General features: G+C 43.7%; 10 protein-coding genes and 2 pseudogenes across 14 annotated transcripts in view; 6 read left to right on the top strand and 6 right to left on the bottom strand.

Annotated features, from left to right (window-relative positions):
• On the top strand, positions 541–5,638 carry LOC8060635 (tRNA (guanosine(18)-2'-O)-methyltransferase). Its single transcript, XM_002460919.2, has 6 exons — positions 541–1,434; positions 2,364–2,502; positions 2,893–2,954; positions 3,709–3,847; positions 4,888–5,123; positions 5,244–5,638. The coding sequence occupies exons 1-5, from the start codon at positions 848–850 to the stop codon at positions 5,023–5,025; spliced, it is 1,065 nt and encodes a 354-aa protein (XP_002460964.1). The 5' UTR covers positions 541–847; the 3' UTR covers positions 5,026–5,123; positions 5,244–5,638.
• LOC8078998 (EID1-like F-box protein 2) lies at positions 6,873–11,866 on the top strand. Of its 2 annotated transcripts, XM_021454195.1 has the most exons (4): positions 6,899–7,105; positions 7,661–8,484; positions 9,640–11,097; positions 11,513–11,866. In XM_021454195.1, exons 3-4 carry the CDS (start codon positions 10,675–10,677, stop codon positions 11,864–11,866), a joined length of 777 nt encoding a protein of 258 aa, XP_021309870.1. In that variant the 5' UTR covers positions 6,899–7,105; positions 7,661–8,484; positions 9,640–10,674. The 2 variants fall into 2 exon arrangements, with proteins under 2 accessions (XP_002460965.1, XP_021309870.1); XM_002460920.2 differs by lacking the exon at positions 11,513–11,866 and having other exon boundaries at positions 6,873–7,105; positions 9,640–10,018.
• Positions 12,770–23,011, top strand: LOC8078999 (DNA annealing helicase and endonuclease ZRANB3). 2 transcript variants are annotated; one of them, XM_021454193.1, is made up of 23 exons: positions 12,770–13,114; positions 13,208–13,383; positions 13,738–13,811; positions 14,388–14,423; positions 14,535–14,625; positions 15,847–15,906; positions 16,338–16,515; positions 16,625–16,821; positions 17,162–17,263; positions 17,392–17,502; positions 17,989–18,054; positions 18,135–18,233; positions 18,531–18,615; positions 18,704–18,822; positions 18,940–19,071; positions 19,145–19,237; positions 19,844–20,152; positions 21,069–21,253; positions 21,350–21,452; positions 21,605–21,750; positions 21,915–21,994; positions 22,068–22,210; positions 22,627–23,011. In XM_021454193.1, the coding sequence occupies exons 1-23, from the start codon at positions 13,084–13,086 to the stop codon at positions 22,738–22,740; spliced, it is 2,730 nt and encodes a 909-aa protein (XP_021309868.1). In that variant the 5' UTR covers positions 12,770–13,083; the 3' UTR covers positions 22,741–23,011. The 2 variants fall into 2 exon arrangements, with proteins under 2 accessions (XP_021309868.1, XP_021309869.1); XM_021454194.1 differs by lacking the exons at positions 12,770–13,114; positions 13,208–13,383 and having other exon boundaries at positions 14,378–14,423.
• On the bottom strand, positions 24,773–32,061 carry LOC8060636 (S phase cyclin A-associated protein in the endoplasmic reticulum). The gene is made up of 8 exons (XM_002463090.2): positions 31,689–32,061; positions 30,405–31,556; positions 28,446–30,149; positions 27,248–28,360; positions 26,775–26,879; positions 26,427–26,516; positions 25,554–25,664; positions 24,773–25,471 (listed from the first exon to the last, which is right to left on the bottom strand). Exons 1-8 carry the CDS (start codon positions 31,746–31,748, stop codon positions 24,983–24,985), a joined length of 4,824 nt encoding a protein of 1,607 aa, XP_002463135.2. The 5' UTR covers positions 31,749–32,061; the 3' UTR covers positions 24,773–24,982.
• Positions 32,486–33,714, top strand: LOC8060637 (putative protein TPRXL). Its single transcript, XM_002460922.2, has 2 exons — positions 32,486–32,497; positions 33,010–33,714. The coding sequence occupies exons 1-2, from the start codon at positions 32,486–32,488 to the stop codon at positions 33,712–33,714; spliced, it is 717 nt and encodes a 238-aa protein (XP_002460967.2).
• Positions 33,819–34,355, top strand: LOC8079001 (NDR1/HIN1-like protein 6; the record flags this gene model as incomplete). Its single annotated transcript, XM_002460923.2, has 1 exon — positions 33,819–34,355. A coding segment is annotated over one exon (537 nt), but the record flags the coding sequence as incomplete, so codon positions are not given.
• On the bottom strand, positions 34,608–38,354 carry LOC8079002 (cingulin). 3 transcript variants are annotated; one of them, XM_021453882.1, is made up of 8 exons: positions 38,320–38,354; positions 37,554–37,950; positions 36,939–37,010; positions 36,734–36,836; positions 36,040–36,647; positions 35,662–35,829; positions 35,335–35,445; positions 34,608–35,069 (listed from the first exon to the last, which is right to left on the bottom strand). In XM_021453882.1, exons 1-8 carry the CDS (start codon positions 38,337–38,339, stop codon positions 34,860–34,862), a joined length of 1,689 nt encoding a protein of 562 aa, XP_021309557.1. In that variant the 5' UTR covers positions 38,340–38,354; the 3' UTR covers positions 34,608–34,859. The 3 variants fall into 3 exon arrangements, with proteins under 3 accessions (XP_021309557.1, XP_021309556.1, XP_021309558.1); XM_021453881.1 differs by having other exon boundaries at positions 35,335–35,448; XM_021453883.1 differs by having other exon boundaries at positions 34,941–35,074; positions 35,290–35,448.
• On the bottom strand, positions 41,029–43,509 carry LOC8060638 (40S ribosomal protein S3a). Its single transcript, XM_002463092.2, has 6 exons — positions 43,349–43,509; positions 42,835–42,940; positions 41,980–42,117; positions 41,713–41,898; positions 41,423–41,623; positions 41,029–41,340 (listed from the first exon to the last, which is right to left on the bottom strand). The coding sequence occupies exons 1-6, from the start codon at positions 43,405–43,407 to the stop codon at positions 41,239–41,241; spliced, it is 792 nt and encodes a 263-aa protein (XP_002463137.1). The 5' UTR covers positions 43,408–43,509; the 3' UTR covers positions 41,029–41,238.
• On the bottom strand, positions 44,071–48,299 carry LOC110432790 (annotated as a pseudogene).
• Positions 54,782–56,926, bottom strand: LOC8060639 (40S ribosomal protein S3a). Its single transcript, XM_002463093.2, has 6 exons — positions 56,775–56,926; positions 56,140–56,245; positions 55,736–55,873; positions 55,469–55,654; positions 55,179–55,379; positions 54,782–55,096 (listed from the first exon to the last, which is right to left on the bottom strand). Exons 1-6 carry the CDS (start codon positions 56,831–56,833, stop codon positions 54,995–54,997), a joined length of 792 nt encoding a protein of 263 aa, XP_002463138.1. The 5' UTR covers positions 56,834–56,926; the 3' UTR covers positions 54,782–54,994.
• Positions 60,538–61,350, bottom strand: LOC8060640 (annotated as a pseudogene).
• LOC8060641 (zinc finger protein 865) overlaps positions 67,682–68,337 on the top strand; it is a 2,036-nt gene continuing 1,380 nt past the window's right edge. The window contains exon 1 of the mRNA XM_021452863.1: positions 67,682–68,337. This exon is cut by the window's right edge and continues 1,380 nt beyond it. Coding sequence (XP_021308538.1) covers positions 67,974–68,337 — 364 coding nt within the window. The 5' untranslated portion in view covers positions 67,682–67,973.

Genomic DNA, 68,337 nt, shown 5'->3' on the forward strand with positions numbered 1-68,337 from the left:
AACCATCGCAATCAGGCACAGGCAGCGGTCTTCGGAGCATATGATTGGCGTGATCATCCATTCGTAGCATGTCCGTTTCAGTCTTTCAGATCCAAGGAAATCGTGGCGAATTATGATTGTTGGACCGATCGGCGCCGGTCGGGTGTGTGGTTGGCTCTTGCCTGGCTGGCCTTGGCCCCGAGCTAGGCGCCGGCGCCGGCGCCGCGCGTATGCATACGGCACATGCGTAGCGAGCGAGACGGGCGAGTATTAGCTAGCGCGCGCAGCGGTTAGCCGTCGCGACGCGAGTCCGCGACCTCGACCTGGCTTGGCTCTGTCTGTTCCAGGCCTGCTCCCCAGCTCCCCCACCGTCGTCGTCGTCGCGATCAGCGGCACATGCGTCGCGCATTGCTGGCTGCCGCTGGCGCTTCTGCTAGCGCGCACGCATGGGCATCGCGGGGGGCGCGTGGCGGACCCGCGAAAGGCGCCGTGGTCGGCAGAGACGGGGAGGGGCAACTGCCCACTGGCCATGGGCGATCGAGGTGTACCGCGAGACTGGAGCGTCGTACGTGACGTGCACACGCGAATTAGACTCGCGTTGCGTTGCGTGTCAAAAACTGTGGCATTCGGCGGTGTGTTGTGTAGGCCGTTTCTGCACAACAAACCCAGTGCTGGTTGCCGGGCCTGCCGCAGAACGGCCTCCGGAAACTGGCCTGCTAGCCAAACAGGCCCAGGACTCTCATAGTGGATCGTGCTGTACGCTGCGTCTCCGACAGCGACAGGTACGCTTTCAGTTCAGCGCCGTTCCGTTCGTGCCCAAACCCCAAAAGCCCCCCGGTGCCCAAGCCTCGCAAACGACCTCGCAGCAATGGCGACCAGAGCGCTATCCGTCTCCTCGCTCGCCTCCACGGCCTTCGCCTCCTTGCCGCGACCCGGCAGGCCCTCCTCACCATCGCCTCCCCTCCTCCGCCTTGTCGCTCCTCGCCCCCGCGCCTCCTCTCTCTCCACCTCGGCCGCCGCCGCCGCCGCCGCACCGGACGACGAGGACGGCGTCGACACCGTGGAGCAGCTCCTGCACCCGCGCCCGCCCGCGGCCGGCTCCCGCGTCCGGATCGACCGCCTCATGAAGCTGCAGCGCCGCGCCGACGGCGACCCCGTGCCCGGGGCGGCAGGGCCCGGGGGACGGAGGAGGTGGTTCCCGTACCTGGACGCGTTCCGGCCCGCGGCGGCCGGGGCCGCGGAGCTGTCCAGCGGGGAGGTCATCGAGGTGCTGGAGCCGCACATCCTCGAGGCGCGGCGGGACCGGATTCGGCGAGCCGTTGGCAACCGGAGCTACGCCGTTTGCCTTGTGGTGGAAGGCCTCTCCGACTTCGGCAACGTCTCGGCCGCGTTCCGCTCCGCCGACGCGCTCGGCGTGCAGTCCGTGCACGTCATATCCTGTGATAGCAGCAAAAGGTGCAGAGGTGAAGAGTGAAACTGGAATGCTACATATAACTTCACTTGCATTGTTGTTCATGTGGTGGGGTGGGAGTCTGGGTGCCTGGGTGTTACTCTGTACAGAGTTATCGATTACCACTACCTGTCGAAGTTAGTTGAACGAACTCAAAACTGTGAGTGGACTATGAGAATCCTTGTGTCTCTAGAGCCTATTTTCTCGAACAACAATCCTATGAAAAGATTTTAGGCTTGTGACTTGTAGAGAGGCACAGCTGCACATTGCACATCGGAGTTTACTTCCGAACTATTATCCACCAACTGTACCTTCCTCCAAACTTAGTAGTTTGCATAATACATTGCCTGCTCTATTTTGAGGCGCTGGATAGGTGATAGATATTGTTTCTGAGCTTGTGCATTTGTTGTACTTTATTCAATGAGCTTAAACTACATGATTGCTGGGAAATGATTGGTAGGCTATGCTGTTCCAATTTAGAACTGTGAAAACGACCCTACATAAACAGAACGATCTGCATTGTTACAGTTGCCAGATTGGCTACTGGATCTGTACTCTAAAAAAACTTGACCTGCAGGGGGGTAAGACAGCCCCCGGGCATTGCATTAAGAAGAAGACCTTCTCACACAGGTCGAGAAAACCCCACTGGATCTGTACTCTCACTCACTGGTTCTCAATTTGGATGGATCATGAATGTGACAAACCATACAGGAATAAGGATTTGCAGATTATTGCTATTCTAGTGTTTTCACAATCACAAGGATCTTGTGCTCTGCTTAGAACTTTTAGCATATAGGAGTATACCGAGGAGTTGTTAAACTAGATATCCATTAAGGTTGAAAATTCAAAAGTTTGACATTACATCCTTTGGAAATGATAGGTTCCACTCAAGTAAACTGTTCTTCCTCATTCAAATGCTTCTTTGCTTTTGCAGGTATAGAGACAACAGGCATGTGAGCATGGGTGCTGAGAAGTGGCTTGACATTGAGATATGGAACTCACCTGCAGAATGTTTCAGTGCATTAAAAAAGCGTGGTTATCGCATTGCGACCACTTATTTGGGAACTGATTCGGTATTTTTTTCCACTTTGGTATTTTTTCCCACTCAACATCTTTATCTATAGGTTTCCTTGGAAATCTATGATCCACTATTCTACATGAATTTCAGATGTTATGTGTCATTGAATGCACGACCATCTGTTGTTTTTCATGAAAAGCTGCAGTTATTTTGTACAGACAGTGAAAATAGTATGTCCAGTGATTTACAGAGACAAGATGCATCAATTAAAGAAAATATGTTCTGTCTATAGCCAGAGTATAAAGTTATGTGTGTCACAAATGGATTTTTGAAGTAAAATTAAGGACATATGTATCAGTTGTTCACCATTCATGAGGATTTAAGTTTTCTCACATATATATAAGTAATATGGTTGAGGGAATAATTATGTTCCAAATTTTCTTAGGTTTGTGTGTATGACATGGATTGGTCTCAACCAACAGCTATTGTTGTGGGCAATGAGCTTAGGTATGGGATGTTCCTTGTATCTGGATAGGCATTTTTGTTGAATTTACATTACATTTAGAAATAAGCACTCAGTTACTAGGTTGTGCTTTCTGTTGTATTTTTGCACGCCTTTATTTCTCAAAGCACATTTTTTTATGAAAACATTTCTTAGATCTGCTTACTAGTTGCGATGCAGTATTTGAGTCTACTAACATCACTTCCCATAGCTGAACATGTAGAAACAATTCAACACCTTTTGTTTAAGTGATTCGGAAACAACAATAAAAACATCAAATGATATAACATAGCACACTAATATGAATGACCATCTTAATACAGGCCATAAGTGCTAAAGATTTAAACAACAAAATCACTCTCAAAGCTAAACAAACAATATTTTATAACCAAACTCTTAAAAGACCCAATGAATAATTCTTTATTATACAAGATTAAAATCATTTAAATAACTATATCAAGTGCATGATGTGCTGCTCCTCTTGCAAAAGGAGTAGCATATGTTCCCCGGTTTATAGGCTAGCTGCAGTGCCATGAATTAGACATTGTATATCATGTAAACATGTTCTGTATTCTGGCCTTGAAGTTTTGAATCCACAAATCAGGATTTCATATATGCTAGATTAGAAAGTTCTAAGTACCTGATTTTGGAGAGTAGTAGCATAGGCATTTATTTTCCATCATGATATGTAGATTAGCTGATGCATTAATATTTCACTGCACAATGAAAGTTGGGTATTAACTAATTCTTTGGTGGCAGGGGTATAAGTGATGATGCCCTAGAGCTATCAGATTTGCACTGTAGTGTTCCAATGAAAGGCATGGTCGATTCGTTTAATGTATCTGTTGCAGCTGGAATCCTCATGCACCATGCTGTTTGTGATAGAGTTTCCCGCCTGGTAAGTGCACTTTCTTCATTCTAGTATCATCATACCTATAGAAGGCATCATAACCTCAATCCACTATAAGCAAAGTTCTATCTATCATCATATGGTACTGCTACCTCTGGCTTCCAAGTTTCAGCCAAGAAAAAGAAAACTCGTTGTTTTATCTTTGAACTTTACAATAATAGTGCTCATAGCGTCATACCTTTGTTACCAAGGCCTGTTTATAGACCAAAGACCACTTGGTCCTGCTTTTATTGAAAGCAACAGAAGTCACCTCCACCTCACTAGGAGCAACAGGCCTCTTTAGCTTTGCTTAAATTTATGCCAGTCACTTGTGCTGTTTAATCTATTCTATGTCTGATTAGGCTGTTTAAGATAAGTTGAATCTTGCAGAGAGCAGCCTCTACGATATTGTCAGAGCCATATATTGTTGTTCCAATCCATATATTTTGTATGCTAAATGCACCTCCAAATGAGACAATTCTGGATTAATATTTGCTGTAAGCTAGCCCTTAACTGTCAGCAATGTTTTCAAATCGTCTCGTCGTATGACCCTGATCAGCCGATTAATTGTGTTTTTTAGTCGTCAATCAGGTCCGATTGGTCAGTGACTAGTCTGTTAGTCCAGCAACATAGTTGTCCTGCCTACTTGCCTTGCTACCAAGGATGTATACTAGTAAATAAATAGAATGATTTAGTTAAGTAGTTAAGGGCCTGTTTAGCACAGCTGCACAGCTCATATAAGTACTGCTACTAGACTACAGCACCAGTGCGCAGCTGCACAGTGCACAAAGACATTATCTTGAATTTGTAAAGAACGTAAGCATCAAGCATGGTCACTTATGGGCTAAAAACAGAAGGCCCAGTGCCCAAGTGCCCAATTGCCCCCAGCCCATATGTTTCTTTCTGTGGCTAGTAGTCCGTGAGCTAACTGGATGACTAATCATGATTAGTCGGACGATCAGATTTAAGTTGTCACTAGTTGCCTCAGAGTGATGACTTAATAGTTAATAATACTGGCTGTCAGCATCTTATGTTTGGTGTTTTTTCAGGGCCATCACGGTGATCTCTTACCTGAAGAAAATAGAATATTGCTTGCTGAGTTCTATCTGCGACATAGAGAAAGCACGGCTACTATAGTTCATGAATATGCCAAAAGGAAGGCAGAAAATTTTATGGCCAGACTTTGAGAACATCCTGATGCCTACTAACGCATAGTGTCAGCGAAGAAATGTGTTTGGCATTCAAGTGTTGGATTATCTGGTGCATTTTTCTAACGAAAAACGAGGTGGTGACTTTTTTTAACCATTCAGGGCAGCTTCTTCGTTTAATCAATTTTTATACTCAGTGTTCACTTTTTGTTTGCACACAAATTCTGAATTACAAATTTTCTGAATTTTGTATGAAGGCTATTTTTCTGGAGAGTACTGTTAGGCTACTTGGGTCTTCAATTGATCGAGACGATGATTCCCACCAGATTGCTGGCAAGACTAGGACCCAAACCCAACAATCGAGCAGAGTTGTCAACAGTTACTCATACGGTTTTCAGTGACATGGACTTTTGCTCCCAATTCCCAAATTAGACGTTAACTATGTATAAGTTTTTGTTAGGATGGAAGCTTAATATGTTTCCACTTGTTTTTCACAAATGTTGGCAATGTTCCAAGCTCCATGTCCAACTGACCGTTAGGACCGGAAGCTGGTACAACAGTATTATCAGTATAACTATTGTCCTCTGGAGGGCTGAGAACTTGAGATGTTCTATGTATGAAGGTGCCGTGTAAAAGAGCTCCACTTTGTCCACGCGAGGATGATGCGTTTGTAACGCAAAGCTGTGCAACTGGTTACGGTGGAATGGCGTCTTTAATCTCGCCACCAAACTCTGCTAGGGAAAGCTACGGACAAGGGCCCCTTGCTCCTTGGGTGTCGAGTGCAAATTGCCAAGCTGACGGCTCAAGTGGTCAAGTGGGCTGTACTCTATTTGTTCGCTTGCCTGACTGCTTGGCCGGGGTGATCGCAGCAGGATAGCAAGTTGCCCGGGGGCATGGCAGGAAATTTGGTGCGGGTCGTACATAGGCCTTGTTTAGTTTCAAAAAATTTTGCAAAATTGACACTGTAGTAATTTCGTTTGTATTTGACAAATATTGTCCAATCATGGACTAACTAGACTCAAAAGATTCGTCTTGTCAATTTTGACCAAACTGTGTAATTAGTTTTTATTTTTGTCTATATTTAATACTCCATGCATGCGTCTAAAGATTCGATGTGACGGGGAATCTGAAAAATTTTGCAAAATTTTTTGGGAACTAAACAAGGCCATAGTAATAGTTGCTGAAAAAGACACGGTTCTGTGTAGTTCTATGCAAAGCACTAAACGATGCTCGAACGGCTAGAGCAAAGTCGTGAAAGCTGTCTGTAAAAGACAACCTAATAAGAAAAAAAGAAAGTTGGAACAACTTTGTGCCGGTTAAGTGGTTGAAAACAAGGATCTTGGCCGGTCATCCTTGATATTTGCGTTAATGAACAGATTTCATGGTCGCTATATTTTTTTAGAGAACATACAACGTGATCTGTAAATCGAGACGAATACGTTGTTGAGTAGCTGCATATGAAGAAAATCCATCAATTAACTCATGGGGAACATGAAAGATAACAAGAGGGATACGATCATCTTTTTTTATCGCTTCACACTCATACCATAGACGCAAACACACTTGCGTGTTCGTACTCAAAAAAAGAAGATCGCGTGTATTCTATTTTTTTTTTAAAAATCTAAAAAGAAATATGCTACACCAAGATTTAAACACTAGTGGATAGCATCACACTAGATAGCCATACCATTGGGCCACAAGCCCATTCACGAGAGATACGATCATCGAAGTCCACGTCCAAGTCGGACGCCGACTGGCGCAGGGGCGTTTCCGTAACCCCGCGCCCCGCCCGGTCGCTTCCGCCGTGCCCGTCCCCGCATCGCGCCTCGGACAGCTGGACCCTGCCCGGTCACGGCCCCGCGTGGATGGTCGGTTCTGCCCTTGGCCCCCTCGCGGGCGCGGCGCACGCATCCGTCTGGTGCCTATCTGGTGCGGCTCGATCCGGCCCGACGATTCCGATCCCCCTCCCGTCCGTCCTTCCTTCCCGTCTCGGTCTCTCGCTCTCCACGCCGGCGACCGGAGAAGGGGCAGCGCGCGCAGGCGACGCCCACGGCGACGGAGACGGCGAATCGTTCCCCTCGCGCGCCGGCTTCGGCCCAGCCCCGCGGCGACGCTCCAGGTAAGCCTCGGTTCGCCGTCGCTCTGTATCTCCCGCGGGAATGGATGCGCAACGCGTGTTCAATGGCGTCACCGTCACCCTATGCTACTTGGCCGCGAGCCCCGTCTCCTCCTCTTGTCGAGTGGAGAATGCCGAGATGACTGGAGCTGGCGCTCGAGTAGCGCTTATGCGGTGCCGCGCGCGAAGAATTGCACCTGGGTATAACCTGTCGAGGAGCTCCCGATCCACGCATGCCGGGAGAACCCCGCACGCTGAGCAAGCGAGCGCCTGCACTGCCTGCTATGTCTGATTGACCGTAGTCGCTTGCTGCCCGCAGCTAGTACATGCAGGCTGCGCCTCTAGGTTTCCTAGGCGACATTGGGTTCACCTAGGAAGCATTTCGTGCTGTTGGTTCGAGCTTTACAAGTGATAGTGAAATGTTGTTTTTTCAGATTTATGAGTGACAGACTTTTCCTGCGCTTATGCCATTCCTATGAATTTTCTTTGATTGCCAGCACTGGTAATCAGTCAATGATAACTGTCTGATAATTTAACATCACCATTTCTGTAAAACAGGATTGAAGGGGGCATGAGAAGGTGGACATTGTTGCTCTAGTGATTTGATTACCGGAGATGGTGTTGGTGGCAAAGCAGCACCGCTGCACACACTCTGCGAGCTGCGTTTGCATCAAGGGCCACCTCAGTGAGGATGCTCTGTACCTCGTCTTCAAGCACATGAACTGGAACCCGAGGCTGATTGCTATCCTGTCATGTGTGTGCAAGTGGTTTGACGAGGTTGCCAAGCAGGTGCTGTGGAAGGAGTTCTGTAATGCGAGGGCTCCGAAGATGATGCTGGATTTGCATTCAGGTGGCAGCCACATTGTTGATGGGAACTGGAAAGCGCTGGGGAAGCTGCTCATCTATTGCAATGGCTGCACAAAAGGGGGACTGTTTAATAACATCCATGTTCCAGGCCATTTTGTGTTCAGGACACGCTTTTCTAGGACTGCAGGCAGGAGTTTCCTGCCTCTGCCATGCAAGTCTGACGTCCTTTATGTGTCAGATCCATGCGAGCATCTTGATCAGGGGGAAGAAGGTGACTTGGGTTTCTTCCGAGGCATCTTTAAGTCATTCGCCACTTCAAGGGTAAAGAAGATGTTGATTGAGAAGCGGGCTAGGTTTCATCCAACGGAGTTGTGCCCTTATTGTAAGGCCAAGCTATGGAACATGTTCCAAGAAAATATGATTCCAAGGAGTGCTTCCGCTAGGTTGGGTGCCTATGATGATTCTGTTGAGTATTTTGTATGCCTGAATGGACATGTTATTGGACTTGGTACCCTGCTACCACTCTCAGACTCAGAGGAGGCAGCAGATGAGTAATCATCAAGAACGTGAATCAGGTATCATATATTTTCTGTTGATTATTTGTGAAGAATAGATAGATTCTTATATGATGTATTAAATAAAATATATACACTGAAACACAGGTAGGCCTTTTCCATGGTACATTTCTTCTTGAATCTTTTTTATAAACATCAAGTTTCATGTGCAGACATGTCTGGATGTGCATAGACTTATTGTCGTTTAATATTAGTTTGTGTTTGCATACACTCAATGCTTAATTCATTTTATTTAATGCATTACTTGCTCAATATTTCATATCATATACCAACATTTTCTCTCTGTAACTCCCAAGGAACTTAGCATAAGCTTGTTGGGATATCATATCACATCATGCTTATTTTAGATTTTATTTTAGGAATTTTTGACATTTTAAAAGGAAACATTACTAGCAAAACTATTAAGGGTTTCTATGCTTATTTTGTAATGACATCAGAATTATTGAGTCGATTCTTAGAATCCCAAATTCTTAACGCAGTTCCTTGGCACCCTTCTGTTTGGTCCTACTTTAAAGTTTATATATACTACTTAATATTTGTCTGGTACATTGTCACAATCAGTGATAACTATCTTCATTTTAGAAATGACAGCACACAAGTTTTGGGAGGCAGTTAGAGTGCTTATGAACACCCAAAAACAATTTCATCATTCCAATTCTCACTGCTGGTACTTGAAAATTAGGAGAGCATTCAATCTATATTGATGATATAATGCAGGTCTTTGGAATTTTCTTTAGTCAAATATCCACATGTCAAGCATATAAATCTAGATGTATTGGTTTAGTTCAGAAGAGCCATATTGTTTGGCCAGTTTGTTGTCTTGTTTTATTTGTGAAAAAAATATTTGAAAAACCTGCATTGCCAATACCCTGTTTTATTTGTGATTTGCTAGTTTTCATTGCTTTTATCTACTTAGACCATACCAAGTTAACATCATTTGTCAACAAGTACGCCAGTTTAAGTAAGGTAGCAGACTCTCAACAAGTGCGTCAACAAGTACGCCAGTTTAAAACAGGGTATTTACTACTAATAGATAAAAACTGCAATGTAGTAACAGAACATCTATGTAGGGTAAAAGGCAGTCCAAACAGAAATTCTTGTTCTGCTAAAGTGAAACAAACATGTGTTCTGAATTGGCTCCCCTTTTGTTGACAGGTTTGGAAGATTGAAGCCCAGGACTTGTGAAATGATACTGAATCTTGGCTGACTTGTGACTAGCAGAGAGTGAGATGACATTGGTTCAGCAAACTGTGGCACAACAAGAATCTGTGATGGGCTCCGCATTGGACTGCAGCTGTGTTCTTCAGGGGGTGTCTTGCATCAGATTGGAAAAAAAAAGAAGAGCTATTTTATAGTGTCTCTCCTTTATTTATTGATATGTCATTACTTGTTTTTGTAACTGGAATCAAGACACTAGACGTCACCTCGCTTGCCTGTTTAGACATGTTCGTATCATGTGTAGTGAGATGTTCTATTTAGCGAGACTTGTGATGTTAAATTTATGCTCATGATATTCATGTGCTGTTGTCTTTACTGTGCCGTTTCTGTTGCTGATTACTGATTCTGGTGTGCGTGGTCTGATTCTGGTCATACAAGTACTTGTTTTGTCACCGTCCGTTATGCCGTCAGATTAATGTCGCCATGACATTGAGAAGTGAGCTTAGCTCTTTGGTTGGGTTGGTGCTTGTTATTCCTGAATTTATTTCAGGATTTAATGGTGCTGTTTTTTTTGGTAGACGACGTGTTATTGACAGTAAAGAGCCTGTAGTGATCTCATCAATCTTAAGATTTGCTGATCCAGTTTAGTTATTCAGAGGTGCTTACAGTGTATATGTGTTTATAGGGGCGAGTGTGTACTCGTTCGTGTATGTGAGGGTTTACATTTGTGTATAAAAAAAATGTCGCCATGACATCATTTCACTTCAGAAATGGGATAATGAAAGAATAATTGAGATAGCACAGTTCAAAACATATCCACAAAATGGGCTTGGCCCAACCTACGTACAAAATGGGTCCAGACGAACCTAACCTGCTAAATGGGCTCAGCCGCCTCTTCTTTTCTCCGCTCCCTTCCCGTCGTCCCAACCGCCCGCCCGCTCCTCATTTCCTTCCCTTCCCGAACGCCGAACTCAAACGCGTTCAACTGGCAATCGCCACGAGCGCACGACCTTGTAGCCGTGGTCGTTACCCATGGAGATCACCGAGGAGCAGCGGCGTCGCTCCGAGGCCAACCGCCTCGCCGCCCTTGAGAAGCGGAAGCGCATCGCGGAGGCCGCAGCTGCGGCCGCGGCTGCCACCGCCTTTCCCGCCTCCGGCGCCCCCACATTCCCTGCCTACGACACTGCCGCCGCCGCCGAGTGGAGGCTCGCCAAATGCCCAAGAATCGCCCCGCCCGCGCCCCAGCCGCCTCCGTTTGCGCCGCTGCCCCCGCGTCCTTCACCACCGCCGCCGCCACCGCCGACTCCGCCTCAGCCGCTGGTGGGGTTCCAGGTTGTGCTGGAGGTATGCAGCCCCGACGAGTTCTTGGTGGCGGTGGGGCCGGTGGTAGGCAGGGCATACCCCGGGGAGGCCGAGTGCCTTGGCGCCGTCCAGGACTGCCTCGCTGCGGCTTCGGTACGGTTTGCATCGGTTATTGCCTATGAGGAATATAAGTTATATTCCAGTTTCTGCTTTGGTCAGAATGTACAGTTCATGAGCTACTCCCGAAATTTGGTGTTTTCTTGGATACCACTATGCTTTTGTTTACGAGATTTTGGTGTTTTTTTGACACCAGCCTGTCAAATTCGTGGTGGATCGTGGACATCGGCGAGCTTTTCTTTATAATAAATAGTTTTGTTTTGAAGGATTGATAAATAGTTTTTCTTTGGTTCCATCTGTTTGGATGTCCTTGATAAGGATTTTGGTATAGACCTGGAACTCATTTTCTCTTTAATGTTGGGTTTTTCTTTGGCTCCATGTGTGGATGTTCTTGATAAGGTTTTTGGTATGGAACTGGCACTCATTTTTCCTTCAATGTTTGCGTTGTTAGGTTGTACAATACTCTGCAACACAGTCGCTAAGTCAAAGCGCTCATCTTCGCCCTGTATTTAAGCTTGTGGACTATGATGTGGTATTGAAATGCCTTAAGAAATTACCTGGAGCTTCTGTGCAAGAAATACCTTCTAGCACAAAGACAATTATTCAGAATATACCTAGGTATCCTGGCCCAAAGTGGGCTTCTGATGAAGAAGTAGATGAGCTTCTCAAGAAGCTGCCACAGCAAATAAAAGATGCTCTTTTACCCTTCCAACTTGAAGGAGTGATGTTTGGGCTTCGAAGGCGTGGACGCTGCCTAATTGCAGATGAGATGGGGCTTGGCAAGACTCTCCAGGTGGGCATATAGCATGGATTCTTGCATAGTGCAATCCTTGCTGTTTTGTATATGAGTGCTTTGATATTCTTGTGGTGTACATCAATATGAATAGGTTTACCAATTTGCCTATATTAAGGGAGTGAGCAAGCATATTCTCATGCAATTTAATGCAGGCGATTGCAATAGCATGCTGCTTCAAGGATGAGGGCTCTATATTAATAGTATGTCCAGCCGTATTGCGCTATTCTTGGGTAGAGGAATTGGAACGCTGGGATCCTTCATTTATGCCAAAAGATATTCATATTGGTATGGGACATCTTTCTTTTTGTTGATGTGAAAGCTGGTTTTTATCGCACTTACGGTATATTTTTTGATCACACATATGTACCGTAACCCTCTAAATTCTTTGCTTGCTCTTTCCTCTTGATTCAGGCTGAACTCTAAGGACTATATGCTTTTCAGTTATAGTATACCTTTAGCAACTTGGTCATCTAGTAAAGCATGTAACCTTTAACTTTTATTGTTTCAATCTCACCTTCCGTGTGCATAATGTGAAAAATAATGATTTTTTTGCTTTCATAAGTTGATTGAAATGCTATAGCCGACATAACATCCCCTGTGAACTATCAAAGACAAGACCATTCAGTTGTCTGATACCTAGTGTTTGCTTGGTCTATCTAGGTTGATTTTTTCTTCAGTTTGACTTGCTGACTTGTCTTTGCGATTTTCAGAAACTTTCGGATAAGCTAGCATTTGAACATATTTCAATGATTTATGTATGTTTTACCTTTTCGGATCAAAAGATGTGATATTCAATCCGAAGCTAAGCTAGCTGCTAACATAAGTTCAAATCTAGAATGCTTTTGGTTCTTTAAGTGTAAATTAAATGGGTTTATTATTGAGAAAATAACTTTCAAATCATAGATTTGTACTTTTGTTGTAAACTGTGCTAGTATTAATGAAAGACCACTGTTTTACAAAATATGGCTAATGTCTTCTCACTTCTCCCTTGTGTGATTGACTTTCTAGTTCTGAATATATTCTTCTGATCTTTGTTTCCAGTTCATATAGAGGAAGTATCAAGTGCACAATAGTATATTGGTGCACGTATGCGCCAACTCAATCTCACCCCACGGGTCCAATATGAAGGGCTGAAGTGAGGAGGTGGACCTAAGTCAGCCCAAAAGGGATGCGAGAACTCCCACCTCAAACTTGAACCTTTAAGATTGAATATTTGGATCCGAAGGATGGGATTGAGTTTTTGCATATGTTTCACCAGTATGCTCTTGTGCACCTGATATTTCCTATTTTGTATAAGGACCAAATGTTTAGATGTTGAAATTATTATATCTATTTTTTTCTCATTTTCAGTATTTGGTCGTCAAGACAGTCTTGAACATCTAAATGCTACTCCAAGGGCAGTGATTACTTCTTACCAGATGCTAAGTCGCCTTAGGGAAAGTATGGTGAATAGAACATGGGCACTGATGATTGTTGATGAATCGCACAACATACGCTGCACGACGAAACAAGAAGAAAAATATGAGGTACTGATGTTATCATGAACCATGAAAAAAAAAAACTCATGTTTCAGTACAAGCATACAGCTCTCGAATGCCCCAATCTATGAAGGAGATTCTGTTCCTTGTTATTTGACACATCCTATCATTATTTTTAAGATCATGACTTTGTTAGGCTTATTTTCCTATATTACAAAAAATTGACTTCGAGATGATTTATTCCACATTTCTTCACATTCAGCTTGATTCTCCACATGTCTATGCCCTTCTATAAAAAAAGGGAACTAGTTACCACATATGATTCATATAGTTTTCATATTACTAGTCTGAAATATCAACATTCCACTTGCTTCTTGTATTGACTTGCTTGCCTTGTGATAGACAAAAGCTGTGCTGCATCTAGCTTCAAAAACTGATCGCATCATATTGCTCTCGGGGACACCCTCTCTCTCAAGGTTATAAAGATATCCATCATACTCTTTGAGTTCCTTGTGCTATTGAAACTGTACTCTTTATATTTCATCAGTGATGCATGATAATAGTTGTTGTGATACGAGATATGTTTTGTCGAGATCATCTGATGATTTTAAAATACCAGCAACTGCAAAATGATCTTGATGTGTTTTTTGTTTTACTCTTTTGATATTATTGGTGGCACTAATTTCTGTGAGTAGAAGCCTTGTGAACATCCATGTTGATAAGGCATAATTAGTGCATAGACTTTGTTATTGTCTACTGCATTGCCTGCTAAGCATCTGTACTGATTATATTATGGAGTGAGATGTAATATCTTCGTTTTACCATGTTAAAGCTTATGCCTGTGCATGCTGAGGATGCCATGAATTGTTCAAAGGAATTTTGTACTGCTTTGTATTATGATTTTATCTCTATTATTTTGTATTTGAAGCATTAAAATATGATAGACTGGGATCCATAAAATCTGTGACATCATTTAACTATATGTTGCTGTACTTTAATGTTTCTAAAATGAAGTTGTCACTTACTATTTGTTTTCTCCTAGGTGATAATAGACCTTTTGATATCTACCACCAGATAAATATGCTATGGTAAGTAAAAGAAAATGGCATCTTACTGTCTTGGTCTTATGAAGCTCTTTACATTGTTCTGTTGCAATATTGTTGTTAATCACCCTACCCCGGTACCCCCACTGCTTTCAGGCCCCGCATGCTTGGTAGAGATAAATTTGATTATGCGAAAAAATATTGCTTGCTGCATGCTGCACGAAGTTATCAGGGGAAAATATTTAAGGTATGTGATTCCTTGGTTTGTAAAGGCATATCATTGTTACTCCTATTCCCTAAGCTATGGCTCCTATGGGCTGTCTGCAGAGCTGGGGTAAAATCTATGCTGTGCATGTAGAAACTAAATGTAGCAAACCATGAAATAATGCATGAAAATATTTTTAACTAGTCCCCCCCCTCCCCCCCTAAAGAAACAGGAGTTCTGCAAACCAGCAGAGTGGTAAAGCAACGCACAGTAGCCCAGGCCCCGGACAGTTGGCGCTGGGTTGCAGATATTAGAGGGGCTTTGACTGTAGAAGTGCTAAGAGAGTATCTGTTTATTTGGGGGCTGGTTGATGACCTGGTTTTACAGCCAACAGTTCCTGATCAGCATAAATGGAAGCTAAGTATTACTGGAACATACAGCAGCAGGTCTGCATACAATGCCTTTTTCCTTGGAAGCATCAGGTTCACGCCTTGGAAGCGTATTTGGAGAAGCTGGGCACCCTTGTGGTGTAAATTTTTTGTTTGGTTGGCCATTAACAACCAGTGTTGGACAGCTGATCGCCTGGCCAAACGTGGGCTTCCTCACCTGCCAGCATGCCCACTTTGTGACCAGGCCGAGGAAAATATTCAACACATCCTCATCTCATGTGTGTTCGCCTGACAGATTTGGACCCTGCTTTTACAAAAGCTGAACCTGCTGTCTTTTGCCCCTCAATGATCTAATATTCGCTTCTCTAGTTGGTGGTGTGGCACTATCAAAGGTGTTCCAAGGGGTAGTCTGATCATCTTAGTTGCTTGGGAATTATGGAAGCGCTGAAATGCTTGTGTTTTTGAAGGTGCTAGGCCTAGCATAAAGGCGCTGTTTCAATCTGTGGCCAATGAGAGTAATCTTTGGTGTATGGCAGGAGCATCGGCCTTACATAAGTTCCTTGCTAGGTTGTTGGTCTTGGATCCCTAGGCCCTTGGTCGTTTGAGGCAGCTGGTCGCGTTTCCCTAGTTTCTTTTCTAGTATGCTGTATTGACTAAAACCCATTGGGGGGGGGGGGGGGGGCTGGGGGCTGGGAGGGGTTTCTTACTTCGCTCCCTTTTGTATCTTTTTTATTCTTCTTCTTAATGAAATGACATGCACCTCTCTTGCATAGTTCAAGGAAAAAATGGTACGAAAGAGAAATGAATTTTGCCGCTAGTATTTTGTGGAAACATTTTCTTAGTTCATTAAGGCTGTAATTTGTTTTGTATGCAGGACTTCTCTAAGGGTACGCGGTTGACAGAGTTAAATGTTTTGCTGAGTCAAACTGTCATGGTTTGTTCTTGCTCTTTCAGCCACTTAAGCTTCAATTCATAGCTTACTATGATCTATTACCTCTGCTCCATTGTGGTAGTTCAATCCATACTGTTTGTTGGCCTGTTATGCTAACTCTGCACCTTTTTTTTATGATGATGCAATTCTTTAGTCCTCTTGAAATTTTTAATGGTTCAAAGGCATTTGGCAGAGAAGAGTTACTGTTGGCAAATATTCTTGCAAAAAAAAGGTTTACTGTTCTATAACCTGATTTATAAAGAAATGAAGTGCTCGTTTCCTAATAATATGCTTGCCATTATTAAAGGCTGTTGTATTGATTGTCACAAGCCATGCAATCACATGATATATTATGTTGAGATTTGATTGCTTATTAATGTCTGCTCCATCACAGCTAAAGTAAGCTGCTTCATCTGCTTGCTTCTGTGTTATAGATTAGGCGACTGAAGGAGCATTTGTTGAATGAACTGCCCCCAAAGCGGCGACAGATTATTAGGTTGAAGCTAAAGGCACCAGATATCAGGGCAGCCACATCTTCATGTGTCAAAAGGATGAACTCTAGCAGTTGTAATGGAACTCTTACAGTTGAATTGCCCAGCAAAGAGGAAGAAGGTATATCCATTGTGCTAACTGCAAACATGAGTTTCTCTTCTGTGTTCACGACTAGTATGATGGTTCTGGTAGTTCTGCATAAATTTGGTTATCTTTATTTTTTGTCCAGATGATGATTGCAAGAAATCTCCGAGGAATCTCACCCCACAAGAGATTGGTATTGCAAAATTATCTGGGTTTAGTGAATGGTTCTCAAATCATTTCATCATGGATGGATTTGGTGCTAACCATAACCTAGATCCCAAGTCTAGCTGTCAGAAAACAATAATATTTGCACATCACTTAAAGGTTCTAGATGGAATACAGGTAAGCTGTTTCATGTTCCTCATATATTTCTTATCTGTCATCATGCTATTAGGTGGTTTGTCCTCACTTAAGAATGTATTTTGATTGTCAATATATTAATGCTATTCTATCCCATTCACATATTAGACAGTAGCATCATGAACTATGGACTAGGGTTCCAATCAAAATTATGATGGTTATTTGCTTCCGTGGTTTGAAATGTATAAGCCTCAGTAATTCTTAATAACAATTGAGATTTATTGCGATCATGCTTAAGTATTATTCAAAATTTTTTATTGAGTTTCTTGACCACCAGAATCCAGGATGAGGCAATTTTATATGTTCATCTGTTTTCACACAGGTGTTTATCTCTGAGAATGGGATCAAATTTGTTCGCATTGATGGAAGCACACTTCAAAGGGAAAGGAAAGAAGCTGTTGATTCTTTCCGTTTGGATCCAGAGGTGCTGCCTCCAACCCCACCCACCCACCCTTTTGTTGTATTTTCCCCACTTTTCCTATTCCATATGTCTAATAACTCCAAAAATTGGTTTAATGTTCATCCATTTTATACTTTTTATTTTCAAAAAAGGTGAAGGTTGCAATAATTGGAATTACTGCTGGAGGTGTTGGTTTAGACTTCTCGTCTGCTCAGAATGTTATTTTTGTGGAGCTCCCAAAAACAGCTTCAGAATTGCTTCAGGTCCGTAGCCTTTTTATTTTCTCTTTCTGTTTGCTGTTGCAATTAGTTTTCAACCATTACAGAATGCAGCTTAAGTGGTGGAACAATATTTGGTTACTTTCATAGTTATTCTGGTAGAATTAGAATTGAAATGCCAATGCCATCCTGATTGTTAATTTGTGTACACATTAGTACTCCCTCCATTCCAAATCAAGGTCTGTTTTGGTTTTCTCCTTAGTCAAACTTATCTAATTTTGACCAAGTCGATAGAAAAATGTAATAACATTTTTTAACACCAAATTAGTTTCATTGAATCCACCATGCAATATATCTTGAGATTGCACTTATTTGGTATTGTAGATGTCAATATATATTTCTATAAACTTCGTCAAACTGTCAAAGTTAGAAAAGTTTGACTTAGGACAAAGCCATAGTGACTTCTAAAATTTTGGAATGGAGGGAGTAATTAAGAGGTTGCTGAGAATATCTTCACTCTGTTGCTATTAGGCTGAGGACAGAGCTCATAGACGTGGCCAAACAAATGCAGTCAACATATATATATTCTGTGGAAAGGTCAGTTCGTTTGTTTTCCTTCACAATTTATTCTGTAACTTGTCATTGTAATAGCAAACAGAATAATGTTGGTCTTGCAGGACACATCAGATGAGTCACACTGGTTCCAGCTAAACCAGAGTCTGTTCCGTGTCTCGTCTTTGATGAATGGAAAAAAAGATGCTGTAAGGGAGATTGAGGTAGGTCACACATTGAGACCCCTTTTTTTTTTGGAACAAAGTTCAGAATATTTGTCATTTGTAAATTGCCATGTTATACTATCATTTGGCAGATTGGAAGGGCTGTTGTGAGATCTAAGCTTGTAGTGTGTAGCCAGTGTCAGTTAACCTGGGATATGTAACAGCCTAACTGGCTACATTCAGTGCCTTAATAAATCTGATACACTAATCGGAATATTAGCCCCTTAAAAAATCTGCTGAAGACTGTATGATAAGGATCATTCCTCTTTTATCTATTCTTCGTTCTTTCTTTGTAAGGTTGATCAAGTGTGCCAACTTGAGGAAATCAAGACCAAGGAGGAAACACAATGCAAACTTCATCCTCCAGAGAATCATAATGCAGGTAAAACTAATGCTGATTGCTGAAGCCATGTTGTGATTACTATCTCATTTTACTAAAACCAATGCTGAGTTGTTTGAGGTTCATGCAGATTTGACCCATGGATCAAAATACCTTAGTGATGATTTGTCTATCAATGGTTTTCTTGGCATCGAAGATTTGGAATTTGACTCGGATTTCACCATTAGGACAATTCCTCTTGAATTTGAGGTAAAAAGGAATGCTCCATTTAATATTTGTCAATTGCTTCATACTTGCCACTTGTTATTTCTTACTTATTGATTATTTATTGAAATGATTCTTCCTGTGCTTATTTCCCTATATTAGGATGAAAGACCTGGCACATCCTTGAAAAATAATCCAACTCCAACAGTACTTGAAGACAGATCTTGTATTGATGTTTCTCTTTCGCCAGCCGCAGCCTTTTGCTCTGTGATATCTAGTTGTAAATCAGTAAAGGTGATAAACTTTCTTTGCTTTTTTTAATCATATGACGTTTATACATAACGATCTAATTGCTGAAAAATGTTAGGCTCGTAAGAGGCTTTCTGGAAATGCTGGGTCCTTAAGTCAAGCTGCACCTGTTCCAGATTTTCCAATTCAAGTGGAGTCTCTGCGTTTTGAGGTTAAAGCAATTTTTAACCTACTTGTTTGTTCTATCTTTTGTCTGTTATTGTGATTGTGCTCTTTCTTTTTTTCGAGGTTAAAGCACTCTGAGACCTAGGAATATTAATTTTTTCTATGATGTTGTTATGCTGTGGGGAGAAGAGGGAATAACTACTGCAATGTCAGCCCTTCCGTAAGCTGCACTCATTTTGGGAGATGGCAGATGTGTTTGGTGTTCTCTTAGTTGAAAAGAATATGATTGCATGTGTTATGCATGCATTATCGTTAATGGGACTAAGAGGCTTTTTTGTTCTTGTATTCAATAAAAATACGACAGTTGTAGCTAGAGAGCTAGTCGATTTATTTTTCTGTAGGATATTGACGTGGCTAGCTTAGAGAGGACAATGGGAATGGCGGGAAAAGAATAGTGGAGATATAGACTGTTGAACGGCTTGTGAACCATCCTGTTACTGGCTCAACTATGCATGTGTGATGGATGGCCATGTCAGTCAAGAAAGGTTGATTTTATGTTTTCTTAACAGTGAGTGTGTAAAGCATGCTGTTTCATAGTTGAAGATGAGATTTTCTCCACTAAGTTCATCTGAAGTATCATCATCTTTTGCAGGTTAGCCGGCACACAGGCCGAATCCACTTGTACAGTTGTGTTCCTGGACATGATTCAAGACCCAAACCACTTTGTGAAAATTTTCTGCCAGAAGAATTGAATTCACCTTTATGTTCTCCAAGTGATGTTAAAACAAGAACTCTGCTCTTGAAAAAGATTCCTGCATTTTGCAATGTGTTCAAGGCATTCATCAAAGAGTGGTTAGCACTAAGACCAATTGATCAGAATAAATTGCTTGGAAAGCCATTACAACTTCCCTTGAGCCTGGAGTTGTGTTTTCTGAAAGATAGCATCAACCATAGCACAGAAGTATGGACCTGTTGACTTCATTTGATTCTTCTCTTTACACACGCAATCTGGCTTTGCTTATTAACATTGCACGCCATGTTCAATAACAGTCCTGTTCATTTTTTCCCCAAAGAAATTCTACATATCTAAATGATACACGTCTTTGTTCAGTGATACAACATACAATTATGCGGAATTTGCTCAAGGATGTCAAAATGTTCTGAAATCCATCTTCATATTAACGCCACCAAAAATCCCCTTCTGGCAACCCAAATTAGTACTATATTTTGGATATGTTAACTACTACCATATTGTACTTTATGTAGGAATGCTGGAACTGGTACATGCTATTTTAAGTTTTTAACTATATGTATTCTGTATCATGGCACATTTTAGTATAGATCATAATTGTTTATAGCCCACTTATGTCACCTGGCGCTGCTATTATAGATCAAGCTACTTAATTCAATTAAGGGTTCAAATAGTGTTCAGTGTAAAACAAGATTCATATGGGTGTAACTTTGTTAGCCTACTACAGTTGCTTAGGCCTTAGTTAGCATTCATTGCTGTTTTTTTCACATTCGGCTATTGTAATGTTTTTACCTCTTGAAATGTTATTAGTTTTGCTACACACTGAAAACTCATTATGTCCAAAGCAATAACACACAAAATCATCGTGCTAAAACTGGATCTGTACATATACGAGAAGCAGCACTCCATGCATGTCACCTTTTGTCAGCTGTACTAAACAGTAACAGAGCCAGAAGCTTTCAGGAGCCTGGGCGATCCTTATTATGCAAAAATACTTTGCTAGCAAATTACAGTGTTTACCTATTTTTAGAGCTTTGCATGAAATACACAAGTATTTATTTTGGTGTTCCTCAGCTTTATGAATATCTCTCACTTTTTCCTTGGCTCTGGTCTGCTTTCTTTTTAGGGGATACTTAAAGGGGGAAGTAAGAGGCGTGCTGCACCATTGAATGGTGTCAGTAATCCTTTGCCAGAAAATGCTGAATGGAGACAGGTGGTGTTACGCAATGGCACCTGTAAAGAGAGACAGTATACTCAGGGCTGGACCATTGATGATGAACCTCTTTGCAAACTTTGTCAAGGACTTTGCAAGTAACGACTCCTTAACTTGTGTTTAGATGTAAATCCTGTTTTGTTGTTATAAACAAATAATATTTGCTCACAATAATGTTGTTTTACTTGGGTCAGTGGAAGGCTTGCAAAGTCACCAGAATATTTTGAAGATCTATTCTGTGGTCTAGCTTGTTTCCAGGAATACAGGTTAAGAACAAGTGGCAGGGCCCTGCGGCAGGTGAGTCTTCTTTCTGTTATCCACATAAGTGAACAATTTTTGTAGGTGGGGTTGAATAGTTAGAACTAATTTTCAGTTATATAAAATCAAAGAAAGTTGCAAATTAATTGATTCATATATATGTAATAAAGCTTCTTGGTAATTATCTGCAGGCACTGTTTCAAATAGAACGTGGTAAGTGCTCCCAATGCAAGCTCGATTGTTGCAAGCTTGTGAAACACATTAAACCCTTACCCTTGGAAAAGCGAGAAGAGTACATCAGAAAGGTTGCTCCAAACATTGCGAGTAGAAAGAAACTGTAAGTGCTGCACATTGATATCATGTTTTTCTATATTCTTTTGCATATCTAGGGGGCTAGCAGGGTCGTGTGGTTTAAACCTTTAAGTATTATCAGATATGGATAATTATCCTGTATTCCTGTTAATTTGTTGCTTTGATGCTGATTCTCTGCATCTACCACAGCCTAGATAAGCTTGTCCATGAGCCAATTGATGGAAATGCTTGGCATGCAGATCACATAATACCGGTCTATAAAGGAGGAGGTACGCTATATGTGCAAAAGTTTTGTGCAGTTTACTCTTGAATGGCATGATAATCTTTCTGATTTTCTGCCAGGGGAATGTAAGGTTGAGAACATGAGAACACTGTGTGTGGCTTGTCATTATGAGGTGACCAGAGTTCAGCACAAGGAACTAAAAGAAATAAGAAAGAAGGCTAAAGAGCACCTGAAAAACGCCTTGAATAAACAAAAGGATAAAGTTAGTGATCTCTCCTCTAGGCTTTAATTATCTTTGGATCATTTTTGCAAATAAAAGAGAGCAAATGTTCTTTCAGCAACGCACTTCTCTGTGATAGCTAATAGAATGAGTAGAATGATTTCTCCATTACTATATGCGGTACTTATACAACAATGAGTGTACATGTAAGGAAAAAAGAATCAAAATGCTGTAATGTCATCTATCCTAATCAATACAGGTTGCACATGCAATGATCTGCTATAGGGCCAATAATTGCCGAGATATGAGAACTAGTAATGGCTAGGATATTGCCTTTCTAACATTCTGGACAACCATATGCAAATTATCTGTTGTTGCCCTTTTTTGTGTATTTGTTTCTCCTACAATGGCTTTTGTTATTACTATTATTCCATTTCTTATCTTTCCTTTCATTGTAGCCAAGTGAAGCAACAGAAGAATTAGATGATGATTCTTTGCTGGTAGCCGTCCCGGGTAGTGCCTACTCCTTAGGATTTCCTGGCAATGTTATTGATGGAAAAGCTGCTGAATAGGGCATGTTTCATGTACCTTGAGGTTATTGTTCAAAAAGGGAGCTGGTATTTTTCACTTAGCCCCTTTTGTGTGCATGTTAAATGCAACCAAGTGTTTATTGTGCTTTTTGGTTGTGTGTATCTTGACAACAATCTCCATCTTTATGACAACTTTGTTGTCAATTGGAGATTATTACTGCAATTATGGAGCAGTTTTAACAGGGAAATTGAATCAAGAAATACTTCATCTTGTCAGATGTTGCTGTAACGAAAGTTTGACCAGTTTAAGTTACATCAGGTTCTGATAAGGGGGAAAAAGAGAGGGGAGGGGGGCTGGGGCGGCAAGAGTCTACAACTTCTGTACATGCAATCGGACATTTTGTTTGTCTTTTGATACTCCCTACGTTAGGGATTCCAAATTATAAGTTGTTTACATGCAATCTAAAACTTCTGATTTTTCTAAATTATAACTATCATTATATATAAGTTGTTTACATGCAATCTAAAACTTCTGATTTTTCTAAATTATAAATATATGGTAGATTATTTAATCCCTAAACTATAAAACCAGATTTTCTACAGTTTTTTTAAAACTGGTCAAATAACCTCTTCAAGCGGTTTTTGAGATGATTTAGCTATAGAGGTAGTTTTGTGTTTTTCCTTTTTTATTTATTTATGCTAAATCCTTGAAAAAACATAGTAAATCACAGAAAAATTATAAAATAGAAAATTCAATTTTGTTACTCTCTACACGAACATATAATATGGTATGCTTTAGTATAATTTTTTTTTAGCTTTAGATCTATGAATTATTCTAATTAATTGCAGAAAAGCATAAATCTAAAGTCAAAGCAAAAACTTTGTACTAGAGCATACTATATTATATGTTCATTGTGTAGATCCATTCATGTAGAGTCCAACAAAATTGGGGTTTTCATTTATGATTTTTTTGAGATTTATTATATTTTTTTCAAAAATTCAGCAAAAATATATATTTTTTTGAAAAAAGACAAAAACACGGTTACTGTAGCAAAACTACCGTCCAAAACCGCTTGAAGAGATTATTTGACCGTTAGTTCACCTTATTTAGTTGAGAGAGTTACTTAGATTTTTTTTATTATTTATATCTCTAAATAGGTTCATTATGTTAACATAGTTCATTAATCTAGTGATACTTATCACGCGTTGTATATTTTGTCAAAGTCGATACATTCTTTTTGAGATGGAAATGGAATAAATCTATATGATTTTATTCAACATCTTATGCAAAGCTTTGATAATGCTAAGCTCCGCCAGATTTAGGAGGGGCATTGCTTACTGCAGGTGGGAAGTGGTAAAAAAAACCCACTGCTCACGCTCATGCTCTGCTCCCGTTGTCCTCCAGTACCTCGCCGCTCTATTCCGCCCGCCGCCGCCTCCACCCTTCGCCACAGCCGGCCGACCTCAATTCGTGGGAGGAGCAGGATTCGCCAGTGCCGACACTGATCTGATTCACCACCATCGATCCTGACTTGGCCATTTGATTACTTTGAGCCTATTCACTTAAGGCCTTATTTAGTTCACCTTAAAATTCAAAAAAATTTCAAGATTTACCGTCACATCAAATCTTGTGATATATGTATGAGCATTAAATATAGGCGAAAATAAAAACTAATTGCACAGTTCGTCTGTAATTTACGAGACGATTTTTTTTAGCCTAGTTAGTCTATAGTTGGACAATAATTATCAAATACAAACGAAAATGCTACAGTGTCAAAATCCAAAAACTTTTTACAACTAAACAAGACCTTAGGCTAAGTTGTCAAATCTGTCAGCCATGTTTTTCTCTGAGCGAACAATAAATTCATGACTTTTCAAACAAACTCTTTGTTTGGAGATCTCCAATCCATCCCCAAACTGGCCCCGACTGAATAATCTGTTGCGGAATCTCCAATCCATCTCCATCGTTCAAATGTTTGATTGACGGCCTCCAAACCATAGAACATTTAGTAGTTTCAAATTAAATCAAATCAAAATAAGTGAAAGACTGGGTAAATCGTGGACAGTTCCTTTCTTTCATATGAAATAAGATTTTCTTATCAGTTTTTTTTCCTGTACAAACAGTGCATTGCTACCGTACATGACTTTTTTTTATCTGTAGACTTTTTTCGGCCAAACGCCCATTTCCCTAATATTCAAGATAATCAGTCTGAAGCACCATCCTTGCAAAATAGTAAACTCAGTAGCTCGTGCCATATAAGTTAGGTGAACTGCAGAGCCGATTTCATGTCTCCCTGCAGAAGAACTCCTCGGCTCTGTCCAAGAAAGAAGCTGGGATCTTTCTATGCAACATGAAGCTCGATGAAGCTTCTTGAGCTCTTTGCTTCAGAGGCCCATCGTCAACTGCTCTTGCTCCCCTACCATCCTTCAGAACCTTATTTCTGTTGAATCTGATGCCCCCTGCAACACCCTTCCCAACAACTGGCCGTCCGATTTTGCGGCTTGACCTTGTTGGGATGTCACCTTGTGAGTTCCTGATATCCAGAATGCTTTCACTGGAATTGTTTCCAGAACCATCCACAGCAGTGGAATCTGGAGAATTTGATCCAGAAGTTTGGCAGGACTTGAGCAAGCAACTCAGCATATCCGTGCTTATTTCCTGCTGTACAACACTCCGGTTCTGATCGCAACCGTAGCAAACAGCGATCAGAGCAGCAGCCAAGATGGGCATCAACTCGGGGTCGCTGAAGAAAACAAATGGCAGGTCGCACACCTGTTTTCTAACTCATCAGATTTTTTTTGCACAACAACTCACAGATATTGAAAGGGGCATGGCTACACAAACAATTGTTTACCTTGTGAAGTATGGTGGGACTCTTTCCCCACCGAAGAACAGCTTGGTTCCCAGCATGGAACAAAGAAAAGTAGCCAAGAAGTAGCAGCGACTCTAGAAGCAGCAAACCAACCTAAAAAAATAGCACAAATCCATAAACCTGAGCACAGGGGAGCGAACAAATCGTGCAGTTGTAAAAAAATAAAAAAAAACAGCCATTTCAGGAGAAAAGTGCAAACAACAGTCAAGCATGAGATTCAGAAATTGCAGTATGTCCAAATTTCTTGGTAATAATATCCAAAAGGGTCACAAATGGTCAAGCCCGACAGAAACTAACATGATCCAGTACCCCAAGTCATCAACTTTCTACAACATGCATTCATAATGGACATTACAAGGTGGAACATTTTATGCACACCATATTTTGTTCATAACAAATACGCACACTATTTGAGTCATGTGTAAAATGCCTGTTCAAGAAGTAAACATAGTATTAAGACCATAGTTAATTAAAAAGAGCTGACATTTGTTTAAGAAGTACAGTTAGTATTGAGATCGCAGTTAATAAAAAAGAACTGGTAACTGTATTCTAATGCCTCCGCCAGTGACATAAAAACTGCCACCTAGTCAGACATACAGCACACTACGCAGGTGCAACTTGCTATCAATATAGAGAAGAAATGAATGTGCAAAACAAGTTAAAAGTAATTGGTGTAACTTGCTATCATTATAAACAAGGAAGAACTGAATGTGCAAAAACTAGTAGAAAGTATTGCACAAAAACAAGTTGAAAGTAACTGAATGTGCAAAACAAGTGGAAAGTAATTGGAAAAATGGATATTTTAAACTTAAAAAGAACCACAAAAGAACTCATGTTGGGAATAGAAAAAGGCACCTGATCGTTTGGCACTCTCCATTTGTTCATGCAATGACTCAGAAGGAAGCTGATTAAATGGAAGAACTCCATCTTTAGATCTGATCTAGCCTGAAAATAATGCATAAACAGTAAGAAAACAAACTTATGGAGGTAAATAAAAAACATATGTAATATTTTAAAGATTTCCATTGCCATATTGTGGGGTTTTCCAGACAGAAAAATTATGCCTGGAACCTTCTATAACTAATTTTATAATGTTATCATGGCCAATGATCAGTGTAAGAAAGCAGGTAAGTTTCAGTGCGCCTGAGACTACATTGATTTCAGTCACTGATAACATCCGTCCTTTTCATGAAAAGCACTTACCAGCATGTGCTGCAAAAGGGTTATATCCAAACGCGCCATATTATTCAAAACTTTCAATACACCAGTGGCTACTTCTTCAAAATTTGACGGAAGAATCGACAATGTCTGAAAAATGAGTTATTTGATTTTTTCAGCAAGATCCATAAAATACAATAAACATGCAAGATTTACTCTGCTAACTACAGAAGAAGATAGATTTCGATGGCATGAAAACTCATGTTTCTGCTTATGTTGTAACGAAAGCCTAAGAAATGAAAGCACGATAGAAAACGTGCACACGCCATTTTAACATTTTTGTTACAAGAACACAAAGTACCTATTTTGATGATGTGGTATACCCATTGCTAGGCATATCAAATAATCTAAATGTGTGTGTGAAAAACATATGATCTATACGGATATTTAGTTTGGAGACAGCATAACAGAATTACTAAAAAAACAACATTGCACCTCAATACAGCAGGTGGACAAACCTGTTCCGATGATGACCTGTTGTTGTTTGCCTGGAGCAACACGGCAGTCAGAAGTGATGGTAGACTAACAAGGCCAGTCTCAGCCATTGCAGAAAGTAAGAGCATTACAGGCTGCTTAAGATTCGTCTCATTGCCTTTTCCAGGACTATTATACAATGCACATACATTATTCACCTTTCTTCCTTCAAGAAAACTGTCCACTGTGCTATTTTCATCTCTCTGGCTAGGACTTTCAGAATGCTTCTCTGTAGTAATGCCCGAATCAGACGGTTGCATTGCTGAGTTGTTCAGGCCAGCAGAGATCACTAATAAGTCTTTACTAGCATCATCAACCAATTTTCTGTCCACAGGAATGCTCAAGTCATTTTGTTTACAGGATTTGCTATCTTCAGCCAGTTCACTGTATATGGTTGGTGATTTGGCATCACCAGACTGATCAAGTGTCATTGATTGGCACCCCACACTGTCCTGTGAACTAAGATATTCATATTCTTGCACTATATTTCCACCTAGTGTCCTGCATTTGCAGGACTCCCAATCAATAGTAGAGAAATTTCCGGGTTTTGATGTTAAGACGGACAAAAGGTTGAGACCAAACAGTATAGATGATGGGAGTGGGGATCCTTCCACCTGTGGCCTATCATAAAGGGCAAACAGATCTCGCAGACGATGTATTATTTGATAAGCTACAATCAGTTCTATCAAACCTCCCTGCATTTGAAGTTGTTCATCATTGATGTGTACATGGCCAACAATCATTGTCACAGTCCATAAAAAGCCATCTAACACTTCACCTGATGACTCTGTATTCTCAGTTGATGTTTTATTAGACAGAAGAAGATTTGAACTTCCAGAGTTGGATGCTGCCACCTTAATATAATTTTCCAGCGATGCTGATAGCATGGGAATAATTGGGGGTAAAAGATTCTGTACTAGAAAATAAGTTCGATTAGCTGGAAGTGAGAGCAGCACTCTCAACAGGCGCAAAAGGTACACAGTGACTTGACAAGCTCCAGGCTTTGAAGTATGTGATGCAGGTAATGCAGACGCAATGAAGTCAAGCAAACCAACTTGTCTTGATGCATGCAGCTCAAGATCCTTCCCTTCTAAATACTAAACCAAAATAAAAAGAGAATGGTATTAGTAAACATAGTTAGCACTATATTAGTACAAAAAATACATGAGGAATGAGAAGTACCTTTGTTATGTCACTGACAATCAAACCGATACTGGCAGCACCTTCTTTTCTAGCTTGACGAAGTCTCTGAAGGTCTTGAAGCCATCTACTTAACTTAGCTTTGGCAGCTCCAAGGGCAGCCCTGTGTGTGATTCCTGTACTTTCACCTATGGATGGTTCAATAAATTCATGCTTTAGAGCCATTAATCTCTGGCGAATCTTTTTAATCCTTCGTTTTGTCTGCACATTATTTGATGACTTAGCCATAGAATCTGCAGCGCTAGAATTGCCAGTTGTCTGTGAATCTTCTCCGCTGTTAGCAGAACTAGAACGGTTTTGGCCATCTTTACTTGGAAAGCGACGCTGAAAAGGTGAAGGCTGATCCCTAAGATCCATTGAGGCTCGCTCCCGTATTTGTTCTAGGTAATACTTGCGGCGCTGCTCACTTTCACGAAGCTTTTCAGCTAACTTTTGGGCTAAAAGTTCAGCTTCCTCTTGTTGCGCTTTTGCTCTTATCTCTTTTCGACGTTGTTGTTCTGCAGCCCTTGCTTCTCGTGCAGCACTAGATGCTTTGCGCTCCTCTTCTCTTCTGAAAATAGCTTCTTCTTTCTTGCGCTGTATTTCAGCAAGGCGCTGCATCTTCTCAGCTTCAAGGAACTTTCTTCGTTCCAAAACAGCTTCTTCCCTTGCAGTGTCCTCCTTTTGCTTTGTTTTGATCACCTGTAGCTTTTCAGCTCTCCGCATTTCAGAATCATGAAGTTTCTGCCTCAGCAAGAATTTCTTGTTTTCTTCATTCAGTGATGTAATAAAACGGACCTCATTGACCTTAGTAGTCTCATCGCCAGCTCTTTTTGCAACCTGAGCAAGATATGCTTCGTGACGAGATTCGCCGCGTTGATGGCGTGCATTCATTACTTCTCGCAGTTTTGAGCTGCGCACAGCCTGCCACTCATTTACACGATGCAACTTTTCAGAGGTACGTTGTAGCCTCTGAACCCTCTCGCTCTCTAGTTGACTCCTGATTCGCAGCGCTCGTGCATGCTTTTCTTCTGCTTCTTTTTTCATATCCAAAGCACTTCTTTTTTTCTTTTCAGGAGACATCAACTTGTCATGTAGAACACGAGCACGGTCTGTAACTTTTCTTCCAACACCAGGAGAATGAGAAACACGAGAACTCCGTACAGGAGATTTCAGTATATCTTCCCAGTTTCTTTTCTCCTTCCAGGCATCCATAGACTTCCAAGGTGCTGTAATTTGCTTTTCCTTTTCAAGATGAGCTGTACTCTTTTTAACATCACTTGACTTGAGCCTGTCAAATTTGTTTTCTGGCAACTCCCTGTCCTTCTTAGAGTTGAGATTCTCTATTTCAGAGATTGGTTCTAGTGACCCTCTTCTACTCCTTGCAGAATAGGAAGGCATACTTTGTGGATATGATTTACCAGACTTGAATGCATCCCTACTTAGCTTCTCGCCAGCAATCTTTTTCTCACTAGTATCAGGAAGTTTCACCTGACTCTCAACTTTCAAACTTATATTCCTAACAGTTGCCGATGCTGTAGTCAGCTTTGACAAGCTACCCAAAACTTCTTCAGAAGAGCTGGATGTAAATCTCTCTGCTGTTATACCAGCCTGCTTGCATGCCAGTTCCAATTGGATTCTCTGGAAGGCCTCTAGAGATGAAGACAGTATTTCTTGCCTGTGTGGAGAACTTGTCATCCTTCTCACCTGTTTATAAGATGTACCAAACATGACTTTAGAGCACTGAAATACAGCTGGAAAAAATTATCATGGAAGGAAGAAAAGGAAAACATGCAGCTGTTAATTTTGTAAGAGTTCTCAATCTAGCAACACATCACAGTGAAGATACCATTCAATATTCATACCCTACATCAGCAGGCTTTTCCAGTATGTCAATGAATCATAATAGACAGAAGTGAAAATAAACCACAAGAAATCAGGATGCCTAGTGAGAAAACAGACCTCCCAAGACAAGGCATGAGGTCTCCTATGGTCAGCTTTCACAGCCATTGGCATGCCGTCCTTTGGTACACCAGGAGATTTTTTGGTATTATCAAAATGCTCTGCTCTGGATTTAAGTTCTTGAAAATCAGAAATAGCTTCTTCAAGGACAAGTATGGATTCATTAATCTGTTCCATGTCACATTCTAGTTCACAGAGGAGGTAAAGTTCATCAACAGACCTATTCAGATTCTCAAAAAGAAAACACCATAGCCTCTGCCTGAATCTTTCTTTGCTCTCAGCAGTTTCAGATCCAAAATCTGCAGAAGCGGGTGCTTGGTCATGAAGTAACGATCTACCTTCCATGGAAGCAACAGATGAAGATGTAACTGGAACAACATGATCATTATTGGAGCAGGATAGGGAAACAGAGTCAGCTGAGGCTATTAAACCACCAACATTTGAAATACTCTTACCATCATTGGGTGTCTCTGTTCCCTGTATCATAATTGGAGATGCCTCATCAATTGTAGTACAAGTGTCCGTCTCTGCTTTGAGTTCACTTGCATCTTTTTGCGTATTTTTTAAATGTGCAACATCTTCGCTATGCCTGTGGCCTCTAGAAGAATTATTATCTATGTATGAATCTGAAGGTACCGAAAGACCTGGAATTTCATCAAAGTCACCAAACTTGACAGGTGTATTGGACAAAACACCTACTGACCCAGTTTTTGGAGAACATTTTACATGCTGAGAAAGATCTGCACGCTTTGCAGGACTGTCTGAACAGGTGGTGGGTTCATGAGGCAGTGAAGGATCTACATGATCAGCATCAGTTTTGGGAGGTTCACTTGTTTCTTCAGCCACCACCAGTTCTTCAGGTCTTTCTACTATATCCTCTGAGGCTGAAGCATTTAAGCCACTATTCGGGCCACTGGCACTAGTGCCTACATCATTGCATCCTTTACCATGAACATTTGTTGTTTCTCCACTACCAGATTCATCAACACCAACATTAGCATTTATGCTCGGAGGTGGGTGTTGCAGCTTGTCATGCCACCTTGAACTGTCACTGTTACAATTAGCCCGTGACCGTGATGGTAAGTTCGGAATTTTGTGGCTGGAACCACCTGAAGACCTCTGCAATGTGTATTTTGAACTCGACCGATGCTTCTGTAAAATGGATGCATAGTAAGTTAACACCAAACAGTAAGAATGGGCCGAGCATATAATGCAGAAACATATGAGAAAATGATGAACAGAGCAACATAGGAGAAAACAAAACAGGTAAAGAAGAACAAATACCTTTTTCACTTCAAACCACCCTGATCCCAGGTCATCTACATCGCCATTGTCATTATCCATAACCAGTTAACCACCACACGATTATCTGTGGTTCCTTATGGCATTCTTGCTGTCCCAGAGAACAATTTCGCGATAATACACTCACCGGCGGAGCCAAGGCCCGGCCACCCTGGGCAGCTGGCCGGGCTCCCACGGTACAGCAGAGGCGGGAGGGGAGAGGGAGGTGCGTACGCAGGGTCGCCGGCCGGTGCGCGGAGGACGGAGGCGAGGGCGCGAGGCGACTGGCGAGAGGCGGGAGGGGGAGCCGCCGACGCCGCCGCCGAGCCTGGGAGTGGGGGAAGGAGCAGAAGATCTCGGCGCTGCGGAGCAGAACACTATGCGGCGGTGCGTGGGTTTGATGGCCCTAAATAAAAGCCCATATATTTTTTTTTTCTTTTTTTTAGCAACTTCTATTTATTTTTTCTTTCTAATATCTTTTGACAAATTAACACCTATATAATCAATATCTATATAATTAGAATAATACATTTATCACTAATTTTGTAAATCTACACCGGTCTCTATTATCCCCTACTGATTCCACGTATTTATAATTAAATTTCTTACTCCACTAGAAGACTGATTTTAAACCTCTACTGACGTCCATTGGGCTTCCTAGGCTTTTGTCATGGTTTCACAATGAATCAGACAGAGAGCTTGAGAATTCGAGATTTAAGAAGAGAAGCAAAATTGGGGACGAAGAATATATATAGATTTCTTTCACGTTTTAGAGTTCCAGTTCTTCGTTACAAGACACAATGGCCTCAAACGTTATATATCAGCCCGATTCTTACCATAATACTCGTTAACTCACCACTAACCCACACCATTTATAGCTTAGCTGTCAATATTACTCCACCTTGATCGATGTCATTTGCTTTGTTGCCAAATACGTAACGATACTCTTGATCCTTCTTACCCTCTCCTTTATGGCCTTGACATTGCTCCTCCCTCGAAAAGTTGGTTGTCCCCAAGCAATAGTGGATAGAAATCGTCTCGGAAGATCGTGAACTTCCTCCCACAGAGTCAAGCTTGGGCATAAACACGATCTTAGAAAAGAAAATTCATTGTGCCGCATGGACTAAGTAATTCGCAGCCACACTTCGAATATATTTAGGGAGATTTTCCATTCAAAGTATAAATAGACAGAGAAAATGGAGCCACACTCAAATTTCAGCCCAAGATGACTCCAACCTGAACCCATCAGCAGCAAGAAGTAGACTTAGCATCTCCAGTGGTTTGCTAAACACACTTGTTATCTTGTATAATTTGGCAAAACTAGACAAATGACCCCTCCAATGGTTTGCTAATCAACTTACCAAAAAATGGCAACTTGCCATTCTGCAGCCATCGACGCGCAAATTTGCGCGGCTCGTTCCGCTTGCCATCGCGAGATCCCGACGCCGTGGCCTCCTCTCCCGCGCGAGTGAATTTTCATCGTCGGTTCCCGCTGTCGTTCCGGGGGAAGTTCTTGCCCGGTAATAACAACAAGCAGGGAGGCAACGAGAAGAAGTGTTCAAAGAAGCGGGGGATGGACGCAGCAGACGACGTCGTCTACGGCATGTCCAGGGCGTCGTCGGCGCTGCTGAGCTCCGCGTCGTCGCTGGACTCGAACACATCATCGGCGTCGTCGTCGTCGTCGGCGTCGTCTCGCTCATCCACGGCCTCGTCCTCGCCGTCGGTCTCGGGGGTGCTTTACCCGCCGGCGGTCAAGCGGCAGGCGAGTAATAATAAGAGGCCCGCGTCGTCGTCCCCGGCGGCGGGCGCGGCTGCCGTGGTGCTGTGCCTCCTCATGGTGGTGTTCTGCGGCCGCGTCGGGGCCACGCTGCTCACGTCCACGGCGCTCTACCTCTTCCCGCGGCGGTGGCGGCCCGCGACGACGACGCGTAAGGAGAAGAAGGGCGCCGTCGACTCGCGTCATCGTCAAGCGTCGCCGAGGAAGAGGAGACGGCGGAGAGGAAGGTGGTTATGGAGGGGTCCTCGGTGAGGAACCGCAACAAGTGAAGCGATGATACCCGTCGTTTCGTCCCCACCCCCTGCTAATCCTTTTTTTTCTTTTTGAGGAATCACTGATTCTTTTTGTTTGGATGAGAAGGAATAGTTTTTGCAGTACTCAATTTGCGCGGCCGGGGTTGCTGCTGCCGGCTCCTCTGCTGCGCGGTGGTCACCGCGGTCGTGCTGGCGGTGCTCGCCGCGGCGGCCGTCGGCGCGCTGTACCTAGCGCTCGACCCCAAGGCGCCGCGGTACTCGGTGGACCGCCTCTCCGTGTCTGCGTTCCAGGTCGACCCGTCGACGGTGACGGCGCAGGCGAGGTTCGACGTGACGGTGACGGCGGCGAACCCGAACTCCCGGATCGGCATCCAGTACGAGCCCGGGTCCAGCCTCAGGGTGTGGTACCAGTCGTACCGCCTGGAGCGCGGCGCGCTGCCGGCGTTCTACCAGGGCCACCGCAACACCACGGTGCTGCCGCCGGCGTTGGCCGGGGAGGTGCAGCTGGCCACCGCCGTCGTGTCCGGTTTGCAGGACGCGCAGCGGACGGGCGCCGTGCCGCTCGTGTTCCGCGCCGACGTCCCCGTGCGCGTCGAGGTCGGCAGCTTCAAGGGCAGGGAGAAGTCCAGTCAAAGTTAGTTGATGAAGTGGACCTACTTTTCTTAATTTACCAAGCCTAAATAGCAAACCATTGGAGATACTAAGAATTTACACTTGCTATATGTTTTAGTCACTTGCCAAATCATAAGATTTGGTAAATGATTTTTAGCAAACCACTGGAGATGCTCTAACACTTTAATGTAGCAAACAGACCTAACTTCGCATTTCCTTGGGGGAACAAACTTGATTTAATCTGTGCACTTCCTTTTTGTGCATCGGAGAACTGAAGAGTAGAAAATCCTGTCTTTGCTTCAAAAACCGTGATGGCAGTTGCAGGTAAATTTTATGACAGACGTGAAATCTTAAGGTAACACTTTCACTGCCAGGGGAGCTTAACTCCCATTGAAAGCTTACAATGTGAAATTTAGCTAAGGCAACAAATGCATATGCATTTACAGGCAACAATGGTGAATACAAAGAATTATCTACAACAGTTGGTCAATTGCACACTCAAATGTACATGCTATTTGGCGATGTACCCTCCTAACCGCCATCACCATCTGAAGCTTCACCAGGACGCCACTCTATTAGAGCTTGGTTCTGTGACTTCTCATCAATGTGGTTGGGATTGGGAGATCTGGTGCCGCCTGAGGGTCCTTCGATCGAGCAATTAGACAACTCTATCAACATTGCAGAGAACCCGCAGGAGCAGGATTTGCAAACTGAACCCAGGTTTGTTGCGGAGTTAAATCTCTACAGTGAAATAAATGGGGCACATTAGTACCATGATGAAGTGACCAAACACAAAGTACAGAATACTGTATGGCCCTGTTTGGTTCCCAGGAATTGAGGGGAATTGGAAAGTAATTTAACAATAAAATCGGAAACACTTTCTAGATATTAGTTTCAGTTAATGTGATCCAAACAAGCCCTAAAGAGTATTTTTTGAACGGGAGCACTAAAGAGTACTCATCTTGGATGTCATGTACATGTATCACGTTCATATACATGCACATACCTCTAAAGCAGCCTTCAACTTCTTAATCTCCATAGCTTGTGCGTGAGCTAGTTCATGTGATTCCTGCAATCGCCTAAGTGCCCCACTCAACTTTGTCTTCTCTTTGGAGACCTGCTTCAATCATATGAACAGAACAGAAATGTAAGAGACACCAGACAAAGAAGTAACTAATCTAATATAACAAGACCAAGGCAACACGTCCATTTTTCGTTACTAGTTATGCCAATAACTTCAAGTTTGAAATGATAGAACCAAAAAAAATCAGAAATATCTACAGCTATAATTCCAGGTGCAATCACACGATGTGAAAAAATTCTATATCACTACCTGAGTCTCCAGCTCCTGAATATGTTGAATAGCTGCCTGCTCAATGCAAGATCGACGCTTGTATTCTTCCTCAAGCATGCCTGTTATCTGGTATCTTAGTTCAGCCATTTCTTGGGTGAGATCTTCTGCATCCTCTTTTGCCTTTAACTTTTGTTCTCGAAGCTCTTCCTAACAAACAAACAAAATACTTACATTACACAATCAAAGGGAAAGTTGTATTCAAGTAGGAACCAGAAAAAATAGATAGCTACTTCAATTTATCCAAGTATTAACTAAGGCATGCACTATAGCAAAATATATTTAGAAAAAAAATGTTTTTGAAGATGTTTGGGAGCAAGGATGGCACTTGACCAAATTTAGTGGTAAACAACCAATTACCTTGAGCTGCTCAATTAGAAGTTCAGATTCTTCATTTCGTTTTGCCATCTTTTCAAGAATTACATCACCACTTTCACATTCAGCACGAACACCGTTCTCCAATGTTTTGTCAACTTGCTGCCCAGATCTAGAAGGGGATTGTTTAGGAGCTCTTACAGGCAACAACTCTTTCAGTTGCTTATTCTCCAGTACAAGTTGATCTATAGTTTTCTGTGCCTCGTGTAGCTGGAGCTCATGTTCTCCCAGTAGTTTCTCAATTTGAGCTTTGTGCTCAGCAGCATGTTGGGTAAAGCTTTCAGCGTCAAGTAGTCTCTGCTCAAGATTAGTCAAATCAAGTTTCAAGCTCTCAATTTCGCATTGTGAATCTAAAGCTGTACTTTCAAGCTTCTCTATCTGTGCGGCTGCCTTCTGCAACTCCTCTTCTTTACATCTGACTTCTTCCATCAGAAGCCAGCACTGAGAATCAGATCGTATCAGCTCATTGTCCATCAATCTCACTCTTTCTGGGAACTTTTCAAGTTCAGTCAGCTTCAGTTCAAGACTGTGAATATGCTCCCCCATGATGTTTGCTTCAACGCTCCGTATATTTAACTGATCCTGCAAATAATCTGCAATTGCAGTCAGTAAAGACTGCCAAAATAACTAGATATAGAGTAGCCAGACCAATGAGAAACAGACAATTACTAGTGCATACCAATTTCCTGATAGCAGTTCATCAATTCTGTTTCTAATTTCTCAATATAATGCCTGTCCTTCTGGCAGGCTGAAGAGGCTGCATTTTTGTCGAGCTGTACTTTCTGCATTAACAATATCATGATACAATTTTACCTTTTTCTTACATTATTCAAATGTGAAATACCTTAAAATATTACATACAGGAACTATAAGTTCATGGGTACCTCTTTATTCTTTTCTTTTCTATGAACCTTTGCACCATTAGCAGGATAATGGCCGTTGGAGCTACTAGACATCTGCAGCAGCAAAAAACCACAAGCCCCTAAGAATTATACAGATAAATGGCATGGCTAAGCTAAAATGACATCTAGACCATTAGCAGGCTAGTGGCCGTTGAAGCTACTAGACATCTACAGCAGCAAAAAAACACAAGCCACTGAGAATTATACACTAAGATGATGCCAAGCTAAAATGGCATCTAGTATATGTAAGTTATAACACATGATGAACATATTTGTCACTAGAGCACCACTACCACTGTAAACTGAAGAAGAGGGATCGGAGATTTAGAACATAGGAAAACCCTGACCTTGAATAGATTCAGATACAATAATGGACATACTACACTACACTACTCGATTCGGCGGCGCCCAGCTGCCCTAGGCGGCGCGGAGGCGAGTGAGGCGGGCGATGGGGGCCAGAGCGCACGAAATATTGACTCCGCGGGCGAGCGAGCGCGCGCGCAGAGCTTTAGGCGCGGGAAACGCAGGCGCGCACGGGAAAGAAAGCTGCGCGGGGGAGAAGGATAAGGGGGAGAAGGGGGAAAGGAAGTCGCGTGCCTGCTCGTGCTCGTCTCGACCTCCCTGCGACGCCGCGACCCTGCCGGGAAGCAGGTCCCGCCGGCTGCGCTCCTCGCCTGGAAGCAGATCCCGCGGGCGAGACTCCTCCCCGCCTGGCAGGTCCTGCCGGCGACGCTCCTCCCTGCCTGGAACTTCCTTCTCAACGAGCTCGTGCTCCTCCCCGCCTGAAAGCTCCTCCCCGTTGGTCTCTTCGTCGCCAGCAGCTCCTCCCCACTGTGACGTCCTCCCGCCGCCCAGTCCCCTCCCCGCTGCCCGCTGGTCTCCTCCCTCAGCCGAAGCCCCAAGGCCCAAGGTCTGTATGTCTTCTGCTCCTCTCCTCTGTTTCCTTTCCCTGCTTCTATCCTCTGTACCCTTTCCCTTTCCCTGCTCCTCTCCTCTGTTTCATTTGAAGTGCTCTCAATGTATATATTGTATATTGATATATAAATTATTCATGATTTGTGCTATAAATATATATATTATATATTGATATATAAATTGGCAAAATGTCTATAAAAACACCTAGATTTCGGCTAGCGTCTACCGAAAACTTTGTCTATAACCCTTTGTCGGATTCAAAGATGGGGGCTGCTAATCTTTGTGATCAGGAGACAAATTGTCAGAACAAATCAAAACAAGCACCACAAATTGCAGATTTTGGAGCAGCATATCATTAGACCTTTTCGTAAGAAAACAGAAAGAGAACAAGCTAGAGAAGATAATAATCATCAAGCAAATGAACTTTAATGGTTCACTGAAATCGTACCTACAGCAACTAGTAAGCATCCAGACGAAAACAAACGGGCCAGTTTAAGCCTCTCCAGCTTAATATGTACTACTAAGAGCATTTCCAACAGCTTAATATGTAGAAGCTCGATTTCTCATTCATAAAGGAAGGGATTTGAGGAACAGCATGTGGAAGAAAGACATATCCCAAACTTGAGAACACCCGCTTGCTCCAATCCTAAACTTGTAAAGGTCTACCCAACAAATACCCCTAACTGATTCCCTACCAAACGCAGTCATCTCACAAGATTCCCACAATAGGTCGACCAAAATCCACAAGATAAGGCGGGATTCGGGAACTGACCTACTACAGAGCACGAGTGCAGCCTGTAGTGACGTCTCCGACCGTATCTGTTTCTGAAGATCGCCGGGGCACTGGCGTCGGCGCAGCTCCGAGGACAGGCACTGGCGTCGGAGCGGAACACGAGGTGGCATCCAGCAGCAGGACGACTCGAGGACGAAGCCCCTGCCGTGATTTTGTAGCGCTTAAATGCGATTCCGAGCCCTAATCGCTATTAGCATAGACGGGCCACAGGGGGATAAGGAAAGAGAGAGCGACAGACGCTTGGTAGTTTGGGTGAAAGCCATGGTAGTGTTTGCTGATTTATTATAAGAGAAAAGTATTAATAATATTAGTTTATAAACCTAGAAATGGGAGAAAGGAGGAGCGTGGACATATAAAAATGACAGTTGTTTTACCATAGTGACAGGGCCAACGAAAAACTACATTACCCAATGTGGCATAAACTCGCTGAACCCAGGTTGCCCTCGATTCCTTCGTTCGGTCATTGGCACTATTTAGATTGGAGATGAAAAATTTTTAGGTGTCATATTGGATGTGTCTGAAGGATGTCGGGAGAGATTCTTAAAACTAATAAAAAACAAATTACATAGCTCGTCTGGAAACTGCATGACAAATCTATTAAGCATAATTAATCTGTCATTAACACATGTGTGTTACTGTAGCACTTAAGGCTAATCATGGACTAACTAGGTTTAAAAGATTCGTCTCGTGATTCTCAACCAAATTGTATAATTAGTTTATTTTTTATTTACATTTAATGTTCCATGTATGTATCAAAGATTCGATGGGATGGATGAATTTTTTTAAGTAAGAAAGGCCTGACTCCGCGTCACCAATCTTGAAGCAGCAAGTGTACCAGCTCCTGTGAAATTCACTCGACATATACACAGAGCAAGTCATAGTACGTGGAAAGGAACTAAAACAAGAACCATGTCAAAAGAATATACAACCAAGCATGGTATCTGCAGCATTTGGGGGGGGGGGGGGGTGGGGGGGGACAAGACGGCCATCTGAGTTCGTAGCAAATAATTAAATAGAAACTGGAAACATGGAAAGTTACATGAAAGAAAACATTTGTTCAATGATAATTATTTATCAGCAATGATAGCATAAGAATCGTCATATTAACTACCGGAAGAATATAGATGCCCTTCATATTGGAGGAAGAGGAACAAAACTTTGGTGTACCACCTTTGATATTGTGGGAATAGAGTCAATAATGGGCTAGCCATCTCAACACAGTAGCAATCGATGTTGATCATGTAGGCTTACTAGATAGGATCTACCAAGGGAAGATAGTGAACATCTCTCAAAATAATTGACATCTACCAAGGGTAGAGAGGCAATTGACACTGGTGTTTTACATATCCATGAGGAGCGACCTGCAGTGTGCCATGACTGCTATGCTATAAATGGAACCCAGAAGAAAAAAAAAGGCAAATACAATGCGACATCCAACAGTAACATCGTTAGATCAAATGGGCAAATAAATGAACTCCTTGGATTAAATGACTGCTATAGCTTGGTGCTGAATAGCAATGAACAGAGCAATTCGGCCCATCGATCGAAACACAGTGCATGCACAACATTTGAGCATAAAACTGTCAATGTTGGCACAACATTTTTCTAGAATTGACATAAAAATACAACAGATCCCCAAAAAAAATTGCCAAGAGAACCTTTCCTTCTATCATTTATATTACCGCAAGAGAAAACATGTTGCTGTTCTTGGATACTGCATAGGATCTCGTGGTTCGGCGAACCTTAGTTTTTAGCTCTCCTTTCTTATCATACTTGAGGCCAAACAAGCTAAGGTTTTGTTTGGATGTTGTCGGATTCACTTCAATCCATAGGTGTGTGAGTTGGGGTAGAATTTAGTTCAAGTTCCACTCCAACTCACTTCAACACATGTGGATTGATGTGAATACAACTACATCCAACAAGGCCTAAGGTGAGATGGATCATAGAGCCATCTTGAAAATCCTGACCACACAAAATGTCCTCCACAAGGCAAAACCTGCACTCCAGCCATCCAGCGGCCGCCGTGGCAGGGCCGCGTCGCTCCGGGAAGCAACCGGACAGCAGCAAACGTGATCCTCCTTGTGGTGAAGCCCAACCCATGCGTCCAGGTCCGCATCGTAGTACGCCTGATTCCATCAAGTGGCACCGGCAGGCTATGGCTGTTCCAGGACCAGTCCATGGACGGGCCACCACATGGCTTTTCCACCTCGATGCCGGGCGCCCATGACAGGACCTGCAAGGAGGCCATAGAGCAAACTATGCAGCAGAGTCGGAACAAGAAATAAATTCGATTCCAAGTGGGTTCTGCTTGACTCTTAGAGAAAAGGAATGAGAACCATTCTAGAGCAGCAAGAACGCAATACATGCTCCAAAAACATAAGTTTGCCCAAATAACGGTGATCAAACTGACGTCGCAAGATAACATTCCATGCTTCAAATTTTCAAGGAGAATCAAAGCCACCAAATGTCTCACTCTCGAAAAAAGTGTTTCTAAGAGTTTACGGAAATAAGGCAGCTCCAACTCCGAAGTTCGTCTTAACATCAACTCATACTAAACATAAACAGTGAGACTAATCACTCAGCTGCAGCAACCTCCTGTCCTCCCATGGCCTCGTCGCCTTCAGCCGGCCTGTCCATCTTGACACCAACATCCTCCTTGGCATAGTCACCGTGGACCTGGACATCACAGAGGCCATTAGCTCAAAAACCCACAAGACTTAAACTACATGAACAGACAAACTTTGCTTCAAGTGGTTACCTCCATGAGCTTTCCGATGTCGAACTTTGGTGCTTTTAGGATCTTCACCTTGCGGATGAAGACATTTTGCAAGGGGAATATGCTAGAGGTGGCTTTCTCGATTTCCTTTCCAATGACCTCAGGGATGAACTTGGACACGAGTTCTTTCAGATCACAAGTTGAAGCTTGGTTGCTCATGATTTCAGTCATCTTCCGACGAATCTGCAAAAACAGAAATGGTGTTCATATGACAAACAAGCTAAGAGAGATTCAAGCCTCTTTAAAACATGAGATATCTTCAGAACTGTCACCTGTCTGATTTGGCTTGCTTGAGCATAGCAAGTGCGCTTCACTTGATTGGGCCGCCTCTTGGTGAACCCAATGCAGAACAGACGTAGCATGTAGTTATCGGTGGTCTTGACATCAACATGTGCCTCAATAAGCGTCTGCCATTTCTTCACCAGTGAACGGAGCTTGTCGGTAGTGAAGCTCATACCCTAACAAGGTAACAAGATGGTTAAAGACACAATATAGAACATAGGTCTCGTAACAGTGTGAAGTGAACTAGAGATCATTACCCAGAAGTTTGTGAGAACATTTCTCCCTTGTATATCCTCTGCACGAAGTCTGATCTTCCTGTACGCCTGGTCTTCATCACTCTGAAGATCAGCCAAGGAGACCTCAAATACTCTGTGCTTTAAACCCTCAGATGCAATCTGAAAACAAACAGAAGAAACTGAGTTACATGCAGTCATGGAATCACAAAAAAGGATAAAACAGATACTTTGAATTGATTAACTGAAGATTCCGATAAAGCTACAAAGGAACCAACTGGGTCATCGAAGATTACTAGTCCTCAACTCAAGTCTAGAACACATTCCAATAATTCGGTCCAACAAATGATCTATATCTTAGAAAGTCAACATAAAACATTTTTAAAGCTACCTAAAAAAATAATTGATTCTTTGTTAGAATAGTGATACAAAGAGAAAACAGACCAAAGAGTAAATAACCACAGGGCTTCTAACTTATCATATGAACAAAAAACAAATGTGACATCCTACAGAGGTCTCATCTTACAGAGCAAATACTACACAGCAAGGTCTGAGTGAAATAGTACTACTGTAAATTGGAACAATGTCTAAATCAAAATTACCGCTAGAAATGCCATATACACTTGGTTGTTGGTATAATTTCACAGCAGTGAAGTCAAGATACATGTATCAGTGCAACCATTCTGGCATACAAATTTATATAGCACTGCACAAGATCAAGAAAAGGTCTAACCTGACTGAAAAAGTGCCCTGATAAATGGATGGATATGTAAGGTTCAGCAATATGTCTCAGCAACTAATCAATCACTACTTCACCACAATACACGAAGGCGATAGTACGATACCCAAACAGAGTGAGAAGGTGAAGAGTGCGCATACCTTGGTGCCCTGTGTCCTGGAGACCAGGGTCTTGCCGATGTCGCGCACACTGAAGACCGACGGAGCCTTGATATCATACCAATCCTTTTTGCTGAACGGATCCACGCTGCAAGGCAAGAGAAACAGACACCAAGAAAACGGGTCAGCCGGCCAGAGGAGGCCAAAGAACAGCTGAAAACGAGTGCCATGCATCATTAAGTTCAGTACAGCCAAAAAGGATTTTAAAGTGGCCAAAAACATCAGAACTTAGCTTATATACATCGACACCAGATGCAGTGAAATTCGAGGGACAATTTCAGATTAGAATGGGTGTAACGATGGATAAAATTCAGCAGTTCTGTACTATCCTTCAGGTAGTCACAATCAAAAGTTGCTGCACCCAACCCGACACAACTAAGAAAAATTAACTATCAAGCAGTTGCCTCCCTTCTTGCCCTTGGAGATACGCTTATTCTTGCCTCCCTTCAATCAAAAGTTGCAGACGGAAGAGGATAAGGGGGGCGAGATAACTCACGTCTTCTTCTTGCCTCCCTTCTTGCCCTTGGAGATACGCTTATTCTTGCCTACCGCCATTGCTGCTGCGAGAACTCGTCGCTGCGTCCGTGCAGCGGCGAGGGGAGCGGAGCGGGGCGGCGCGCTGGTTGCGGGTGCGCTAGGTTTTGGAGGGCCACCGGCTGCCCTGCGCTTTTATACGGGGGGACGGGGTGCAGGCCAACGGGCCGATTTGCAGGCCCCAACGGCCGAGGAGCGGGGGGTGTCGCCTGGCCCGCTAACGGCATTCTATGGGGCGGGCCTTAGCGGGTCAAGGGCGTTATCAGGCCGTGCTCGTGCCGGGGGTGCGTCCCAAGCACGGCACTACTATGCGGGCCGGTCCGGCACGGGCACGAGTGAGTTCAGACGCATGGCCCAAGGCCTGATGTTCTTGTTCTCCATCCCCTGTGCCCCTGTCCAGTTCCTCCCAAAATCCAGCATGAGGCCAGGATGATTTTGATATACTCTCTATACCTTTAAAAAAAATCGTTTTAAACAAAATTTTTAAGTTAAATATTAAAAATATCAATTATGAATAACTTTTAAGTTATTAAATTTTAAAATTTAATAACTATATGAATAGATTTTTTAAAAAAATACTTTCATAAAAATATACATATAGCACTTTGGAATAAATATTTTATAAAAACAGTTAAAGTTAGGCTTTAGGACCGTGTCAGCCCGTCCGGCGTGAATGGGCGAGCATCAGCTGCTCGGGGTGAAGGGATCCACTAGCGCGTAATGTAAGTTTGTAACATGAATGTTCCTAAAACATAAGCTTGCGACAGATCAACCAGGCATAGCAAGGAAACATAACTTTCAAGCAAAAATAAAGCCACCACAGATCCAGATCTCGACCAAAAAAAGTGTTTCAAGGTAACACGACAGCTTTAAATGAGAAATCCATCGGTTGGAGTTACTTTAAAAAAATGTAAAAATAGCCTAGATAATATGGATAAGATATCTGTTGGAGTTTCTCTTAAACCTATAGACATATAAACAGCAATACTATCACTCGGATGCAGCAACCTCATGTCCCCCCATTGCCAAGTCGCCTTCTGCGGGCCTTTCAATATGAACACCAACGTCATCCTTGGCGTAGTCACCATGCACCTTGTAAGTGCAATCAAGCCTATTGTGGTTTTGGCGTTGATGACCACCTAATTAGGGAACTAATGAGTTTTGCTGAGATGACAAGCAGGGAATATAGCAAAGAGGTTGTTAAATACCATGGAGGATCCCCCATTTCTAAAGGATGGCTTTCCTAGCTCCAAAGGAGGTTTAATTTATTTTCGGTTTGAATTTGAGTATAAGAAAAGCCGTACTATAAAGAGGGACTCCAAGTTTGTTGATCAAATTGTGAACCAAAGGCTCAAAAGCTCATCAACATCCTCAGACCCAAGCCTAGCCAGCATATCTTTCTCTCTACACTTTGGTGTTTTCAGGCTGGTTCAGGCAAGGGCGGCACTGCCGCCCTACACTGTGACAGTTGGAGAGCTGGGTATAAATACCCTTCCAGACCGTCTCAAACGGTAACCTGCTCTTCTTCCTCGCTCCCAACCGTTGCAAACAGACCAGAGCTCACCTCTCTCTCCCTCCATTGTTGCTCCTCAAGCCCCCAAGCCAATCCTTGTTTCCAACCATCAAAACTTAAGGGAAAAGGCAGCAAACTTCGATTGGAGAGCAGATCCATTGATTCCCAGCGTCAAAAAGAGCTTTTGGTTCACGTTTGGCCGGCAGCCTTGAGTTTGTTACTCTTGGAGCTTGCTCCTAGCCGGCTAGGCGTCGCCCTAGAGCTTGCCAACTTGTGTGGCAGCCAAGGGAAGGTTTGTAAGGTTACCCTTGCAGCTAATACATTCTTCACTCTTTGCAAGGGGTAAAATCCTTGCTTTGAGAACGAGGAGAAGGTAAGCCTGTGTGGCTAAGCCGGTCCTAGTGTGGGCGCCTCAACAACGTGGAGTAGGCCAAGCCTTGTTGTGGCAACAGCTGAACCACGGTAAAAATCGTGTGTCTTGTGTGCTTTCACTTGTGTATGAGTTTGTGTTAGGATTTGAGGCCGATCTACTTGGTGGGGAGGCTCCAGCACATTCTAGCCACATACCTGTGCTCTAACATTTTGCAGGAAGCTTGGAAATTTAGTCGATCTAAATTTCCCTGGGTAAAGTTTGAATCAATTCAGTTAAGCTTCTGTCTGTTTTTCTGTTGAGGCCGGCAGTGCCGCCCTGGGAGGGCCTCACTGCCGCCCTTGCCTGTGTGACTGATAAACTTTGTTGAAAAAGTTTGAACAGGCCTATTCACCCCCCCTCTAGGCCACTTCCTGTACGTCCAGAGATCCTACACACCTGGGAGTCACACAACATTATTAGATTAAAAAGAAAGGCACAATGCTAAACTACTGTAACATAGAAACTTTGCTTCAAGTAGTTACCTCCATTAGTTTTCCAATGTCAAATTTTGGCGCCTTCAGAATCTTCACCTTGCGGATGAAGACATTCTGTAAAGGAAAGATGCTAGAGGTGGCTTTCTCAATTTCCTTTCCAATGACCTCAGGGATGAACTTGGACACAAGCTCTTTAAGATCACAAGATGAAGCTTGGTTACTCATGATTTCGGTCATCTTCCTTCGAATCTGCAAAACATAAATGGTATCAATGTAACAAGACACAGCAGGCAAGCTAAGAGAGTTTCAAGCCTCTTTATAAACATATCTCCAGAACGGTTACCTATCTGATTTGGCTTGCCTGAGCATAGCAAGTGCGCTTCACTTGATTGGGCCGCCTCTTGGTGAACCCAATACAGAACAGCCGCAGCATGTAGTTATCAGCGGTCTTGACATCGACATGAGCCTCGATAAGTGTCTGCCACTTCTTCACGAGGGAGCGGAGCTTGTCAATAGTGAAACTCATTCCCTAACAAGATGACAAGGACGGTTAGAGACGTGAACATAAGCCTGGTAACTGTGTGAACTAAACAAGAAATCGTTACCCAGAAGTTTGTGAGAACATTTCTCCCTTGTACATCTTCTGCACGAAGCCTGATCTTCATGTATGCCTGGTCTTCATCACTCTGGAGATCAGCTAAGGAGGCCTCAAACACTCTGTTCTTAAGACCCTCAGAGGCAATCTGCAAAACAAACAAAAGAAATTCAGATGGAGGGAACTATAATATCGCATATACAAATTTAAACTGAGTACTATAAACAGAAAATTCTAATAGAACTACAAAGGAACTAAAATAGGTGCATAAGATTACTGTTCCTCAGACCTAGTTACAATCCCTAGATAAATGACATATGATATGGATGGGCCAGTGGCAAGCTCCCAAGGGTGGGAAGTAGCCGGTGGGGGTTTGAAACCCAGCACCACACCTGGCCCCAAGGAAGGCTGCGCCAAGGTGGCGCTGTTAAGAAAAATGACATGATCTATATCTTAAGAAGGCAAGAAAAAGTCGTGGTAAAGTTCTGTAACCAAATAATAGCACGTGTATAGGGATGCATATAGAAACCACTCCAATCAGTGCATAATCAGCAGCATTTAAAATAAAAGAAGCTTATGGCCTTCAGCCCAACTTATCTGAACATGCTACAAACAGTTAATCAAAAAGCACACAGGGCATTAGGAATGAAGATGGTGCTTATATAAACACCAAAGAATTCAATACTAATGCTTCCAAGTTGCAACCCATATCTAAACCTGAAAACCTAAGATAATCCCATCCTACTGGCCAAAATTCTACACAGCAAAGGTTATGTGGTACTACTGTGTATCAGGAACGACATCTAAATCAAATGTATCATATAAAAATCCATATAAACTTGGTACTGGTATAATTTTACTTGAATTGAGTCAACATGCAAGTCAAATCATACAATGCATGGACAGGACATAGACAACATCACCCGCACCTGCACGAACCGTAAAAACCTACAAATGTCACATCTCACACATACTGCACAGGCCAATAAAAGGTCTAACCTAACTGAACAACTACCCCAACAAATGGATTGGTTACAGTTCAACTACACATCTCATGGACTAAAGTAGGCACTAGTTTATCACTGTACACGAAGGCAACAATTAGATTCACAAACAGAGCGATCATGCAGGAGAAGAGGAGCGGGCATACCTTAGTCCCCTGTGTCCTGGACACCAGAGTCTTGCCGATGTTGCGCACGCTGAACACCGACGGAGCCTTGATATCATACCAATCCTTTTTGCTGAACGGATCCACCCTGCAAGCCAAGATACACAGGTGGGTCAGCACCGCTCAGAGGAGGCCAAAAAACCAACTCCGTAGAACGGAAGAATGACGCCGGGAGCGAGACAACTCACGTCTTTTTCTTGCCGCCTTTTTTGCTCTTCGAGATACTTTTGTTCTTGCCAACAGCATGGCTGTTGCGCCCGTCCGCGGACGCTGGGGCGGCTAGGGCTTAGAGCGACGGCGATGCGAGCGAGAGGATACCAGAGAGGCACAGAGCGGCGCGGCGGCAGCGGCGGCGGCGGGGCCTGTTATATGAGGACGGGGGACGGGGGCGCTGGCCGCTGGGTGGGCTGGATGCGGGGGCCGGCCGGCCGGCGGAGGGAGCTGTTGGTGGGTCGGGCTGCCACCGGGCCTACTATTGTAGTGGGGTAAGGCCCAAGCACGGCCTGCTCCTCCGGGCCGGGCCAACCCGTTTGAGCGAATCGATAAAATAAAGGCCTGGTAGAGCCTGAATCCCTCTACAAACAAACTGCGGCCCGTCGACTGAGTCGTGAACTCGTGACGGCTCCCTCTGACATTTCTGGTTCAGATGAAAATTTGGCCTCTGCAGTCTGCACACTGAATTCCTTTCCCGTCTTTGATTTCTCTTTTTTTCTGATAATAAGGAAAACTTTATTAATTTCACATTGGTCTGTAACCTGAATTTCGGCTAAGCTGAATTGCTTGATGGTCATGGTAACCATTGTGCAAAGGTTAGCAGTAGCACTGATGATCGAAGGGTTTCCCAACTCTCATCTTTGCGCAGTTCCTTGGCTTGGTCGTCAGGCTATGATCTGCGCCTTGGTAACTGAGCTGAGATTCTGGCCTTGTTTAGTTCACCCCAAAAACAAAAAACTTTTTAAGATTATCCATTACATCAAATCTTGCGACACATGCATGAAGCAATAAATATATACGAAAATAAAAACGAAAGTGTTATTCACGAGATGGATCTTTTAAGACTAGTTACTCTATAATTATACAATGTTTGTCAAATAAAAACGAAAGTGTTACAGTTTCGAAAACCAAAAAGTTTTCGGAACTAAACAAGGCCTCTGTAGTAGGAAACTGATCTTGCCAATCACAGATGCAGCTTTAGATTTTTTTTTTCTTCTTTCATTTTTTTCCCTATAAAACTTGCTCGATCTGTTGTATCCCCGTCCACAAATCGTATAAACCTTATATACCAGCTGAGCATCGATTCAGTGTATGGCCTATTGGCTTACCCAGGAACAGTCATCTGGAATAATTTCTAGCCGGAACGGTAGTCTAATCTTATTTTGTACTCCTATAAAGTTAAACTCTACTAACTATTTCTCTCAACATATAAGTTATTCAATTAAGTAACCTACTATCACACACAATTAAAAATCCACTAGCTCATTCAATTATAGTATCTACATCAACAAGTCATTATATTTTTTTTTAACATGTAAACTGTCCAACTAAGCAATGTACTATCACACACAACTAAAATCCACTGGCCATACAGTTGTAATGTCCATATCAGCAGGACACATAGGTATTTTATTTGTTCGCGTCATCATGCCACGTAAACCACTGCATTCCCGCAGTAATGCTTAGCGGGAATAAATCCGAGCCTCATTCCACTAGTCATACAGTTTATATAAGATTGATTAGCGGGAATAAATCCGAGCCTCATTCCAAACTAACCGAACAGGGCTGATCTTGTGTTGTGTCCAAAGCTTATGTTGTTCCATCCGAATAAGATAGGCAACTGCACCAAAGCTTGTGTTGTTCCATCTGAAATTTCCATCTTGATCGAAACGGTCAAGCTCCACCATGTGTGTGCCGACTGCAGAAGCCAAGAAGGCCGGCCCGGGCGTACGTAACCATGCGAGGCCAGCAGGACCCTGTAAGCGTAAGCAAAGCACACAAGCGACGCATTGATGCTGCAGCTGCCAGTAAAGGCGCGGGGAAAACGACGGCACCTGACGGAGGAAGACCGGTGCTTTTGCATGGCCTGAGCAGCAGCTGCACGAACAAAGCCGGATGTTCCCCCTTCATCAGCTCGACTGGAATCGAACTGTTTAGTCACAAACGCACACGCTTAGCTCTGGCAAGTAGTACTGCTGCTTGCTGAACATGATCATGTAGACCACCATATGAATGATAATCGGTTCTTTCTTTTGCTTTTTCTTGTGTTTTATTACTTCTGATTCTGAGTTACCAGGATGATTATGTAAGAACTTATTGCATTCTCTTCTTCTTAAATGACATGGCAGTGCCCCTGCTGATTTCTTTTTAAACAATTACACATCTTGATAATTCATATATATAAATCGGCACGTATATATAGGTAGCAAACAGGTTACAGCTTTGCAAGATGCGTTCCACACGCAGATCAGCATGTCATGTACAGCAGCATGTTGCGTTGCGTCCCGTGCGTGTCAAGAAGGCAAAGCGCGCTCAGCGAGACCGCGCCGGACGGCCCGGCCGTGGACGCGCATGCTCCGAACCGCGGCTCGCGGGACTCCATCCGTAATTCATTCCAAGTATATTGAGTATATTGGAGATTCAAACTTTTTTAAGTTTAACCAAATTTATATTATAAAATAATAATTATTATGATACCAACTAAGTATTATTAGATTTTTTTCTTAATTATATTTTCATAGTATATTCACTTTACGTTACAAATCTTAGTATTTTTCGCTATAATTTTGGTCAAACGCGAAAATGCTTTGACTCTCCAAAATTCATGAAATGACTTACAATTTAGGATGAAGAGAGTATCTGCGTGCGCCTCCCCGCCGCTCCCCGTGCAAAGCACGATCGGAGCCGGACGGTTTGAAGACCACTAGTGGTGATTGGGGCCGCGAGAGCGATCGAGACGCAGCCGCAGCTTGTGCCGAGCGCGCGAGCGCTGCCAGTGGCCGCGCGCACGCACACGCACCTCAGCACCGTGGCCGTGGTGGAGGGAGCAGCGAGCGACGTGCTGGCAGGACACGCGCGCTTCTCTCTGTCTCCCCGCTCCCGCTTCACAGTACGTAGCAAGCAATGGATGGGCGACTTCAGCACTGCTGACCCTGGGTCCTCACTTGGAGTTCAAAAGCTCTCCCTGTTTTTTGAGCATTTTAAATTCAACCATTACCTCCAGCAACAGCCACTACATCCTAGCCCTTGAATTCATAGGGTCCACTCGCCATTAGGTCTTTTCTTCTCCATTTCTCCTTCATGCATCCATGGAGAGACTCCTTTATCTACATCACGCGTACATCGTCCTTCGTGGCTCCGTGTGTTTTTGTCGGCATCGAAGAGGGAGAAGAGGGGGGCATGAGCTCATGGTCACCCCTTGGAAAGAGGTGTACGCCAAGGAGGAGCTGTTGGGACGGGGAGGGCTAACCTAATCTCGACGTATAACATTCTCCGACCTCTTACCTAAGAGAGGTTGGATCTTTGGTTTCCAACTTTGAAACCTGATACACATAAATCTTTTTTCTATAGTAGAGGTCTCAACTCAACAATCTCTTATATGGATTGAGCATATTGATCTGGCTCTCGTTTTTTTTGATACCATTTGTTGAACATCATGCTAACATTAGTTGGGCATCTACCCACCCACACCTACAAAATCCACAAGATAAGGCGGGATTCGGGAATTGACCTGCTACAGAGCACGAGCGTCACAGGGATCGCGGTACGATGCCGCGTTCCCCGTTCCCGGAACTTTCGTTCCGGAACGCGGAACGGGAACGACGCGGTACAGTCGCAGGAACGTGCCTGGGTCGTGAATGGGGACGGCGTACCAAAATGAACCGGATGAAGAGAAAAAGAGAAGGGGACGGCGTACCAGCAACGGCGGCGGCGGCGGCGTAGCCTCCCGACGTCGGACGGCGGCGAGGACGCTGGGGTCGAGCGGCGCGGCCTCCCCACATCAACCGGCGGCGGCGAGTCCTCTCTCCGTCGGCCGCCAGCGGCAGCGCTGAGGTGGAGCGGCGTGGCGTCTCAGGAAGTCAGGAGGCAGCGTCGATTCGGCGGCGGCGGCGCTGGGACTGGGAGCGCCTTCGACTGATGATGATGTCTTCACTGTCTTCACTCACACGTGAACGTCAAATAATGGCAGCAAAAATGTTCTAAAAAACAGAGAAAATGGCAAAAAAAAGGTGAAAATGACAAAATAAAAATAGATTCAACCTCTGGACCCCTTTCACAGGAGCTGAGTAGAATACCATTACATCAAGGAATCGTATATGCTAAGTGCAACTGGAAAATATATTTTTTTAATAAAGGAAATTGATATTTCTGGCTCCTACGTCATCTGAGTACACTGGATCAACTGAAACAAAACTGATAAAAAAATTACATCTCCGATAAGGAACTATGACTTGCACTGGTAAGACCACCAAGTCGCTAATCGACATCAAGACACGTCTACCAGACCTAGAGGATACTGAAAGAACATAGGACGCCGACCGCTGTGGGGGTATAAACCCCTATACCCTTACGGCTAGACTTGGGCCAGGAGGCTTGGCCCATTACGAGACGAGTTCAAGGCTTGATTCGACAGCTTGGAGTTTTGCGCAAGGAAACAAGATGTGGAGATCAAGCAGGATTCTAGTCGGTTAGAATAGGAATTGATATCGAATTATCCATGGCAATTGTAACCGACTAGGATTAGTTTCTAGATCTGTAACCCTGCCCTCCAGACTATATAAGGAGGGGCAAGGGACCCCCCTAGGACAGATTATCTCTCAACACAATCCAATACAACCAGACGCAGGACGTAGGTATTACGCCAACTCGGCGGCCGAACCTGGATAAAAAGCTTGTCCGTGTCTTGCGTCACCATCGAGTTCGTAGTTTGCGCACCGTCTACCGATAAACTACTACCGTGGGTATACCCCAAGGTAGACTGCCGACCAGCTTTCATCGACAACCGCCATTGGAGATTTTACTTAACTGGGATATATATATGAAGAATAAAAACTGTTGTATGTTTTTGTTTACAAAGTTTTTTAAAGTTTAATATTATAGTGCACGTACACACATATTCTACTAAATTCATCAAAAACACCGTGGAGCCAGGATACAAGTATATGACGACAATAATGCATGGCGAAATACATTGACTAAATAAAATATTTGTGTTATTATAATAAAACGAAAAATGAGAACAAAAATATGGCAAAGAACAAAGGAGAAGGAGAAAATAATAGGAAGACTAATTCTTAACTGTATAGGATGATTAGCAATAGCGGAGTTGGGGAACTTTCACGACTAGTTCATATGCTAATGGACAAAAGTAATCATAGTATATAGGTACTATGATAGAATATATCTTGAAAAGGAAGCTCCTGGGGGCATTCATAGGAAACCACCAAATGAAGATTTAGAGGTTATGGAAGGGGTAATGGAAGCTTTACGTCGAATAGCGGATTCAGACATGAGTATGCAATTTTATGTGAGCAATTTAATGATTTTGTTATGAGGAGGGGAATGTTTGCACTTTCCTACTGTTAAACTTGATGCGGGCACAATGGATCGAATTAAATGGTGGTTCACTATGGTGCCCAGGCCCCAAATTTGGCAGCGGTGGCAACGAGAGTTATTTCCCAACCTATCAGCAGTTCATCAGCAGAGAGACTTTGGAGTACCTACGGATACATCCAAAGCGCAAAGAGGAACAAGCTGAATATAAAGGAATTGGTATACCAGCTCCTGTGAAATTCACTCGACATACACAGAGCAAGTCATAGTACGTGGAAAGCAACTAAAACAAGAACCATGTCAAAAGAATATACAAGCAAGCATGGTATCTATGGTATCTGCAGCATTGCAGAAGCCTTATAGCACCATTGCACTACTGACAGCAAGCAAACCATTTGGCCATTCGGCACAGACCTGATACGGCCATCTGAATTCGTAGCAAATAATTAAATAGAAACTGGAAACATGGAAAGTGACATGAAAGAAAACACTTTTTTAATTCAATGATAATTGTTTATCAGCAATGATAGCATAAGAATCGTCATATTAACTACCGGAAGAATATAGATGCCTTTCATATTGGAGAAAGAGGAACAAAACTTACCACCTTTGATATTGTGGGAATATGAGTCAATAATAATGGGCTAGCCATCTCAACACAGTAGCAGTCGATGTTGATAATGTAGGCTTACTAGATAGGATCTACCAAGGGAAGGCAGTGAACATCTCTCAAAATAATTGACATCTACCAAGAGTAGAGAGGCAATTGACATTGGTGTTTTACATATCCATGAGGAGCGACCTGCAGCGTGCCATGACTGCTATGCTATAAATGGAACCCAGAAAAAAAAAGGCAAATACAATGCGACATCCAACAGTAACATCGTTAGATCAAATGGGCAAATAAATGAACTCCTTGGATTAAATGACTGCTATAGCTTGGTGCTGAATAGCAATGAGCAGAGCAATTCGGCCCATTGATCGAAACACAGTGCATGCACAACATTTGAGCATAAAACTGTCAATGCTGGCACAACATTTTTCTAGAATTGACATAAAAATACAATAGATCCCAAAAAAAATTGCCAAGAGAACATTTCTTTCTATCATTTATATACCGCATGAGAAAACATGTTGCTGTTCTTGGATAATGCATAGGATCTCGTGGTTCGGCGAACCTTAGTTTTTAGCTCTCCTTTCTGATCATACTTGAGGCCAAACAAGCTAAGGCCTTGTTTGGATGTTGTTGGATTCGCATCAATCCACATGTGTTGGGGTGGATTGAAGTGAAACTTGAACTAAATTCCACTTTAATCCACTCCAACACATGTGGATTGAGGGGAATCCGACAACATGCAAACAAGGCCTAAGGTGAGATGGATCACAGAGCCATCTTGAAAATCCTGACCACACAAAATGTCCTCCACATCACAGCAGCAAACGTGATCCTCCTTGTGGTGAAGCCCAACCCATGCGTCCAGGTCCGCATCGTAGTACGCCTGATTCCATCAAGCGGCACTGGCAGGCTATGGCTATGGCTGTTCAGGACCAGTCCATAGACGGACCACCGCATGGCTTTTCCACCTCGGTGCCGAAGGCCATAGAGCAAACTGTGCAGCAGAGTCGGAACAAGAAATAAATTCGATTCCAAGTCGGTTCGGCTTGACTCTTAGAGAAAAGGAATGAGAACGAGCTCTTCAGTCTAGAGCAGCAAGAACGCAATGCATGCTCCAAAAACATAAGTTTGCCCAAATAACGGTGATCAAACTGACGTCGCAAGATAACATTTTTCCATGCTTCAAATTTTCAAGGAGAATCAAAGCCACCAAATGTCTCACTCTCGAAAAAAGTGTTCCTAAGAGTTTACGGAAATAAGGCAGCTCCAACTCCGAAGTTTGTCTTAACATCAACTCATACTAAACATAAACAGTGAGACTAATCACTCAGCTGCAGCAACCTCCTGTCCTCCCATGGCCTCGTCGCCTTCAGCTGGCCTGTCCATCTTGACACCAACATCCTCCTTGGCATAGTCACCGTGGACCTGGACATCACAGAGGCCATTAGCTCAAAATGCCACAAGACTTAAACTACATGAACAGACAAACTTTGCTTCAAGTAGTTACCTCCATGAGCTTTCCGATGTCAAACTTTGGTGCTTTTAGGATCTTCACCTTGCGGATGAAGACATTTTGCAAGGGGAATATGCTAGAGGTGGCTTTCTCGATTTCCTTTCCAATGACCTCAGGGATGAACTTGGACACGAGTTCTTTCAGATCACAAGTTGAAGCTTGGTTGCTCATGATTTCAGTCATCTTCCGACGAATCTGCAAAAACAGAAATGGTGTTCATATGACAAACAAGCTAAGAGAGATTCAAGCCTCTTTAAAACATGAGATATCTTCAGAACTGTCACCTGTCTGATTTGGCTTGCTTGAGCATAGCAAGTGCGCTTCACTTGATTGGGCCGCCTCTTGGTGAACCCAATGCAGAACAGACGTAGCATGTAGTTATCGGTGGTCTTGACATCAACATGTGCCTCAATAAGCGTCTGCCATTTCTTCACCAGTGAACGGAGCTTATCGGTAGTGAAGCTCATACCCTAACAAGATAACAAGATGGTTAAAGACACAATATAGAACATAGGTCTCCTAACAGTGTGAAGTGAACTAGAGATCATTACCCAGAAGTTTGTGAGAACATTTCTCCCTTGTATATCCTCTGCACGAAGTCTAATCTTCCTGTATGCCTGGTCTTCATCACTCTGAAGATCAGCCAAGGAGACCTCAAATACTCTGTGCTTTAAACCCTCAGAGGCAATCTGAAAACAAACAGAAGAAACTGAGTTACATGCAGTCATGGAATCACAAAAAAGGAGCAGTGCAACCATTCTGGCATACAAATTTATATAGCACTGCACAAGATCAAGAAAAGGTCTAACCTGACTGAAAAAGTGCCCTAATAAATGGATGGATATGTAAGGTTCAGCAATACATCTCAGCAACTAATCAATCACTACTTCACCACAATACACGAAGGCAATAGTACGATACCCAAACAGAGTGAGAAGGTGAAGAGTGCGAATACCTTGGTGCCCTGTGTCCTGGAGACAAGGGTCTTGCCGATGTTGCGCACGCTGAAGACCGACGGAGCCTTGATATCATACCAATCCTTTTTGCTGAACGGATCCACGCTGCAAGGCAAGAGAAACAGACACACCAAGAAAACGGGTCAGCCGGCCAGAGGAGGCCAAAGAACAGCTGAAAACGAGTGCCATGCATCATTAAGTTCAGTACAGCCAAAAAGGATTTTAAAGTGGCCAAAAACATCAGAACTTAGCTTATATACATCGACACCAGATGCAGTGAAATTCGAGGGACAATTTCAGATTAGAATGGGTGTAACGATGGATAAAATTCAGCAGTTCTGTACTATCCTTCAGGTAGTCACAATCAAAAGTTGCTGCACCCAACCCGACACAACTAAGAAAAATTAACTATCAAGCAGTTCCGAGGTTTAGCATTGAACAGATGGGCACAACAAATATCACAGGCCTAGTGTCCTCGCTCAAAGAAATCATGTGACGTCATAACATTACAGAGTAATGAATGGTCATCTGCGCACCAAAAGGTCCATAAGAGCAAAATCTAACCATCTCTGAATGTTAAACTCCCGGTTTCCGATCCGCAGACGGAAGAGGATAAGGGGGAGAGATAACTCACGTCTTCTTCTTGCCTCCCTTCTTGCCCTTGGAGATACGCTTATTCTTGCCTACCGCCATTGCGAGAACTAATCGCTGCGTCCGTGCAGCGGCGAGGGGAGCGGAGCGGGGCGGCGCGCTGGTTGCGGGTGCGCTAGGTTTTGGAGGGCCACCGGCTGCCCTGCGCTTTTATACGGGGGGACGGGGTGCAGGCCAACGGGCCGATTTGCAGGCCCCAACGGCCGAGGAGCCGGGAGTGTCGCCTGGCCCGCTAACGGCATTCTATGGGGCGGGCCTTAGCGGGTCAAGGGCGTTATCGGGCTGTGCTCGTGCCGGGGGTGCGTCCCAAGCACGGCACTACTATGCGGGCCGGTCCGGCACGGGCACGAGTGAGTTCAGGCCGTCCCTAATGGACATGTATAGACGCATGGCCCAAGGCCTGATGTTCTTGTTCTCCATCCCCTGTGCGGCTGTGCCCCTGTCCAGTTCCTCCCAAAATCCAGCATGAGGCCAAGATGATTTTGATTTACTCTCTCTATACCTATAAAAAAATCGTTTTAAACAAAATTTTTAAGTTAAGGTCTTGTTTAGTTCTGAAAACTTTTTGATTTTCGGTACCGTAGCACTTTCGTTTTTATTTGACAAACATTATCTAATCATGAAGTAACTAGGATTAAAAGATTCGTCATGTGATTTACAGATAAACTGTGCAATTAGTTTTTGTTTTCGTCTATATTTAGACACATGCATAGAACATTAAATATACATAAAAAAATAAACTAATTACACAATTTGGTTGAGAATCGCGAGACGAATATTTTAAGCCTAGTTACTCTATGATTAGCCTTAAGTGCTACAGTAACCCACATGTGCTAATGACAGATTAATTATGCTTAATAGATTTGTCTTACAGTTTCCTGACGAGCTATGTAATTTGTTTTTTTTATTAGTTTCTAAAAACCCCTTCGACATGCTTCCGACATATCCGATATGACACCTAAAAAATTTTCATCTCCAATCTAAACAGACCCTAAATTTGTAACATGAATGTTCCTAGAACATAAGCTTGCGCAAGTAACCTACAGATCATCCAGGCATAGCAAGGAAACATAACTTTCAAGCAAAAATAAAGCCACCACAGATCCAGATCTTGTGGGGGTATAAACCCCTATACCCTCACGGGCCTATATGGGCCGCACCATCAGAGGTGGCTCGGCCCACAAGATGAAGACGTGCGGCGCACGACTCGTCGGCGTGCACCGCAAGACTACAAGATTTTGTACCAAATAGGATACTTTGCTTGTAACTCTGTCCCTTCAGGATATATAAGGAGGGGCAGGGGTCCCCTAGAGGACAGACCATATCACATCATATTCTCTCAACACAAATCAATACGACCAGACGCAGGACGTAGGTATTACGCCAACTCGGCGGCCGAACCTGGATAAAAAGCTTGTCCGTGTCTTGCGTCACCATCGAGTTCGTAGTTTGCGCACCGTCTACCGATAAACTACTACCGTGGGTATACCCCAAGGTAGACTGCCGACCAGCTTTCGTCGACAGTGGCGCGCCAGGTAGGGGGTGTGCGTACAGCTCTCCCGACGAACAAGATGGCCATCATCCCCGACTTCGCGGCCATGGCGGGCGACTTCACGTTCACCGTCAGCCTCAACAACTTCACCGCCATGACCACGGAGGAGGTGTAGATCCGATCTGCGCCAACCACTTCTTCATCGACGTCGGCGGCGGCTTCAACCACGCTGGCTATGGTTTCGACCACACCAGCAGCGTCTCCGACCACGCCGACAATGCGTCACCTGCTTCCCTACTACAAAGAGAGGCAGATCGACGACATCGATCTGCTCGGGCTAACGACCAAGTTGTTTGGCCTACTTGCTCTGACCACCAGTCGCAATAATAATCGCCGCGAAGAACGGCGCTACGACAACCGCGACCACCGTCACGATAACAAGTCCAAAAGCTCGAGGGCCAGACAATTTTGTCGTCACCGACCAGACTTTCATCCAAAGATAAGTACACTTCTAATATCTTATTTATTTTTGGCATAATATTTTTTATTATCCTTCAAAACCAACTTTTTGTTTAGCCACACTAGTTTTTTCTCCTACACGAGCTTTCCAGAGCCGGTACTGTCTCCGACTCCTCCCTACACGTGCACGAGATCCGCCCTCTGCGTTCCGGGTGGTCGGCAGTAGCTCTCTGGCGAGGCTGGCAATCCCACGCGTGTCTAGGTTCCGCACCTCATGCTGATTGTTGGCTAGACCAGAGCTGGTACAAGCTCTAGGATGAATTAACTACTCGTGCTAATTTTATAATAAAAAGTCTAAAACTTATCTCAGTGCTGATTTTTTATCTAGAGTTTATTTATACATCATGTACTACCTATTTTCTCTATATTTATTTTTCAGGAGTTTGGCCCAGTCGACAAGCTACGCTCGGGGACTCGTCGACTATTCCCTACGCTGTGCCCGGGGACTGCTCCGACCACCGAGCACGTTTACGTTCCCAACCACGCTCGGGGACTTGTCGACTACTCTCTATGCTATGCTCGAAGAATGTGCCGACCACCGAGCACGTTTACGTTCCCAACCACGCTCGGAGACTTGTCCACCGGTCCCTACGCCGTGCTCGGGGACTGTGCCGACCACCGAGCACTATACGCTCGGGGACTGGTCGACCAGCTCACCAATTTAAGAGCTTGGGGACTGCACCGACCACCGAGCACTATACGCTCGGGGACTGGTCGACCAGCCCACCAATTTGAGAATTCGGGGACTGTACCGACCACCGAGCGTTCTATGCTCGGGGACTGGTCGATTAGTCTATTCAATTGCATACGAGCATGATATGCTCGGGGACTGGTAAATTCAATTTTTTAGACCTTGCTACAAGGCTCATACTTCGCCTTCCAGCAAGCTCGGGGACTACATCGGTACGATGCATCTGGCGATGCATCTCAGTTTCAGAATTTCTTTGAGGACTTTTCTTTTGACCCTGGCACCACGTGCCTACGTCACCTACTACCAGGCTCGGGGACTAAGTGGGCACACTTCACCTTGCGGTGAATTTGCTTGCTTTTTTGATGTTTATACCTTTCAAAAAAGTAAAGTGGGCACACTTCACCAAGAAAGAAATCTTTTTTAATTTAGAGCACCATGCATTCTTCGAACAACCTGCTTCTTCGATGTCAATGTCGATCAACTGTCTTTTGAGTTGGTCAAAATACCGTTGCAACTGTTCGGGCAACTTTCCTGTTTATTGAAGACGTCAAGCCTCACTGATCGAAGAAGCTCAAGACGGCGTGTTACATCATAATACATGGTGCTCGGGGACTAGCTGTGGGGGTATAAACCCCTATACCCTCACGGGCCTATATGGGCCGCACCATCAGAGGTGGCTCGGCCCACAAGATGAAGACGTGCGGCGCACGACTCGTCGGCGTGCACCGCAAGGCTACAAGATTTTGTACCAAATAGGATACTTTGCTTGTAACTCTGTCCCTTCAGGATATATAAGGAGGGGCAGGGGTCCCCTAGAGGACAGACCATATCACATCATATTCTCTCAACACAAATCAATACGACCAGACGCAGGACGTAGGTATTACGCCAACTCGGCGGCCGAACCTGGATAAAAAGCTTGTCCGTGTCTTGCGTCACCATCGAGTTCGTAGTTTGCGCACCGTCTACCGATAAACTACTACCGTGGGTATACCCCAAGGTAGACTGCCGACCAGCTTTCGTCGACAGATCTCGACCAAAAAAAGTGTTTCAAGGTAACACGACAACTTTAAATGAGAAATCCATCTGTTGGAGTTGCTTTAAAAAAATGTAAAAATAGCCTAGATAATATGGATAACATATCTGTTGGAGTTGCTCTTAAGCCTATAGACATATAAACAGCAATACTATCACTCGGATGCAGCAACCTCCTGTCCCCCCATTGCCAAGTCGCCTTCTGCGGGCCTTTCAATATGAACACCAACGTCATCCTTGGCGTAGTCACCATGCACCTGGGAGTCACACAACATTATTAGATTAAAAAGAAAGGCACAATGCTAAACTACTGTAACACAGAAACTTTGCTTCAAGTAGTTACCTCCATTAGTTTTCCAATGTCAAATTTTGGCGCCTTCAGAATCTTCACCTTGCGGATGAAGACATTCTGTAAAGGAAAGATGCTAGAGGTGGCTTTCTCAATTTCCTTTCCAAATGACCTCAGGGATGAACTTGGACACGAGCTCTTTAAGATCACAAGATGAAGCTTGGTTACTCATGATTTCGGTCATCTTCCTTCAAATCTGCAAAACATAAATGGTATCAATGTAACAAGACACAGCAGACAAGCTAAGAGAGTTTCAAGCCTCTTTATAAACATATCTCCAGAACTGTTACCTGTCTGATTTGGCTTGCCTGAGCATAGCAAGTGCGCTTCACTTGATTGGGCCGCCTCTTGGTGAACCCAATACAGAACAGCCGCAGCATGTAGTTATCAGTGGTCTTGACATCGACATGAGCCTCGGTAAGTGTCTGCCACTTCTTCACGAGGGAGCGGAGCTTGTCAGTAGTGAAACTCATTCCCTAACAAGATGACAAGGACGGTTAGAGACATGAACATAAGCGTGGTAACTGTGTGAACTAAACAAGAGATCGTCACCCAGAAGTTTGTGAGAACATTTCTCCCTTGTACATCTTCTGCACGAAGCCTGATCTTCCTGTATGCCTGGTCTTCATCACTCTGGAGATCAGCTAAGGAGGCCTCAAACACTCTGTGCTTAAGACCCTCAGAGGCAATCTGCAAAACAAACAGAAGAAATTCAGATGGAGAGAACTATAATATCACATATACAAATTTAAACTGAGTACTATAAACAGAAAATTCTGATAGAACTACAAAGGAACTAAGGCCCTGTTTAGTTCCCAACCAAAAAAAATTTCATCCATCCCATCGAATCTTTAGACACATGCATGAAACATTAAATGTAAATAAAAAAATAAACTAATTACACAGTTTGGTTGAGAATTACGAGACGAATCTTTTAAGCCTAGTTAGTCCATGATTAGCCTTAAGTGCTACAATAACCCACATGTGTTAATGATATATTAATTATGCTTAATATATTTATCTTACAGTTTCCAGACGAGCTATGTAATTTGTTTTTTTATTAGTCTCTAAAAAATCCCTCCCGACATCCTTCCGACACATCCGATGTGACACCCAAAATTTTTTCATCTCCAATCTAAACAGGGCCTAAAATAGGTGCATAAGATTACTGTTCCTCAGACCTAGTTACAATCCCTAGATAAATGACATATGATCTGGATGGGCCAGTGGCAAGCTCCCAAGGGTGGGAAGTAGCCGGTGGGGGTTTGAAACCCAGCACCACACGTGGCCCCATGGAAGGCTGTGCCAAGGTGGCGCTGTTAAGAAAAATGACATATGATCTATATCTTAAGAAGGCAAGAAAAAGTCGTGGTAAAGTTCTGTAACCAAATAATAGCACGTGTATAGGGATGCATATAGAAACCACTCTAATCAGTGCATAATCAGCAGCATTTAAAAGAAAAGAAGCTTATGGCCTTCAGCCCAACTTATCTGAACATGCTACAAACAGTTAATCAAAAAGCACACAGGGCATCAGGAGTGAAGATGGTGCTTATATAAACACCAAAGAATTCAATACTAATGCTTCCAAGTTGCAACCCATATCTAAACCTGAAAACCTAAGACAATCCCATACTACTGGCCAAAATTCTACACAGCAAAGGTTATGTGGTACTACTGTGTATCAGGAACGACATCTAAATCAAATGTATCATATAAAAATCCATATAAACTTGGTAGCTGGTATAATTTTACTAGAATTGAGTCAACATACAAGTCAAATCATACAATACATGTACAGGACAAAGACAACATCACTCGCACCTGCACGAACCGTAAAAACCTACAAATGTCACATCTCACACATGCATACTGCATAGGCCAATAAAAGGTCTAACCTAGGCCTTGTTTAGTTTCCAAAAAATTTTGCAAAATTTTTCAGATTCCCCGTCGCATCGAATCTTTAGACACATGTATGAAGTACTACATATAGACAAAAATAAAAACTAATTGCACAGTTTGGTCGAAATTGACGAGACAAATCTTTTGAGCCTAGTTAGTCCATGATTGGATAATATTTGTCAAATACAAACGAAAAAGCTACAGTGTCCATTTTGCAAAATATTTTGGAACTAAACAAGGCCCTAACTGAACAACTACCCCAACAAATGGATTGGTTACAGTTCAACTACACATCTCATGGACTAAAGTAGGCACTAGTTTATCACTGTACACGAAGGCAACAATTAGATTCACAAACAGAGCGATCATACAGGAGAATAGGAGCGGGCATACGGCAAACCTTAGTCCCCTGTGTCCTGGACACCAAAGTCTTGCCGATGTTGCGCACGCTGAACACCGACGGAGCCTTGATATCATACCAATCCTTTTTGCTGAACGGATCCACCCTACAAGCCAAGATACACAGGTGGGTCAGCACCGCTCAGAGGAGGCCAAAAAACCAACTCCGTAAAACGGAAGAATGACGCCGGGAGCGAGACAACTCACGTCTTTTTCTTGCCGCCTTTTTTGCTCTTCGAGATACTTTTGTTCTTGCCAACAGCCATGGCTGCTGCGCCCGTCGGCGGACGCTGGGGCGGCTAGGGCTTCGAGCGACGGCGATGCAAGCGAGAGGATACCAGAGAGGCACAGAGCGGCGCGGCGGCGGCGGCGGGGCCTGTTATATGAGGACGGGGGACGGGGGCGCTGGCCGCTGGGTGGGCTGGATGCGGGGGCCGGCCGGCCGGCGGAGGGAGCTGTTGGTGGGTCGGGCTGCCACCGGGCCTACTGTTGTAGTGGGGTAAGGCCCAAGCACGACCTGCTCCTCCGGGCCGGGCCAGCCCGTTTGAGCGAATCGATAAAATAAAAGCCTGGTAGAGCCTGAATCCCTCTTCTCGGTCCAAACAAACTGCGGCCCGTCGACTGAGTGGTGAACTCGTGGCCGCAATTCCCCCTCTTACATTTCTGGTTCAGATGAAAATTTGGCCTCTGCAGTCTGCACAGTGCACACTGAATTCCTTCCCCGTCTTTGATTTCTCTTTTTTTCAAGATCGTCTGTAACCTGAATTTCGGCTAAGCTGAATTGCTTGATGGTCATGGTAACCATTGTGCAAAGGTTAGCAGTAGCACTGATGATCGAAGGGTTTCCCAACTCTCACCTTTGCGCAGTTCCTTGGCTTGGTATTCAGGCTATGATCTGCGCCTTGGTAACTGAGCTGAGATTCTGTAGTAGGAAACTGAGGCCCTTGTTTAGTTCACCCAAAAATCAAAAAGTTTTCAATATTCTCCGTCACATTGAATCTTGTGGCAAATGCATGAAGCATTAAATATAAACGAAAAAAAACTAATTATACAGTTTGTCTGTAAATCACGAGATGAATCTTTTGATCATAGTTAGTCCATAATTAGATAATATTTGTCACAAACAAAAAAAAATACTACAGTAGCGAAATTCAATAAGTTTTCGCATCTAAACAAGGCCTGATCTTGCCAATCACAGCTCCAGCTTTAGATTTTTTTTTTCTTCTTCCATTTTTTTTCCTATAAAACTTGCTCGATGTGTTGTATCGTCCACAAATCGTATAAACCTTATATTACCAGCTGAGCATCGATTCAGTGTATGGCCTATTGGCTTACCCTGGAACAGTCACCTGGAATGATTTCTAGCCGGAACGGTAGTCTAATCTTATCTTGTAAAACTCCACTATCTATTTTCTCAGCATCCAAGTTATCCAGTTAAGTAACTTACTATCACGCACAATTAAAAATCCACTAGCCCATCCAATTATATTGTCCACGTCAACAAGTCATTATATGTTTTCTCAACATGTAAACTGTCCAACTAAGCAATACACTATCACACACAACTAAAATCCACTAATCATACAGTTGTAATGATAATGTTCATATCGGCAAGACACATAAGTATTTTATTTGTCTGCGTTATCATGTCATGTAATACACTGCATTCCCGCAGTAATGCTTAGAGGGAATAAATCCGAGCCTCATTCCACTAGTCATACAGTTTATGTAAGATTGATTAGCGGGAATAAATCCGAGCCTCATTCCACACTATCCGAACAGGGCTGATCTTGTGTTGTGTCCAAAGCTTATGTTGTTCCATCCGAATAAGATAGGCAACTGCACCAAAGCTTGTGTTGTTCCATCTGAAATTTCCATCCTGCTGATCGAAACGGTCAAGCTCCACCACGTGTGTGCCGACTGCAGAAGCCAAGAAGGCCCGGGCGTATGTAACCATGCGAGGCCAGCAAGACCCTGTAAGCGTAAGCAAAGCACACAAGCGACGCATTGATGCTGCAGCTGCCAGAAAAGGCGCGGGGAAAACGACGGCACCTGGCGGAGGAAGACCGGTGCTTTTGCATGGCCTGAGCAGCAGCTGCACGAACAAAGCCGGGTGTTCCCCCTTCATCAGCTCGACTGGAATCGAACTGTTTAGTCACAAACGCACACGCTTAGCTCTGGCAAGTAGTACTGCGCAGTGCTGGCCGCCTGGGCCATGCATGCTTGCTGAACATGATCATGTAGACCACCATATGAATGATGATCGGTTCTTTCTTTTGCTTTCATGTGTTTTGTTACTTCTGATTCTGAGATACCAGGATGATTATGTAAGAACTTGCATTCTCTTCTTCTAAAATGACATGGCAGTGCTCCTGCTGATTTCTTTTTAAACAATTACACATCTTGATAATTCATATATATAAATCGGCACGTAGTAGCAAACAAGGTTACAGCTTGCAAGATGCGTTCCGCACGCAGATCAGCATGACATGTACAGCAGCATGTTGCGTTGCGTTCCGTGCGTGTCAAGAAGGCAAAGCGCGCGCCTACAGCGAGGCCGCGCCGGACGGCCCGGCCGTGGACGCGCGTGCTCCGAGCCGCGGCTCGCGGGATGCAACCGTAGTACGTGGGTGCGCCTCCCCGGCCGCTCCCCGCACAAAAGCACGATCGGGCCCGGACGGTTTGAAGACCACTGGTGGCGATCGGGGCTGCGAGAGCGATCGAGAGGCAGCCGCAGCTTTGTGCCGAGCGCGCGAGCGTTGCCAGTGGCCGCGCGCACGCACACGCAACTCGGCACCGTGGCCGTGGTGGAGGGAGCAGCGAGCGACGCTGGGAGGACACGCGCGGTTCTCTCTGTCCCCCCGCTCCCGCTTCACTCAGTACGTAGCAAGCAATGGATGGGCGACTTCAGCATTACTGACCCAGCTGGGTCCTCACTTGGAGCTTAAAAGCTCTCTCTGCTTTTTTAGCATTTTAAATTCAACCATTATCTCCAGCAACAGCCACTACATCCTAGCCCTTGAATTCATAGGGTCCACTCGCCATTAGGTCTTTTCTTCTCCATCGAATTCATAGGGTCCACTCGCCATTAGGTCTTTTCTTCTCCATCTCTCTTTCATGCATTGTGGGGGTATAAACCCCTATACCCTTACGGCTAGACTTGGGCCAAGAGACTTGGCCCATCGCGAGACAGATTCGGGGCTTGATCCAACTGCTCGGAGTTTCGCGCAAGGAAAAACAATACGTGGAGATCAAGCATAATTCTAGTCGGTTAGAATAGGAATTGATATCGTATTATCTATGACAATTGTAACCGACTAGGATTAGTTTCCAGATCTGTAACCCTACCCTCTGGACTATATAAAGAGAGGCAAGAGACCCCCTTAGACAACTCAACTCAACACAATTCAACCCACAATAATACAATCAGACGCAGGACGTAGGTATTACGCCCACACGGCGGCCGAACCTGGATAAAAACCTTGTCCGTGTCTTGCATCACCATCGAGTTCATAGTTTGCGCACCAGTCTGCCGACAAACTACTACCGTGGGTATACCCTAAGGTAGACTGTCGACTGGCTTTCGTCGACATGCATCCATGGATAGACTCTTTTATCTATATCACACGTGCATCGTCCTTCGTGCCTCCGTGTGTGTTTTTCGACATCGAAGAGGGAGAAGAGGCGGGAGAGGGGGGCATGAACTCATGGTCACCCCTTGGGAAGAGGTGGCGAGGAGAAGGACACACCAAGGAGGAGCCGCTAGGACGGGGAGGGCTAACCTAATCTCGATGTACAACATTCTCTGTCCTCTTACCTAAGGATAGAGATTGGATCTTTGGTTTCCAACTTTGAAACCTAATACACATACTTTTTTTTTTCTATAGTAGGGGTCTCAACTCGACAATCTCTCACATGGATTGAGCTTATTGATCTGGCTCTCGTCTTTTGATTCCATTTGCTGAACATCATGCTAACATTAGTTGGGCGTCTACCCACCCACACCGACAAAAGTGTTATGGCAAAATTTTTTATTTTTATATTTTTTTATATTTAAAATGCTTAAATCATGGGATATATCTATAATAGAATGTGACTATGACAATTTAGCTAATTACATCATTCTATCTCTAGAGAAGAAATAATACCTCTTATAAATTAAGGGCATCTAGAAATTATTCGTCAATCGATCTATATATAGACCAAACTTACTCATGGCATGCACAGAGTTACCACAACAGCTGTTATATCATGCAAAAAGGGAAAATCATGGTTTCTAAGAATTCAGATACATGTGGCTTACACTTTAAACGCCGTGTTACCGCCACACTGCCACGTGTCTTCCTTGTAGGTTTAACACGTCATCAAACTATGATGTGGCAGCCCTCCACGTTGGAGGCCCTTTTTTCTTCTAAAGTAACCTACCTCCTGTCTCCATTGCAGGGCCCATGTGGTTCTCTTCTCTCTCTCCTATCGGTTTTTAACTTTGCTTCCATGCATGGATTTCTCCTCCCCCCAAGGCCAAAGGCCCCAACCGCACCCGTCGCCCCAACAAAACCTCCGAGCAGATCACGACCTCCGCCATCCCGCTTAACCACACCACCCTACCTTTCCTCCCCTCTTACTTCTTCAGCACTCTGCTAGCCTCAAGCTTGCTCTTCCCCTTCTCTCCTCTCTCCCAGATCTCCGACGCTCGACGCGCCGCGGATCCTCCTCCCGGTCGCGTCCTGATGGCGTCCAGGTCGGTTTCTTGACCCCTCGATCCTGAATCGATCCGACGGTTTCTTGCTTCGTGATGGATGTCGTGGAGCTTGCTGCGGCGGCGAGGCATGGATGCAAGGTCTGCGGGAAAAGCTTCCTGTGCGGCCGGTCGCTTGGAGGACACATGAGATCGCACATCTCGCTCGGCGAGGCGGCGCTGGAGGTTCACGCCGACGACGAGCTGAGGCGTGCTTCGCCGAATGGTGGCCGGAACTGCAATGGAGTGGTCGGGTACGGGCTGAGGGAGAATCCCAGGAAGACCCGGCGGCTATCCGACTTCGCCAACGAGGAGGATGGCGGCCATGGCGTTGGCGATGGCGATGGCGATGGTGAGCAGCACAAGGCGTGCCGGGAGTGCGGGAAGCTGTTCTCGTCGTGGAAGTCTCTGTTCGGGCACA

This window comes from Sorghum bicolor, chromosome 2 (genome assembly GCF_000003195.3).
Source record: "Sorghum bicolor cultivar BTx623 chromosome 2, Sorghum_bicolor_NCBIv3, whole genome shotgun sequence".
NCBI classification, from domain to species: Eukaryota; Viridiplantae; Streptophyta; class Magnoliopsida; order Poales; family Poaceae; genus Sorghum; species Sorghum bicolor.

Bases quoted from the DNA above. Each gene is read 5' to 3' on its own strand.
- LOC8060639 (XM_002463093.2), bottom strand. From the start codon at position 56,833: ATGGCGGTAGGCAAGAATAAGCGTATCTCCAAGGGCAAGAAGGGAGGC. The intron at 55,380-55,468 runs GTGACAGTTCTG...CTGTTTTTGCAG, and splicing joins AAGCAAGCCAAATCAGACAG to ATTCGTCGGAAGATGACTGA. The intron at 55,097-55,178 runs GTAACTACTTGA...TGTGATGTCCAG, and splicing joins ACATCGGAAAGCTCATGGAG to GTCCACGGTGACTATGCCAA.
- LOC8060638 (XM_002463092.2), bottom strand. From the start codon at position 43,407: ATGGCGGTAGGCAAGAATAAGCGTATCTCCAAGGGCAAGAAGGGAGGC. The intron at 42,941-43,348 runs GTGAGTTATCTC...CTTGCCTTGCAG, and splicing joins AAGGGAGGCAAGAAGAAGAC to CGTGGATCCGTTCAGCAAAA. The intron at 41,624-41,712 runs GTGACAGTTCTG...CTGTTTTTGCAG, and splicing joins AAGCAAGCCAAATCAGACAG to ATTCGTCGGAAGATGACTGA.
- LOC8079002 (XM_021453881.1), bottom strand. From the start codon at position 38,339: ATGCTTACTAGTTGCTGTAG. The intron at 37,011-37,553 runs GCACGCGACTTC...TTGCTGCTGCAG, and splicing joins GTCGAGACGAGCACGAGCAG to ATGTCTAGTAGCTCCAACGG. The intron at 35,449-35,661 runs GTAGTGATATAG...ATATGATTGAAG, and splicing joins TTCAGGAGCTGGAGACTCAG to CAGGTCTCCAAAGAGAAGAC.
- LOC8060636 (XM_002463090.2), bottom strand. From the start codon at position 31,748: ATGGATAATGACAATGGCGATGTAGATGACCTGGGATCAGGGTGGTTT. The intron at 30,150-30,404 runs GTCTGTTTTCTC...TCTTATAAACAG, and splicing joins CTCATGCCTTGTCTTGGGAG to GTGAGAAGGATGACAAGTTC. The intron at 26,880-27,247 runs GTTTGTCCACCT...CTCATTTTTCAG, and splicing joins ACAGGTCATCATCGGAACAG to ACATTGTCGATTCTTCCGTC.
- LOC8078998 (XM_021454195.1), top strand. From the start codon at position 10,675: ATGGAGATCACCGAGGAGCAGCGGCGTCGCTCCGAGGCCAACCGCCTC. The intron at 11,098-11,512 runs GTACGGTTTGCA...TTGCGTTGTTAG, and splicing joins ACTGCCTCGCTGCGGCTTCG to GTTGTACAATACTCTGCAAC.
- LOC8078999 (XM_021454193.1), top strand. From the start codon at position 13,084: ATGGGATTGAGTTTTTGCATATGTTTCACCA. The intron at 18,823-18,939 runs GTAAAAAGGAAT...TCCCTATATTAG, and splicing joins CAATTCCTCTTGAATTTGAG to GATGAAAGACCTGGCACATC. The intron at 19,072-19,144 runs GTGATAAACTTT...GAAAAATGTTAG, and splicing joins CTAGTTGTAAATCAGTAAAG to GCTCGTAAGAGGCTTTCTGG.
- LOC8060635 (XM_002460919.2), top strand. From the start codon at position 848: ATGGCGACCAGAGCGCTATCCGTCTCCTCGCTCGCCTCCACGGCCTTC. The intron at 2,503-2,892 runs GTATTTTTTTCC...AAATTTTCTTAG, and splicing joins CTTATTTGGGAACTGATTCG to GTTTGTGTGTATGACATGGA. The intron at 2,955-3,708 runs GTATGGGATGTT...CTTTGGTGGCAG, and splicing joins GTTGTGGGCAATGAGCTTAG to GGGTATAAGTGATGATGCCC.